Here is a 71621-nt window from a genome sequence, read left to right on the forward strand (position 1 = left end):
TATTTTAAATCACCGTTAATGCAGATGAAATTTGCAACTAAAAGTAAAGTTTACTCAAAACGCTATTGGCAACAAATAAAATCAGATTCACTTAAACTGGAGACAAGCCCTGAAAAGGCCAAAAGAGCATCGAAAAGAGCAGAACCACCAAAAGCAAGAACAATTGCTTTTGAAAAAGAATAATAAAAGTTAAAAAAAGTGAGTGCGCCAGTCAATCAGCTCCACAAACAATACAAACATATCTTAGGAAAGGCGTTAAATAAAGTAAAAGCAGCTTTGCTGATAGACCCAGAATAAAGAGAACAGATCGTTGACATCCTTTAAAGAAACTATAGAACACCTTTGCAACTACAGACTGAATCGTCAATACAGGAAAAAAATCAATTTATTAAAGAATTTTACGTGCGAGTCGATATTAGTATCCAAACTGCAGATCGAAAGGATTTTAATATTCGATGGAGAAAAAGTGCTTAACCGTTTTTTTATTTGCTTAAGGTTTCTGAGACGTATGAATTATATAAAAGGGAGAGACATGAGTCAACATTTTATGAATTGAGACCAAAATATGAGCAACTATCCTGTAAACTTAGCATTTATTTTGCAAATCAGTGCAGAATTGATGCAATCATTTTCCCCAAATTTTGAAACTTTTCTTAAATCTGCCTTTTATAAATTTGACAACGAAAAATGTATGAGGAGTAATTGCAGAAATTGTGTAAAGAATGTAAATAAATATTTTGTGCCTTCATCCATAAATGGATGAAACCATTAAGTATACTTATTTATACATACAAAATGCAGTATACAAAATAAAATTAACATAAACAATTTTTATTATAAAAAAAATACCTAGAAGTTTTGTCCGTTGATTCGTCAAGAGACTGCATTTTGATTCTCCGATATCGCTGCATAAATCTTCGGAAAATTGACGACCCAGAACATTTTTAATGATTTTGGGTCATTTTTTGCGGTGCAGCTGTATTCGCTCTGTAGTTCTATCGTCATAATTTTTGGTGCACTAATTTCCCGAATTGATCTATTTGCGCCGATTTTGTATAAAACCGCTCACTACACTTGTGTGCTTTTTTGTTGCACAAGCGCGCAAATTTAGTGATATTGATTTTGCAATAGCAGCAGTAAACCCTATGCTCGTCCGTGTCATCTTGAGAGAATCTAAAACTTGAATTCTTTTCTTTTTGCACTCTTGCTTTAACGTTTTGTACTACTATTGGCGCGCACTTTTGGTATAGAGATGATAGTTTGCCTCAAACTGGTGGGGTATTGGTAAATATCGATAAAAAATCATAATGAACCGGTGACAACATTTAAAAAACGGGAAAAAAGGCAAACACGGACTGCCATATTGCAGCCCTGAGAGTGAAGAACACAAACGGACATACACAAATGTTTTACAGCTTAGATTAATTGTATCCATACTTTATTCCTTTATGTATGAATATAATCACCAAATCAACCGATAGTTCCATTGTCAGTTTTAACTCAAGCTTTACCATATCAAATCACAGTACATATTCACATTAGTTACCGTAATTTTCATATGGTTGCTAATTTATTTATACATTTGTATAAAAACTACATATTTTTGAATGCTATCGATAATTTGTGGCGATACTGAAATCGATACAAGGCCATCGATTATGTTAAAAGCCATATTAGCCGGCTTACATTTCTTGCAAATATCATGAAATAAATTTGGTCTAACGAAGTCAAAATGAAGGCCGAAATTATGATCGTGTAACTTCTCAGCTAAAACCAAGTTGTGAGCTTAAGGAATGTACATATGTATGTATGTACATATATATATTTGTAGTTTTAATTTTAGTTTATTCATTTGCATTGAATTGGCAAGCACGTTAACATGCAGATGCAGGCCTTGAACGCTGTTTTCGAAAAACAAAGCGGATCTATTGTTTTTGATGGGAAATATACGAATGAGTATGAGGCCATAAAATTGCTACACACACTTCATAATCGGCCAACCCATGAGCGTATAATCAGAGAGTTTCTGACAGCATTGGAACAGCTCCATCATGTAGAATCAACAGGTGTTGCATCACAAAGACTCCGCGAGGAAGGCAACCAAAAGTACAAATCCTCTAGTGGCGACAAGGAGCTGTTGCTAAGTGCCTGCCGTCTCTATACAGAAGCAATTTTAACAGCTGAAAACGCCAACAATGAGCTGTGCTTGGCGTATGCAAACCGCGGAATGGCTCTGCAGGATTATGGTTACTACAGACAGGCCTATGACGACTGTGCATGTGCACTGGAATTTGGATATCCAAAGAAGCTGCACCACAAATTAATAATGCGACAAGCATATTGTGCTTGGAAGCTGGGAAACTTGGAGCTATTGGAGGAGCACATTCACAGCTTACGCGGTATGCAGCTGAATGAGAGTTTTCAGCGCCAATTGCTTGAACTGCAGGAAAATGTTCAGCATCTAACCCAACATAAAGGAGCCATAGAGGAGCAGCCAGTGTCTGCCGGTGAAAGCAGTGTGCATCAGATGTAAGTAGTTCAACAGCTATCCTTACAGATCCTGAACCAACCAAATACTTACAGCGTCAATGAGGCAAGCAGTCGAGGCCGCTACATGATTGCCAAGGAGCGGATACCACAAGGTTCCATCATTTTTACCGAGAGTGCCGAGTGCTTTGTGCCTCTCGAAAAGCATCTCATTTGTCAGCAATGCGCCGCTACCCAACTGATACCCATTCCATGTCCAAATTGTCATAAGCGTGTCGTTTACTGCTCTCGTCAGTGTAGAGAACGGCACAAAAGCATTCACAAATATGAATGTGCTGCCTATAAAAGAGACCTGCTCCACATGCTGGGTATTTCGCACCTGGCACTACGTCTAGTCCTGACATATCTACCGCTTTTAACGCCACAGCTGCAGAAGCAACGCAATGCAAGCGAACTATGGCATACATTCATCTCGCTTGCCAATGATGACAATGATGATGATATTACGGCACCACAATATCTGAAAACCTTGCGAATGATAACACATCTAGATAAGGTGTCTGAAACGGAACTGACGTACCATATGCTCTGTGCCAATTTGTTGCGGGCTTATCTGTTCGAATGTACCGATTTCTTTGACCAGTTTGCAGACACTTCGGCGCCTAGTGAGGACTGGCAATTATTTATTGCCGCATGTATCCTGCGCAGTTCTGGGCAGCTAATGGTGAATGGTCATGTAGGGGATGCCATTATGCCGATCACTCTGGGGCTTAAGGAGTTCACTCTTTTACAGCCGAAGCTGTGGGATCGTCCGCATCATCTGCAGCTCGGTTCTTTACACAAATTTAGTGCATTTCAGCTTGTAACCGCTATGAATTTACCGCATCTGAGCTTATGCAACCATTCCTGCATTCCCTCAATCCGCACAAAATTCGAAGGTCGTTCGGTTGTTAACTATGCCTTGCGTGACATTGAAGCAAATGAAGAGATTTTTAACTGTTACACTGGGGATTGTAAAACAACCACCTTTAAGGAACGTCGCAAACAACTTAAGAACACTTTTAAATTTCATTGCTGCTGCGTAAATTGCCGGCGCCAACATCCCGATGAGGAATATGTAAATAGCGAAGTTTTAAATTTTGCTGCGTTACAACGCTTAATTTTTCCAGTTTATGTTTGAAACCTACCGCTGCGAAAATCCGAATTGCCGTCAGACTTTTGTGCCTGCAGAAAAAAGTCGTAATTGGTGGAAACAATTGGATGGTGATGTGCTCATTTGTGATGTCTGTAAAGAAGCGCAAAATGTATACTGGTATGAAGATTTTCTTGTCCTATTTGAATACTACCCAAACCCGAAATATCGCCGGGAACTGTTCAAAGAATTCGAGAGAATGAGCAACCATATATTGAATTATCATGTGATAAAACTATATTGGGCGAATGAAATCGTGAATAAGGCATTTAATGCACTGAAAGGTATGCATTTATATATGTATATATACATATATATACATACATAATAAATTTATTATATCGCTTACATTTTCACAGAGGGGTGTCCGCTTGACGATGTGGATTATGAGGAAATAGTTTGTATTATTCGATGGCAATTGGATGGCATAACTATGCGCTATGGTCCAAACTCAATCGAATATATAACCAAGCTTACCTACCTCTGGGATCTGATCGCTTTGGGCAAGTACAAATGCTGCACAAAGAAGATGCAGACCATGCTTGACACACTGAAGTTTATGGCAAGCGAGCCAAAGAACATTTTTCTTAACTACTACCATGACTTTATTGAGCAACATTGCACAAGTGATTAACGTCTAACAAAAACAACAGCAACAACTACATTATAAATTCTCTAGTTAAGCATTAACTTTAAACTGGCACTTTTTGTTCTAAAACTACAGAAATGGTACGATATTATACTTTGTCAGCCCCTGTGTATGCATGTATATGTTGCCTATATAAAATGTGAGGCATATTCGTGTGGCATTACACCTCGTCGGGGGTAAAATGTATGCGATGTTGAAAATTTCAACAAATTCGTTATATCGCTGGTATAGATGTCGGCAAAGCGAAACAGACGCCTAGAGAAGTACGTCGGATTATGGTACGTACGAAAAACGCTCCCGAACTGCTCATTGAATACGTTCTTTGTCTTGTTGCTGTAATATTGAAATTGTTATGGTTGGGGAAGTCTCATTTATTCACTGTGCATACCGCAATTGATCGCGTTCCTCCATCCAATCACGCAGACATTGCTGAGCCGCTTCGCTTTCATTATCCTGCGTGTCCTCTATAAGCTGTGTGAGCATTTGTAACCAGTTGGCACTCTTCTTAAAATCTACACGATTAAGTGTTTTGATTTCATGCTGTAGAAAAATAAAAATATGTAATACACGATTTAGTGTTTTGATTTCATGCTGTAGAAAAATAAAAATATGTAATAGGACTTAGTGTTCTTTGTGAACCATTGCCTAGCTTACCGCCAACTCACTAATAATAGCACCAGTACGCCACCCATGCTTTAATGTTACATCGGCCAAATCGCTATAGGGATGATCACCAAAATAAAGGACTGAATGACCTCGCCAACCCTTCAGTTCTTGCAATTGACGCACGGAACCCTTTATTAATAATTCACTACAGTTAGACACATCAAAGTGATTTGGATTTGTTTATTGATCTTAGCTCACCTCATAGTAGATTTTACCCTTCTCTAATTTAAACACGCGATCCCACAAATGTGAATGAGTTTTCGCATCGTAAAGGCGTATGGGCCGAGATTCATCTGTAAAAAATTTTGGCTTCCGTGCCTGCACTATCACCACATCAAAGAATTCACGCCACTGAGCGCCCACCAGCCAGGTCATACCACAGTTACTACGAAATTAATTAATAGAAAACTTTTTCTTGAAAGTTTTTTACGCTACTCACACGAAAGAAAACGGACTGTTGGTCACCAAAAACAATTTCTTTCCAGAGTTTTGCAACTTCTCAAAATATTGGACAAGCTTCGGATTTTTTTCGATATACTTTTCCGTATCCTTCATTACTGTTGCGTGCATGACGGGATGGCACGATCCCATGGCCGTTTTTATGTCATGAAACACTATCTCCGGATTATAATCAATCCGATTTCCCTCAAAGTACTCAATTACATTGCACAGAAGACACATCTCAGGTACAGAGAACAGATCAGCCAATTGCACCATTTTCGAATTAGTATTATGCTGTAAAAATGGAAAGCTATTAGTATGTTTAAAATAAAATTAATGGAAATGTTCATAGGTACCCACCCTATAGGTGTTGTTTGGACCTTCGACGTATGCTATGGGCAACAAGCGATTATGGTAGAGTTTTAACACCTCTTCCTCAGGGACTTTTGTGCGACCGCGGTACACAGATCCCAATTGCAACTGCAAGAATGAGTCCAATTTAACCAGCAGACCTTTCTCAACGTCATAGTGTAGTCCACGCACCGCAAACGTAGGATCGTAGTCTAGCTCCAGAATTTCATCAGGATACTTGAAACGCTTGACGAGCATCTCGCTAGCCAAATTGTACAGCAAGGATTCCAGTATTGGCTTATAGCAAGCCAGTGTATAGTCATAGTCGAACCCATAAACCTGCACTTCACTCAAATCAAGCTCATTGCACGCAAAAACCGCATCTGGGTGGACATCGACGGGTAGCTTTTTAGCTGCAAATTAACAACATTCACAAATGTACGTAAATATACATACATATAAAGCGGCAATTTAAATCAATTTAACACGGCTAATAATAGAATGCATAACCTATGCCTCTAAAAATTGTAAGGCTTACATTGAAATTTCTTTTTTGTTGCTTCGTAGAGCGCTTGGAAATCACTCACAGTTTTTAGTGTCGTTGGATTGTTAAGAAAGTCGCGCTTTGTCGTTGTTGACGCTGTGCTCAAGCAACGTGTTCTTGTTTTTTCTTTGTCCTTCGGCCATTCGCTTTCGATGACGCCCCATATGGCACCCACTCCGCCCTGGGAATGCATAAAACTGCGCAAAATAACATTATGCTTTAAAATTGCGCGAAAGCTAATGCGATGCGCTACTGAACACATTAAATTTGTTTATTAATTGATCTTAATTATTAAGTATGTAGAGTTGGGCGCTCTCATACGAGCTAAACTAGTGGGTGGCCTATGGGCTGACGATATGTATGGTGTGTATGAAGGACGTGCAGTCTGTTAGATGGCTCGAAATTCAGCTGATTACATGACAGCGCTTACCAGCACTAGCGCATTTACATTTAAAATCACTTTTGCTTTATTTACACATCCAGTAAAAGAATTTTATATGTATTCGTACTACATGGTTAATGCAATTTGTTGCTTTTATTTAATCAGCTGATCACACTAAATAAATCTGAGGAAAATACGGGCACTTAAATGCTAATAATAAACAAAATCAGATCAGGGGATTTTAAAGCTTGTTTCTGTAAATTGATAGAATGACTTGTATGTTTGCAGGAAGTAAAGCGTGCAATTACTTTTTTACTTCTTCAATTGCATTTAAAGAACATATAGTTTATCTTGGGATTGCGGTATAGCTTTTATTTTAGGAATACCCTGGTAAATTAGATTATACCTTAGTACGCTTTATACAATACACTTTCATCTGTTGCGATTCCACTACATGAAACATCGATATAATTATATATCGATATAATATGAACATCCCTGGTGCGAGACCGAGACAGACACGAATAAAAATTAAACGAGGCGAACATATTAGCTCAAAATTAAACGTTCACACCAAATCATTTTCGGCATTTTGTGGCTAAATCTTTGAGTTATTAAATTTCCAGTGATTCTCCTAACATCTAACTGCGACAATATTTCAATAACGTGTGCTGCAAAAGGGCAAATAAATTTCTTTCTGCGAATGTGTGTCTGTGTGTGTGCCCGTGCGTAAGTGCGATTTCATATTCATTCCATTACGTGTGCTGGCAAGATTTCGGCTGAACAAAGACTTAACCAATTGGGCAGCGGACACAAACAGGCGTATATCATTTGGCAGCCGTGGCAGGCGAGACAGATGCATTTTGCAATGTGAGCTGTTGTTGGCCCCCGCCACTGGGGCCACCAGCCAATGTCTTGAAATAATAACAAAAACGTAAACATTTAACGATATCGTTAAGTCATTGGTGAAAATAGGCCTTGTGGCCCTGAGTGCTTTTAAATACTAAGTAGTGATTATTGCGCCGCAGAAAGAAAGAGGTCTTAACTAAGGAGAAGAAGCAGCAGCAGCAGCAACAAATACGTCAATACACCAATACAACTGCCTTGAACGTGTAGATATATGTATAAACATTGCTGACCAGCTAAGCAATTCGGTCATCATACAGCAGCTGCTGGTGGAAAAACAAAAAACGGACATCTCGAGAGACGCACCAATTAGCAATTGATACGTAGAATTATGAACGTAGAGCATCAATTGAAAGCTCCGCTACCGCAGATTTGTAATTTGGTCAAACACGTGAACAAACGAAATTTCAACGAAACCAGCGAACAAATCAAGCAGGTGCGTAAGCAATAATTGTTAACCTTTGAAATATATAATGAAATTTTTGCGAATAACAACGAAAACAATAAAGGCAACGATGACACCGTTCCAAGTGTTGATAAATTTTGCACAATCAATCCGCCAGTGCTGCCATTTAGTAGTAATTTTGCTAGCCTGCATGCAGTAGTGTCATTTCGCTCACTCGTGCATTTCTCCGACGCCATTACAGTTTTGTGTAAAGGCAGAAAAATTTTCTGCACGGCGTTGTGAGAGTTTCTGTAAAAAATACCTTTTTGTTAAGTTAAAAGTTATTTGCAATGTATAAAATTAGGTTAATTGTAAACTTAAAACAATGCACGATGACGTGGTGCGCACACTAGTGTAAAGTTTTTAGTGAAACTGTGCGAAATTAAGTACAAACTATTCCGCAGCAACCGCTGCTGCCGTCAGCTTGTACATATTCACTTTGTGACCCGTGCGGATTTTCCCATTTATGTGTGTGCAATACTTATAACTTTGCTAACATATATTAAAGTGTACCATCTGTGAATCTTTAAACAACCAATAAAAGGTAAAATGAAATACATATTGCATATTGATATGTATGTAATAGCTGTAATTACCTTTTGTCCCCAATTTGCTCAGTTTGCGACTCAACGCCAACACACATTTCCAAACATCCACTTACCCGTCCAAAGTTTTCATATCCCCAACTTGAGCTAGTCTCTGTGTGTGTAATTTTTTCTCGTTTCGCATTTTTGTTATGGAGCAGCTGCGCTGCGCTTGTGTCTGCGGCTACAGCTGTTGTCGTCTCGCTTCTGCGTACATTTCGTTAAGTTTTGCTGGAACCTATGGTGGATGTTGTTTTTATTTCGCCGGGCAAGCTGCAGAAGAGACGAAAGGAAGATAATCAGCAAATCATACAAAAATTTGAAAAATTACTTTAGCAAGTCGAGTTTTAATTTTCGAACCGAATGAGTTGTCAAACTATCTATGTATATTAAATCTCAATTAAAAAATGCGCTTTTTTTTAATACGACACACAATTTTGTACATAGACACATTTACCAAAAGACAACCCTGTGCGTTTGACTTGTCAAAATTCCGAAGTGTGCGATGAAAATCAAATAAAAAACGCCTAGAACAATTGCTTCTATCTAATATTGCATGTTATTTGTTAAGCACCCAGTAACCTTCCATGTGCCCCCGCTCGCAAAATGCTGCTGCGGCATGCCAAAATGGCGAGGTAAACATGTCGTGTTTGCAGCTCTTGGAAGTGCTTCATTTAGAGGTGCATTTACCAATAGCTCAGAGGTTTTATTTTTCTTCATTTTGTCTTGCAGTTTATCCAAGATAACGGACTCGAAGCGGATCGTACCAGTCTCCGTTATCTGTTCACGGTACTCAACTTCAACGACCCGGCCCCAAACGTTACGGCCCAACTGCAGGCAAAGCTTTTGGGCGCTCATCTGCAGCGGCAGCTGCATTGTTCCTCATTTATCTCTAATATATGTTTTGCCTTTGACCAGCATTTTGCTAAACACAAAGTAAGTACGGAGCTCCTACGCAACTACGGTACCATTCAATTAATAATGCTTGTTCGTCGATAGGGTCTCAAGCCCCCTGCAATTGTTGAACTCATTGCCCAAGTATCCAAGTTAACAGGCATTAATAAGCTCTGCGAGTGCGTCTTCGCCCTAGCGGTGACACATTCGTCTTACCCTGAGCTGCGTAATTGTGCACATGAGAATCTACATCGCATTCTGCCTGAACTCTTAGACTCTTATCTGTGTAACAAGAACGCTTCAGCTTCCTCAGTCAGCGGCTTGCATGAGATTTCGTCTGAACTGTTGCAGTTCTTGTTATCATCTTTGAGTGAATACGTTTCGCCACAGCTGGAAGCACAGTTTTTGGTCAAGCTACGTGAGGAGTTTCCACGGTCAGCGGTGCCGTTGGTCCTAGCTCCGTTCCTCTATCGTGCCCCCATAACCGGCACGACGACGCACGGCGCGAATAGTAACGAAACTGATGCAGAAGAAACGACGGCATCACCGAGCACCAACAATTGCAATTCCTCCGATGCGGGGAGTTTAAATTTAAACGAGGTTGGCATTGAAGACATCTATGACCATTTATGCGAGATAATATTTACAAACCAGGTCAGTTGCATACACTTTTTTTCTCTGAATCCTTAAATATAATATTGCGTTATTCATTTCAGGGTAAAAATAATATTATGGACACATCTTGGATTAATTTAATCCTTGAAATCGGTTATGAATTTACATCGAGCGTTGAAGAGTGCAAAAATCATCTCCGTTGTGGTGGCTCCCGTGAACTACAGGCAAAAGATGTCGCAAAAATTGTTGGACTTATGTGCCGACGTCACTCGTCGCTGCTCGACTGCAATGTAAACCTACCGACCCCAGCAAATTTCTGGCCGGGACAAGGGCAAGCATCACAATCTCAACAGAATACTACCAACAACAATGATGGCAGCGAGCCGACCGGTGATAAAAAGGACAAAAAGGAGACCACAGATGCCACGCAAACATGGAAACCTGATGTTTTTGTGCAAGCGCTCAAAGAGTTGGTGCCACAACTCAACTGGAAAGATGTGTGCATGGGTAAGTGACAGTAATGTTAACATACGTTCTGGACATACCGTGATCTAATGATTTATGAATACAGAGCTCGACCATCCCGAGTTCGTGCTCAAGGATCGAATCGGACTGGATCTGCTGCTGACGATCTTCCGCCTCGCCACACAGTCGAATATTTTTCCACATCCAGAATGCATTTACCGTCACTGGCAAAACACAGAGGGACAATTGTCGCTCATCACAACGATGCTGAATAATCCTGACTTGTTCTCTTTCGCCGACTTTGTCTTTAGCTCACCGGCCCTGGAAGTGTTGAAAACGGCACCTGATGCAGACAATAAAGAAATATCAGCATGGAAGTCCCTACATCTTGTGGAAGTGCTTTTGCACATTGCAGACAAGGGCTATTACACACAGGTTCATGAGCTCTTCAAATTTCCAGCACAAAACTGTCCGGATGTTCTATTCCTTGCCTTATTGCATATAAATCCGCCGCTGACGCCATTGCGCCAAGATCTGTTCAATCAACTGATACCGACATTTTTGAGCAATCATCCCAACTCCAATGCCATACTGGCCAGTGCTTGGAGCTCAACAAACTTCCAGCTACGCCCCCACATTATGAATGCCATGTCAGAATGGTACCTACGAGGCAGTGATTTCGACCAGGTGAAACTATCGCGCATTCTAGACTTGGCTCAAGACCTAAAAGCACTGTCGTCACTACTGAACGCCCGATCCTTCCTCTTTATCATCGATCTCGCCTGCCTAGCATCGCGACGAGAATATTTAAAATTAGAAAAATGGCTTAGCGACAAGATCAGAGACCATGGCGAGCCCTTTATGCAGGCAATGATTAAGGTGCTGCAACGTCGCTGCCCACAAGTAACTAATACTAAGGTGCCGGAGGACCAACTACCATCTAAGCAGGCTCAGCTTTTGCCCGAGACTGTCACAACCATGATTAACTGTTTGCAAGCGTGCATCAATAATTGCATTCAGCCCGACACCGCAGAGATAATTATGCAAATGGCAGCCAACGTTGCAATTATGGCGAACAAGGCGCGTGCCCAGCAACAGGCTGGTCCGCAGGGCCTTGTGCCGCCGCCACCACCGAGCATTTTACGCGGTCACCACGGAATGGATTTGCCCGGACTTGTACCCGGATCGGTGCCACCGCCTCCACAACAGCCTTTTTCAGGCAATCTGAACGCACAACAAATGTTTGGACCCGGCATGGATCCATTGGCTAATCTCTCAAACAATCTGGCCGGTCTCAACATTGGCGGACCAAATGGAGCTTTCAATTTTGGCAATATGCTGAGTGAGTATATCTTTGTTTGTGTGTCCTATTTTGTCTATAATCATATGTTTTGTGTTGTATATAATCGCATGAATGGCTACAGACAACTTGGTTTCTACTCCAGCCTCTCCGTCGCGCCTTATGAATCCAGGCGCCAATCCGTATCCGCTCAATCCCATGCAAATGCCGGCGCCTCCACCGAATGTTGGTAATTTGGGTCGCATGCTGCCAACTGGACCGCAGCCAACACCCACACCACCCAATCCCAACAATCCCGTTATGGCAGATTTGCAGATACCCGTTTCGAAGGAGGTGGAGGATGAGGCCAACTCTTACTTTCAGCGTATCTACAACCAACAACCGAATCCGGCCCTTTCTATCGACGAAGTTTTGGATATATTGCAACGATTCAAAGAGTCCAGCAATCGACGGGAAAATGAGGTCTTCCTCTGCATGCTGCGGAATCTTTTCGAAGAGTATCGCTTTTTCTCACGCTATCCTGATAAGGAGCTGCAGATAACGGCCCAACTGTTTGGCGGCATCATCGAGCGCAATCTTGTGCCAACTTTTGTGGCATTGGGACTTTCGCTGCGCTGCGTTTTAGATGCATTGCGAAAGCCCGAGGGCTCCAAGCTTTATTATTTTGGTGTGACTGCACTCGATCGATTCAAAACGCGCCTTCACACCTACAACAAGTACTGTGAGCACATTCGCTCTATACCACACTTCTCAGATTTTCCACCACATCTGATCCAGTACGTGGATTATGGCATGCATGGACAGGAGCCGCCGTCGCAAAAGTTGATCGGGCTGAGTAACACAATTCCCACGGCCATAGCACCGGGATCAGTGGAACCCCTATATCGCGCCAACTCTGTGCCGAGTGAGTGCTATATTAATTTATTAATTTCATTTTACTGAAATTTATGTCTTAGGTAACATGCCGGCAGCTCCGCCAACACAGAAGCCGCCCATGATTGTGACACATGCAACTCGAATGAAATCTATTGCAAATGCCACTAATATCGACACTCTGCTTGTGGCCAATCAAGAGGAAAAGATCACTGTTCCTCCAGAGCCCGTGCAGGACAAAACTGCCTTTATTTTCAATAATCTAAGCCAGCTGAACATACCGCAGAAATGCGAGGAAATCAAGGAGATCATGACCAAAGAATATTGGCCCTGGTTGGCACAGTATCTCGTACTCAAGCGAGCATCTATGGAATTCAATTTTCACACGTTGTATTACAATTTCCTAGATGCGCTCAAAAACGGCGAAATCAATCGCTTCGTGACGAAGGAGACATTGCGCAATATAAAAGTGTTGCTACGCTCAGATAAGGGCGTAATCAACTTCTCCGACCGCAGTCTGCTCAAAAACCTGGGCCACTGGCTGGGAATGATGACTCTGGGTCGCAATCGCCCCATTCTGCAGCTTGATCTCGACTTAAAGTCGCTGCTCGCAGAAGCCTATCACAAGGGCCAGCAGGAGCTGCTATTTGTCGTCCCCTTTGTCGCCAAGATTCTGGAATCATCGGCAAAATCGCGCATCTTCAAATCGCCGAATCCTTGGACAATGGGCATCATGTATGTACTTGGCGAGCTGCATCAAGAACCGGATCTGAAATTAAACCTGAAGTTTGAAATCGAAGTGCTGTGTAAAACTTTAAACCTAGAGTTGGCAAAGCTAAGACCTGTTATTTATCTGAAAGATCCATCACGGGCGATGCAAATTGACCAGCAAATGTCGCAACCGAAGCCAAGGCCACCAGAGCCGCCAGTCCAACCACCGCCAAGTCAACCGGTGGCTCCACCGACCGAAGTCGATCCACAGGCGATGATGATGAGTACCTCCAACTCAAATAATGCACCCAGTTCGGTATCCTCACCTAATCTGCCCACAGATCCGGGACAAGTGGTGCTGCCTCCGCCAGAGCCGCGGTACTCATACCTGGAGGTGAACGTGACTAATTTCCAGCTTATTTCCCAGCAATTAGTACTGCCCTCGAACATACCATTTCTACATGCCAATCCTGGCATCAAACTCATTGTTGTCAATGCTATCGAGCGCACAATCACTGACTGGTTGCAGCCCGTCGTGGATCGAAGCATTCGCATAGCGTGCGCCACCACAGAACAGATAATACGCAAAGACTTTGCCCTGGATGGTGACGAGAATCGCATGCGAACCGCTGCCCATCAAATGGTGCGAAATCTGGCTGCCGGTATGGCAATGATAACAGGCAAGGACGAAATTGCTCGTACCATTAGTCAAAACCTACACAAGGCGTTTATGGCTGCATTGGCGGGTGTACCCAGCATGTCCGAAATCCAATCTGCCTCCGTACAATTGGCCAATGAAAATGTGGAACTCGTCTGCGCCTTTGTGCAAAAGATTTCGGCAGAGAAATCGGCATTGGAAATCGATCGACGTCTATCTACCGATTTTGAGACGCGCAAAATTGCGCGTGAGGAGGGTAGTCGTTTTGTTGATGCGAATATATTAAGCTATCAACAGGATCGTCTGCCCGAGCCAGTACGTCTAAAGGTAGGACCGGCGCCCGCCACTTTATATGCCGTCTATTCGGAGTTTGCGCGCAGCATTCCAGGCTTCCAGCAAATGAGCGATCGCGACATTGCGATGTTTGTGCCCAAGCCACAAGATTTGCCACCACCCAATGTTTTTGCCAATGATGAATCGAGTATGGTATATGCTGAAGTGGCCAGCAAGATGGAGGCATTCATGAACTCAGCAATTGGTTTGCCCGCGCTACAATTGCAGGCGAGCAAGATGCACATACTGCTTAATGCGCTAATGGCCACTAGACGCCTAAGAGACCAAGATTCAGCTTTCAATCTGTTACAGCGTGCCGTCGAGGGCCTGACAGAGGGTTTGATCAGTGTGCAGGAACACATGGAACAGATCAAACTCTATCGTGACATTCATCTGCGCATTCTCAGTCTATTGCACAACAGCTTTGGTGCGCCAAATACGGAGCGTGCGGTGACCAAGTGCTTCTTCGATCAGCGCGAAGATGTGCGCTACAATGTAGAAGCAGCGCGCGCCCTCATCACAGCGCATTTCGTCAATCTCGGTCAATTCGATTGCATGTTGCGCGACTGCATAGATAATGGAAACAACTTTGTAGCCATCTCCTTTGCCATTGCACTTCTAGAGCGCTTGATTGTAGAAGACCGAACGATCAATGTCGTCTCAGACAATGAATTCATGGCGACAGTCGAGGTTCTGGGTCGTCTCCCACAACATCGTCACAGGTATCCAGAGTGCATTGTCAATGCCATAGAAACGCTCTGGTCTGGCAATTTAAATCCCGTCGACTATGGCCCGTTCAACACTGGAGATCGTTACGTACCCGGCGCTTTGCACTACATTCACTCCGGCATGCATCATGTACGGGTAAGTGTCCGAATCGAGTGTAAAATGTCTAAACGTTTAACCGATACCATCTGATATTGATATTATTGGTGCATGTTCACCAGAGCTGTTCAATCAGTGATCATACGAAGTGTGGAAGGTCTAGCTAGTTCCATTCCGTAAAATTTAAAAGTACACACAAACTCAGGTTGCCCACTACAGGCTGCTCTACCCACTTCAAATGTTTCTCATGAGTTTTTGTTAACGTTTTGCTTGTGGATATAAACATATCTAATGAGCTATTCAATGAGTCAACTCAAGTAGATTTTGCTATACAACTATTTTATGTATTGTGAGAGTTGGTTTGTTTGTTACAGACGTTTTATATCGATTGCCTTTCTTTTCGTATTGTTTTAAACAAAATCCAAATTTCTATAATTGCAGTCATGCGACACTGATGACCCGCCCGGGCTGCAAGAGAAAACCGAATTCCTGCTCAAGGACTGGGTTGCCCTCTTCTCGCAACAAAATCAACAGACGACCAGGGACGCTCGTAACTTTGGCTCCTTCGTACAGAAGATGAACACCTATGGAATCCTGAAGACGGACGATCTCATCACGCGCTTCTTTCGCCAGGCCACGCATATCTGCACCGATGTGGTCTATCGCATGTTTTCTGAACCGGGTTTGCCTGTCAATCAGGCTAAAAATAAGATATTCCAATGGGTTGATGCCTTTGTACATTTGATCGCCATGCTGGTTCGACACTCGGGCGAGGTTGGCAATCCCACAACTAAAATCAATTTACTTAACAAGGTGTTGGGTATTGTGCTTGGGACACTATTGAAGGATCAGGATCTGCGCGGCGTCGGATTCCAGCAGGTGGGCTATCATCGATTTTTCATGATGCTCTTTATGGAACTGTGCTCGGCCGATCCCATACTTGAATCACTGATGCAGAGCATCGTATCGGCCTTTGCTCACAGCTACCATCAGCTCAACCCAAGCGTGGCGCCCGGCTTCTGCTTTGCTTGGCTAGAGCTAATTTCACACCGCGTGTTTCTCGGCCGCATCCTTGTCCAGATACCTGGCCAGAAAGGCTGGCCACTATACGCACAGCTGCTGCAGGATCTGTTTAAATATCTGGCACCCTTCCTGCGCAACACTGAACTGGGCAAGCCTGTCCAGATGCTATACAAGGGTACGCTGCGTGTACTACTCGTGCTGCTCCACGACTTCCCCGAGTTCCTGTGCGACTACCACTTTGGATTCTGTGACACGATACCGCCGAACTGTGTCCAGATGCGGAACATCATCTTATCGGCCTTTCCACGCAACATGCGTCTTCCTGACCCGTTCACGCCCAACCTGAAGGTGGATATGCTCTCGGACAGCAGCAATGCGCCAAAGGTGTGCAGCAACTACATAGGAAACATACAACCACCAAGCTTCAAGAAGGATCTTGACTCGTACTTGAAGGCTCGTTCGCCTGTGACATTCTTATCTGAGCTGCGTGGTCACTTGCAGGTTACCAGCGAGCCAGGTACGCGCTACAACATGGCGCTAATGAATGCCCTGGTCATGTACGTTGGCACTCAAGCAATTGCACTAATCAGGTATTTTTTAGAAGCATTAAGCCGACAACAAAAATTTGTTATTAATTTCTGGTTTCTTTCGCAGGAACAAAAACTTTGTACCCAACACATCGAATATTGCGCACAGCGCGCATATGGATATTTTCCAGAATTTGGCTGTGGACTTGGATACAGAGGGGCGCTACCTGTTCCTGAATGCAATTGCTAATCAATTGCGTTACCCGAACAGTCATACGCACTACTTCAGTTGCGCTGTTTTGCACCTCTTCGCCGAGGCCAATTCTGAGGCAATCCAAGAGCAAATAACACGCGTTCTCCTGGAGCGTCTCATTGTAAATCGTCCACATCCCTGGGGTCTGTTGATCACTTTTATTGAGCTGATCAAGAACCCCATATACAAGTTCTGGGATCACGAATTCGTGCATTGTGCACCTGAGATTACCAAGTGAGTGGAGCGTAGTCTTTGCCTATATTTTTTATACTATTAGCTTCGTAGTAGAGTAAAAGTGTAGTGCGTTAACACGGTTGCCACTTTTTATTTGCCATAATCATTCCAGTGTTTTTTATTTGTATTACTATTATTAACTTTAGGAAATATAAGAAATCCTAACCACAAAGGCTAAAAATGGCGACAAAATAACGAATTGCATGTTTCCTAAACAAATTGTATTTTGGTTAAAACGATGTGTGCGCTTAAATTTTGTAATCCACTTCTAATTAAAATAGGTTGAGGGTGACAACCGTGTTTTCTAGAGTAGTTTTGCTTTAACCCCTCCTTATCTTAATCACAGCTTAACACTGCATGCGTCATTTACAATTTTCCCCGTCTTGCTTTCAGATATTTTGGTGAATGTCTGATTATAGTTAAGCGGTTTGAGCGTTTGAACTTCATGCAGTGTGCAACGTAGCAAGAGTTTTATGATCAAAATGATTGCAATTGTTCCGAACACAAACCATATAATATTGGCTTTAAGCATGATTTTTACTATTTGTTACTTTTATACAACGCACCTTGTTTTAGGATAACACAAATGAAAAATCATTAAACAGAAAACAGAAAATGTGTGAGCAAATAGACGAATACCTTTTAAGAAAGTAATTTAATTGCATTTAATTTAATATAATTTTTTAATGGTCAACGCAAAACGAGGTCTATCCATTCACTATATTTATTTCTTTACAAAATGCTCTTTAATACTTTTAGGCTGTTCGAGTCCGTGGCGCGCTCCTGTCTGGCCAAATCGAATGTTACACAGCAGCTGAACATGTCCGGTGATGGCGAGAGCTCGGATGTCAGCATCAACTGAGAAAACGCTACTGTCAGACGCTTTTGCATGGAAGTTTGTGCGCTGAAACGCAGGCACCAGCACCAAAGGCAGCAAAAGCAACCCTAAATTCAATTATGCTAACGGATTTTGTTTAGTTTTTATAGTGAATCGTTTTAAGGAAAGAGTGGAAATAAGTAGCGAGGCCAGACAACACTGGAGATAAACATAAATACGATGAATTATTCGATATTTAATAGAATGCGAAAAGATAACATTTTAAATGCCGCAAGCAAATGTTGAAAATTTTAATTCAATACTTGTATTATAATTGATATAAAAAGCTAGCCCGAAGTGTATGTAAACTAAAAAATCAAAACGAAAAAAAAAACCTTTTAAAAAAATCGAAAAAATGGAAACAAAAAAAATTGCAAAATGTACACGAAAATGCAAAAAACTAACAATGCGATGTAAATAGTTGTTGTTGCTACATAAACAAACAATAACAACAACAAAATGAACACGTAGCAACAACGGCAAGATCATTTAAATTTATATAACTATTCATATACAATGTAACTACTTATATTCTCATCCAATATTTATGAATACGAATCAAATTTATTTGTACAATTCATTTCTCAAGTCAAATTCGAGTTGTCAAAGTAGCTTACTTAATGAATATTTGCTACAGATTTTTCGTTAGATATTTGTATTAATTAATTTTAAAATGTACACTCAAAAACAACTTGAAGAAGTCAACTTTCACCTGCGCATGCTGTTTTGTTAATTTTTCCTTTTAAAGACTTCGAACTACAAGCCTGCGCCGAAACAGATTTTTTCTTCTTTAATTGAATTTTATATATTTATATATTTCTACAATATTAAAATACAGTGTGTATATCAATATTAAAGCAGGAAAATAAAATAATTTTAATGTTCAGCCTATGTTTACGATATTTTAGAGTACACTACTAAATGTTATTAGCAATCTGTTCAAATTAACAATGAATCAATGAATCCTGCTAATCAATCCCCTTTCACTGCAAACACAAACACACGCCGAACGACATTAGCTTACATTATTATTATTAAAGAAACTTATGCATAAATTCATTGTATTTACGCACGTAACTTTGTATTTGAAATTAAACTGAAACTGAATTGAAATCGAAACCAAGTATGTTCAAAAATCAGAGTCATCATGTGCAGTAACAGTGTGGAAAGGGCATGAATGCGGTGTTATCTGTTACAACACACTTAAAACAAACTCATTTATATAGACAAATCGAACAGCATACGCAACAAATGTCAAGTACATTAACAACCACGATATCTAACAGATGTTAACATTGAATAGCGTAGAAACTCCAACATAATAGCTCGTAATCGTTACCGACGGTTCTTATGTAAAAATGCGTTCAAACACAATGATTATTATACATAGAAGTCTATATATGTATGAAAGCTGCAACAAAACGAAGAAAACTTTACAAATAATCCAATACAATTGATATAAGTTACGTTATTGAATAAGAGAAACAAAATATATATATGTATAAATGGCAAAAATTTTAAAAACATGCCCGTCTTCTTCCTTTCTGGGGTGGAGTGCTAACTCTTATTTATAAGCATAAGCATTTTAATTTTTCCAATGGTTTTATTGTAAACCTTCATACCTAGTCTAATGAAAATGTACCTGTATGGTTAGGAGGTACATATGTTCATCCAACGATTCCGATTCAGGAGAAGGTTAACATGAACAAACAATAATAATAATTATTTATAAGGAGCAAAATGAATTTTAAATCAGGAAAAAATGCCATCCCCACATGGGAATAAACAGTGTGTACAGGAGAGGCTTTTTTAATTAATTGTGCTGTGGTTTTCCAACTCATCGCCATTCGCATTGTAAATTAAAGCAGTTATCAAGCAGTGCATGGCAAGCGATATACTGTCAAGGAGGCTATGTAATACAATTTATAATTTCAATTGATCATAGCTTCTATGTACCTACTATTTAAAAGTTTGGCCCTAATTTTCTTAGCTTTATTGTTGGTGAAGATGTCCCATTGAAATTGTACAGAGCCACGGATCTATTAGCCGATATCCAAGAAACTATGCCGTATAGCATAATTGCAACGTTTTCTACGGATTTAAGCGTTCAACCCCGAAAATGCTGGTCAGTATTCAGCATCAGCAGAAAGTACATTGCAAATAAATATGTACAGAACAATGTACATAAATTGACAAAAGTTGAAGAAAATAAATGAAACAAAGTTCAGTTACCGGAGATAAATTTCATAAAATGACATACATACATATGTATGTATGTATGTATTTCTTTGTCAGACTAGTCTTGTATGTACATACATATGTATGTACAAAAATATGTACATATATACATACATAATTTGTACGTTTTCAATTTAATTCAAATATGTAGGTTCAAGGGTATAGACATATGTACATACTTACATAAAAATGCGTAGGCAGCTTTTACCAAAGGGGGGAGCCAATAAATTAAAATTTTGATTAAATAATGCTCGATGCACTTAAAAAATAACTTATGCATATGATCAATGAAAAAACTTCAACAAATCCAACTCAGATCCATTTTAAGGCGAAATAGTGCGTCATAATAAGGAACGTGTGGTCAACATTATATGGCAAAAATTTTTGTCTGGGAGGCAACGGACCCTCCCCCCCTGCCAACGCCCTTGCTTACATACACATACATTTGTACATATGTAGGTATGTAGCTTCGGCGAAGACTAACATAACTCCTTAGTAAGATATTTTACAAATCTTGATAATTTACAGTAATACTCCTTGTTTTTGCATCAAAAATATATGTACATATACATATGTATATATTTATGACAGAACTCTGAGTTGGTTATAATTGAATGCAAAATTGAAAATATACATACATATGTATTTATGTACATACCCACATACATGACATACATACATGTGTCACATGTATGTATCTACATACATATGTAGCTTCAAATTTGTTTACGATACGTGAATGTGTATGCATGTATGTACATACATATATACATGTTTGTAGCTCCAATTGCTTATAGCAACTTAATCAGTTTTTCTATATTATAGGCCGTGTCAGCCAGACTACAGTGTGGGCGTGCAGGTGCCATATTATATGTGTGTGTATGTGCATATATATGTACATTCATATGTATGTATGTATATGTGTAAATTTACTTGCTTTGGGGGAAACGAAAGCTTATTTGATTGAAAAAGGGCTTTTGAACAATAGTCACATATGTATATACATATGTATGTACATATGTAAGTACCTACACATGAACATATGTATGCATTTATCTACATGTGTAAAAAGTATGTATGTATGTACATATACATACATATCTGCTGACACGATTCCAGTAAATGGCGACACGTATTAATTGAAATGCTACAGTCATCGCTGCTGCTTTTGCAGTTACTTGTTTGTTTTTTTTGTTGCTAATGCACATGAATTTGTCATAAGCAGAAATAAAAACTGGTATTTATTGTATGTAGATGTAAATGTGTATGTATGTATGCATGTACGTACATATATGAACATGTATGTATACATACAAATGTACATCTGTATGTGGTGTGCGCGCTCGGCAACAAAGGCAAACAGGGACGGGCAAACAACATAACAAAATGTGGCACACTTACGTTTTGCGCCAACACTAACGCCGACGTCGGCGTCGCAGTTGCTTCAAAAAATTCCCCTGACATGCACATAATGTGCTGGGAGTTGAGTCTATATACATATATATGTATATGTATTCTGAAAATGAGCTTTCCATATAGCGTTTGAACGTTCTTAGAAATGCGCGCGTGTGTGACAAAATGAGAGAAAGAGAGCGAGAGAAGGCGAGTTTCGTTAAAAAGCTCCCAAGCAGCAGAACAAAAACGGCCCCCAACACTGTCACGTGCTCGAATGTGTATGTATCTGTAGCTGTCGCTCAGCATATGTGGCGCTGTTGCTACGTTTTGTAGCTTTAAAGCTTTTTGTGGTATACGACGTCAAGTTTTCGCTGGCTGAGTCAGCATCATTAGTTGAACACATTTTCGTTTCTTTTTTTTTTTACCCTGTTGTTGCTATGTTTTTATCTCACAGACACATTGAAACATTGCCCAACACAATGGTTTCTGTTGATTGTTGCACATACACATGTGCGGTGGCATACATACATACATACATTGTTCAAAATAATAAATTTCTACTTACATAGATATATGTATGTATGTACATAAGTATGTATTTCTTAAGTAAATGTACATATGTAAGTATGTATGTATGTGCAAGTGTCTTTCGTTGGAGCCTATTTTTTTCTTTCGATTTGAAATTTTGTAAATCAAATCCACGAAGCAGTGCCAGAATTTCCTGGTATGCCAGATAAAAATATGGAACAGTGCGATATATGTACATATGTAGATATGAATGTATGTATGTACATATGTATGTATATAGTAATCATTTATTGAGCTCACATCTGTTTTCTCGTTTGTTAAAATTCTCATACTCGTACTACTTGCATACTCGTACATACATACATATGTACATATGTATGTACATCAAAATCAATTTCTTTTTCCGCTCTGTTGTTCTCTCTCGTTCTCTCTTTCTATTTGTCGTCCAATGCACACTTTCGCGCTTTGGCATCGCTGAGGCTGACCCAGTTTTCTAGGCTGGTTTGTAAGCTGCCCAGTCGGTTGGCTTTCACAGTTGTCGAAACACACAACTTTCTTGCCCGAACCAGACCCCAGACCTCTATGATTACGCCATTCGCTACAAGTAAAGGCTGGATTCAAAATGTTACTGCTCCGGAAAGCCACACACATGCACACAAGTATACAGATACATACATACATATATTTTTATTCATGCATATGAACATATACTATGCATATGTATGTTTAGTTATGTATGTATGAGTGATCATCAGTTGGAAAATTGAAAAATAATTTCATAAAATAGAACTGGCAGCGGAAATTATAAAAGAACACCCTCCTCTTACCGAAAATTTAAAACATGTACGTAAGTTAAATCGGAAATAAATTGCCAGCGAGTACTCACACGTACATATATGTTTGGTTATATGTATGTATGTATGTGCAGCTAAAGGAACAGTGGGCTGAAGACAAATGCATTCAAATGATAGCCCGAAAAGGTCTTATTCATGTTGTAAATCTATGAATTATATATTCATTCATCGTATGTTTAAACGAGATCCAGAGGCTCAAAGTTTTTGTTTCTCATTTGAGGGCTTACGATTGGGTGCAAAAAAACAAACATTACTTAATTTGTTTTGAACAATTAGTAACGGTAATTAGAGCTCCCGCAACAAACACCAGGAAGGTCTAAAATTTTTACTCGCATTTAGAACTGTAGCTTTATTTTTACCAACCGTTGCTCTGATTGCTCTCTGACATTCAATAATAAATGTCCACATATGAATAAAACAAGTCCATGTGCCGCGCTTTGTGTCCCCAGCTGGTACGAAAGATTTCATTCAGCTAGTCTTTTGCACCTACATATATCAAGGGGACTAATCCTTTTAAGAAAGCTAACCGACAGGCCATTAAATTGCTCTTCGATTTGTGTGGACTAGCATGTTTGATTTGGCCCATCTATCAGTTCATACGGTTCAGTTGTGGATTCCAATATTTCATTTTTCTCGTCTTTCTTTTCTTCTTTTTCAATTTGTCACCTTGCAATGCAATTTCAGCAAATTATAAGCATAACTGAATCTGTGAGCACATACTTGTATTACGTATACGTGGGGGTGGCTCTTTGCTCATTCTTTGACACAGGAGAATATTCATTAGGTGGCGAGAGGCGTGGCGGAGCTGGAACTTTTCTTTTATAGAGCTACGTATCAGTCACTCTGACCGCTGAGCTCCTGTGGCACAATCGCGGTTGCATACCACGAACTGGATGCGGTTAGTTTAATTGAAAGTAGCTGGTCAACTTTGTCGGGTTCGCTCCACAAAAGTGTTGCAGTAACTAAAAATGTACATGTCTGCACATTCTACCCGGAGCTCTCCTGACCCAGATGCCAACTGAGGCACAAACGGCATGCACATGCAGATACACTGTGGCACATTGCCCCTGGTGGTTGTAAAACTTTTTGCACGTGTGCTGGTGGAAGTGCTGAAAAGCAAATCCCCTATGGATTTGAATACACAATCTGGCATCATCATCAGTATCTGGCTATAGCAACAGACTACAATATAAATTGGGACAGGGATTAGCCACCACTATTGCAGCAGTTGTTCATGTGAATGCATGTGTATGTGTGTGTTTGGGGTTGTATGTATGTGTACTCGCACCTGTACATATGTGCCGCAGATCGTGCCTGCATATTATGTAATATTGACTATCAATGCAGCCAAGTGCAATATGTAAAACATATGTACCCCAATGGAAATACCACGTGCACAGCCTATACTCTAATGATATAGATGGCGACCCTTACAGCTATCATGTCCTAAATTGGTTTTGAATAGCTTTGAAATAGTGATGATAATATTAAAGATTCACGATTCAACAAATTCGAAAAGAGTGCATACTTTGTGCCCTCCATTTTCAGATCCTTTTGTGATATTTGAAATAATAGCTCATCGTGAAGCTGAGTGATTTTTATTTATTATTGAACAGAGATCATAGGAGAGGAACAAATTCGAAAAGAGTGCATATTTTGCGTGATATTTGAAATCATTTAGTAACTAATCGTGGGTGATTTTTATTTATTATTTAAAAGAGATGATAGGAAAGGTTACGGAATTTCAAAAACAACAACTACCAACCCGAAATAAGTTGTCTAGCAACTCTGAAGATGAGGTCTGTGATCTGGTTATATTGTCTGCCGTGCATTTCTCAGCAACAAACATATAGTATATCCTTAAGTGATATTTGAAATAGTAACTCATTGTGAAACTGAATGATTTGTTTTTATTATTTAAAAGAGATCATAGGAGGGCTTCTGGAACTTCAAATGCAGCAACTACCAACCCGAAACAAGTTGTTTAGCAACACTGAAGATGAGGCCTGGGTTCTTGCGATATAATACAACTTGTATTAATACTTAAATGTCATTGATTTCTGGCAAGCATATAGAAATATATTTGATTTAAAATTGACGTCTCCTTGTTATTGGAACTATAGTTGAAGATACTTAAATCTTCCAATAACACATAGCAGATAAATACCATGCGAACAGTCGAATGTGTTCGACACCGACAGTCATTTTTGGTTGTTCTTTATTGTATAAGGAAAACGGTGTCTGAGATGCCATTTTCCGAATATATTCAAGGCGAATTAGGTAAAAAGCTCCATCGGTGATAATCTTCAATCTATCGATTTAGAATCTTTTAATCTTTTTAATCTTTTAATCCAAGCAGGCACTTCTCCTGCGCACCTATATATAACAACTATAACAACTCCAGAATGAACTTGTCTTATACCCTTGCCTTGTTGCCATCCCATGAGCAATATCAATTAACTCTGGCTCCATGACTCACCGACTGGGGTTGTTGTTGGTCTTTAATTGAATCTGAGCGCCATATGCAACATCATGTTCGTTCATGTACGAGTAGAGTGCCAACCTGATGCAATCTGCCCCACCTGGGCAGGCATTTGACAGCCAGACGCTTGTTATTAAACGCTGAACGGGAAATTGCAGTGAGCCAACACATGGCGATGGGTGCGCTCTGCAAATGTCCATGTCATAGCCAATTGATATTCAATTAGAAAGAATTGCATTCCCAACCAGACATCAGAGTCCATTGATGGGAAGGAGAAGAGAGAAGCACAAAACAATTCAGAGCGACATGAGAATTCATTTACATAGTACGAGTATGTGGCTGCAGTGCATTTTAATTACATTTTGTCAGCGGTGTTCGTGTAAAAGGTTTATGGCTCTATTCCCCCCTTGGGGGTCTTCTACGGCTGCACATTTGCATAGGGTCCGATGTTGGCGGCCCTGGCCATAAGAGCTGGTATGTTGGATTGCTCATAGTTGCCACTAAAATACTGAGCAAAGGGTCCGGAGGCATAGACGGCCACATCGTCGCCACCATGGGTTTCCGAGTCTAACGGGACCATCGCTGAGTGCAGGAAGTTAACGTCCTGGGTCTGTTTATTGTTAAGCAGGTTGCGGCCCTGAGCCTTGCTGTAAGTATTCGAGTATCCAGGACCATTGGCATATGAGAGGATGGTATATGGAAGCCCGTCATCAGCCAACGAATCAACCACACCCGTGATCTCCTCATCTCGATGCTAGAAGATAGGAAGCATACGTTGTGTGCCATACTTTCTGTTATACAGCTTGGCAATAGACTCACCGGATAACCATTGATTGTCATGGTGTGGGCATGATCGGCCGTAACTACCACCAGAGTGTCCTCCAGCGAGGTCATCTCGCGCGCCACCTGCACTGCCTTGGCAAACTCCACAGTATCCTCGAGCGCACGACGAGCATACGTGTCATGGTGGGCCATGTCGATGCGTGCACCCTCCACGAAGAGGAAGAAGCCCTTGTCGTTGCGCTGCAACACCTGTATGGCGGCAGCTGTAAGCTCGCTTAGCGAAGGATCCGCAAGTTCGCGATGCTCTCGCACACGATCCCCATTATATGGCAGATGAGAGGCGCTGAAGAGACCCAGCAAATAGTCCGTATTATCCAAGTCCACCAAACTAAGACCCTTGCGACTCCACACGTAGTGGGCCGATGCGTTGGCCGCCTGCTTGTCGGCAATCCAGTCTTTGATTAGATTGCGGCCATCGTTACGATAGCCCGGGTAGCCTTCCTCGTCGCGCGAAGTCGCGTTGAGAAAATTCTGACGACCACCGCCTAATATGACCTTGAGACCTTTTCCCACGGGCCACTCAACCAGCTGACGTGCAATGTCAATCGTTTGCTCAGGATCACAGCCCGCTGCACTCACCTCGTCATCATTCTCCCAATTGCGATCGGCAGTGTGGGCATAGAGGCCAGCTGGAGAGGCGTGTGTGACGCGGGAGCTGGTCACAAAACCAGCATCCTTGCCCGCGTCCTGTGCCCATTGCGCAATGCTATCCACGTGGTGCTCGTTGGTGTTGGCGCCCTCGCAACTGTAACGAGCTACTTTGGCGTTGATTCCTATGGTGCCGTAGTTGCCCTTCACGCCGCCAAGATACGCCGTGGATGTGCAAGCGGAGTCCGCCACCTGTCTATTCACGCAGTACGTCTTCGAGAGGCCCGTGTAAGGAAACTGCTCGAAGTACACCTGTTCGGAGCTGTCGCCAAGGAAATTGCGAGTAGCCGTTACTGTGTGGACGGACATGCCATCTCCCAGAAACATGATCACATTCTTGGCCGATTTCAGCTCAACCGCATCCGCCGCTGCCACCTTGGCAGCCAAAGTTCTCTGCGCATTGTCATTCCAATAGGCGCCGAGCTCCTCCTCCTCATTCTTGATGGGATGAGCGCGTGTGGCGCGATGTCGTGGGTGATCGCGGTCTGAAATTAGTCGAAAACGTAAAAGAAATATGGAAGGAGGCTCATCTGGCTTGTCAACTGATTGTGTTTTATGGATGCCAGTCGGAATTTATAATACCACGTGCCATGCGATAAGCGCAGGTATTCGTTAACAAACAGCCATTTAAATTGCTTACAAAGTATGAGAAATATATATCATTATTTGAGAGAAACTTCAACTTGATTAAAACTCACAGAATGGACTTGCAGAAAGGTCCTCTCACAATTCAAGTTACTTACAGATTATCCTATATATTAATTGGTTTACTAACCTTGTTCAGCGCTCGAAAGTTTGGACAGCAAAATGCTGGCCAAAAACAATGAGAAAATAAACCTTTTGACCATTGTTGCCCTTCCGAGTCCCCACAGTATTCCGTTTAAGTTTTCAAGTTGCACTGAAACAGCCGATGATGATGTTACGTGAGTCCAGCGCCTAACTGGACCTTATCGGAAGCCATTCGCATTTAGATTCGACAAGAAAGAAATCTAATCTGTATATAATATAACTAGAACTGCGCACTAATCTATATGGTAAATCAGATCGGCCCTGCTCAAAAAGCTGGCGATTATAAATTTGTTCTGCGAAAAGACGAAAGGTACTTGTAAGTTTAGAATCGGGCGTGGATTGCTTTTATCTTCCATTCAAATGCCATAAAATTCAGTATTGTGGAAGTGCTTGTGTAAGATCGCAAAAGAAAACCACATTCTGTTCAATCTTTATTTGAACTGGCTTTCATATTCGTCCTTTAGTTCGTCTTTTAACAATAATGCGAGCCCAGCTGCCCACTGGCTCTTTCAATTAAACAGTCTTTTCTGTTATCACTGCCCGAGTTAGCCCGAGACGAACGAGACAAATGTAGAAAGTGGTCCAATGTGTGCAAGAACCTACTAATCCATTGGCCACGTCCACTCCTATGTGCTCTGTCTTGGGAACACCAGAGGTTTTGGGTCTTAACTTGCATTCCTCTAAATTGGTTTACAGGATTATAAGTAGTCTCGAAAGACACAAAAGTTATACAAAAATATACCAACACGAAAAAGGAATATAAAATAAATAATCAACATCATTGACGCCGATTATATCAATTATTAAGTACAATTTCTGGCCTGGTTATAAGTCACTAATATTTATTGGCTAGATAGACTTAATGGGATGTGAGTGAAATAAAGCAAATTAATTAATTATTAATTTTTTTTTCTCTAACTTAATTGAAGATTAAGACTGAAGATTAAGCTATTTAGTGTATACAAGCCGCCTGTTTTCATCTTGAAGTAACATTTGGCACATGTTTTCTACGAATAATCGATCTATAGTGTCCTTAATAATCTAAATTGCGCTTCAAATCGTTAAATACAAGTTTTTGCCTATGAACATATTTAGCTTTAGTCCTTAGCTCCACAAATACGGCGATACAAAAAATCGTCCTCTAATTGTTAACTACTCCTTTCCACATTCTCCTATATCGTCTGCGAGGATATTGCAAGGATAAGCTGAAGCTTGACTTCACATGCATACATACATAAATGATTTTTATACTTTTGAACAAATATCAATTAAATCGTTGAGGATTCATTTGATTTATTTTTTAACAGCAAAGTACTTGTAGTGTGCTTTTAAATAATAATGTATGGTAATGATGATCAACAAAAAATCCTTCATAAACTAAATTGGGGGCGCTTCTAAGGCGAAAATGTTTAGTTTATTAAGTGTTAAAATTATATATATTTTTATAGCCTGTACCCAAAGGGTGAAAGGCTATACTAGTTTTGTGCGCATGTATGTAACACACAGAAGGAGGCGTGGCAGACCCCACAAAGTATATATATTCTTGATCAGGATGAGAAGCCGAGTCGATATAGCCTTGTCCGTCCGTCCGTCTGTCCGTCTGTCCGTCTGTCTGTCCGTCTGTCCGTATGAACGCAAGGATCTCAGAAAGTATAAGAGCTAGAATAACCAAACTTGGTTTCCATATTCTCCTAAGACCGAGAAAGTACGAGTTTGAGTTTTTTTTCGATGCACCCCCCCACTCCCCCGCAATTCGTGTTTTTTCTTATAACTTCCGTAATTCTTGGAATTTTGAAATCAATTTTGGTAGGTACATCCAGTTAGTACTAATGTGTCCGTGTGCCAAATTTCATCATGATAGGTCAATTCTGAAGAAAGTTATAGCCATAAGTAAAATCGCTGCTCATGCGCTGCCTCTGTCGGCAGCGCTGCCCGCAGCTGTTGTTGTTGTTGCTGCTTTGGTTCAACTTTGTGCTGCATACATACACGCATATAAACACGCATAGGTACGTGATGTAAATGTATGCTGTTAAAACTAAACATAAACATATATTCTAATTTAATTTAATTAATTAATTCATTAATTTTTTTTAATAATTTAATTTTTTTTTAAAATTTTTTTTTTTTTAATTTTTCTTTTTTTGTGGGCAGTACAGGCTATTTTACTGTCGGGCTTGCTCGACTGTAGCGTTCTATCTTGTTTATAATGCATTCAAAATAGGCGCACTAAATCATATAGCTGCTTTATAATCGATGGGGGTAAAAAAGTTTATTTTCTATTATCTTTTTTATGCGGATACTAACTTCTGACTTCTGGAAACGAAAAGCTATAGCCAGCCAGGCAAACAATAGAGTTTGTCATGATTATAACATAATCATAACCAATAATCATTCTCTCTGTTCGATATTTTTGAAAATTAAGATGTGAAACTGGGTGAAAATAATTTGCATATCTGATCATTAGTTAAGTAAAAATCTGAGACAATTTAGCAGTGACATTTTAGATGCTTGAGAACAACTTATCGACTTATCCTCTATAGGTACATAGATTATTGATGGAAGCTTAAAATGTCTCAGAAGCCCCAAATTATAAAAATAAAAAAAAATAAAAATATATGTGTTTTCAATTGCATTACTTTATTAAATAAGATTATCTCGAATTCGAAATTATTTCTCCACTGCTTTGGATGTTTGGGAAACCCACACAACTACTTGTAGTTGTGCAACAAAATTAAAGCCATGCTGAAGCCCAATGTACCTAGCCTGGTGTCAAATTTAATAAAAGTTTATGCCACTTTTGCTTAAAATTTGCAGCTGTCTCCAACTAAACGACAAATTCCTTGGTGTACATTTTACGAAAATGGTTTATGGCTTCGAAGTTTGCTTGCCAGTACTAGAAATTCCACAGCAGCAAATTATTTCTCAATAAATTTTGCTGCACAATTGCTAAAATATTTAAGCATAAAATGAACAAAACGCTTCTGCCTGCCCAAGCCACTCAAGAGCATATGAATTTATTAGCAAGTCGAGTGTATATTTTTGCAAAAAACGACAGCTGTTTTGTTCATTGCTAATAATTCGTTTATTTATGAATTTTCCATTTTTGCACAGAATCTGTGGGATTTAATTTTTCTGCTGCATACTTTCAGGCTACGCACAATAGTCGCATCTTGATTTTAATTATGTACATATATTAAGTGTTTATTAAAGATTTAATGTCTGGTATTAGCGAGCGCCGTAATCTTTATGATCTGTAGTGGAGGAATTTATTTATGACTAGACCAACAATTATGGTCTACGCACCGCGGTTAACAAAATGTAACACAACGGGTGTGAAGAAGGGCACCTGAAGCTTGATTGGCTTTTGGGTTCTCAACAGCAGCAAATAAACGGATCTTCGCGCTTCACGCTAAACTGTTTCCCCCAACTCCAGGATCTACAGGCGATAGAAAATAATAATAATAATAATTAAAAAAGTTTAAGCGATCTGCCCGCCTTAGCAGTAGGGGAAAATCGGAAAGATGATAGAAACCGTATGAAGCATGTACCTCAAAAGATGATAATGATATCCGCAAAACTACACAGCATGTTCGCTAAAATTCATGTCAAGTATCTGTCCGCATTGCTCCAATACTTACCAGCAATATGGCAATAACGCGGGCAGCCAATAATAGACTAGACGAGACATAATGGGCAAATGTCGGTGCTGCTATAATATCTGATAACCTGCGGGTAATATCCATTATCTCATTGTGGCGATCGACAATATTTGCCAAACGTTGACCGCACAATTCCCTATCACAATCAGCAGGATCTGTGCAAGAGGAGAAGAACTGAACTTCGAAGAGATGCTGAAACTGTACATAATCATATGTAAGTCTCTAGGTGTTGATTATTTTTAATTTAACAGACTTTTTTAAGAGTATTTCGATATTTTTTTTGCTTAGTTATAATCTTTTATTCGTGTTAAGTCCTCAATAAACCTTTCAAATAGGTGAATACGAGTATACTATATAAGCTTAAAATATATAATCGTGCTACTGTTTGCCTGGAGAGATCTAAAATCCATGTACGAATGCATTTTCAAATACAAATTTAGTATTTTCGACTCGATTTTAAAAAGTATATTTGTTGCTAATTGTAGTAGTATGTAGAAATATTGTTTTTTATTACAAGTAATGAGTTTGTCGAGTCGGTAAAATATGAACGGATTCCTAAAGACAATTCAATAATAGAAGGCTATAAAAAGACAGTTTAGATCGCTAGCAATTAAAGGAAATTCTGACCAAATAATCATGTATATGTAGTATGTACTTATATGCCTATATCCAATTCTAATTATATGGGAATTACGTTTCATTACAGTCCAAGGCCGTTTTAAAAATTTGAATAGAACTTATGGAAAATAATAGATGCCCAGACACATCCGGAGCTTGCTGTCTCACTTATTCTTTAATTTATGAGGGACCAAGAAAAATAGTTTCTAAATATCCGCATAGATTGCAAATCGAAATTTATATGAGCGAAGTGTTTAATGTTAACCAAGCTTGACTTCCGTTTGTTTTTTTTTTTTCGTCCCTACTTCTCCCCTACGTCCACGCTTTAATTTTTTCCCACAAAGATATTGTAAACACAAACACCCTGCATATATTTGAAGGTTTTTGAGCCCGAGCTCAGTAAAAATGTTTAAGAGTTGTTGAACAAAAGACGAACAAAACAAAACAAAATTTGTAAGACAAACAATTCAAAGTTCCATGCGATTGTTACCTTCCGAGCGAGCCGCCTCAATTAGAATTTCAAATGAAAATCAGCTATAAAAATAGTAGCGCCCGCTTTTGCCAGTATGTATATAGGTCACTATGTTTAGTTGACTTTTGAAAATTCTTTTCACTCATGCCAAATTTTGCATAAACATTAAAGAGCCGCGATCTGTGCGATGTGATATCTTTGAAGCTAAGGAAAGAGTAGTGATTGAAACAGAAAAACTTAATAAGGCTGGTCAGTGAGTCGGAAGCGGATATATGTATGTATATGTTACTGAATTTTGTATGCTGGTCCTGTCTATTTTTATTTGACTTCTAAAATAAATATTTTTGCTTTATCACAGATTTATTTCAACTGAACAAATACTGTAAATTATTTGATTTGTCTATTCCGCAAGAATATTCCAAATCAAATAGGACCTTTGGAGTAGGCCATTGTTCGATGGCCCCATCTATATGTGACTGGCTGGTTGGAGGGTACATCCATTGCCGACTCTAAATAAAAATTTCAGGACCTTTGCTCCTCTGGAAGCAATAACAAAATGAGCCAATATTAAGTTTTGGCTTAAACTTTTCTCGAAACCTTTTATTTGATGTACCTAGTCTTATGGCAGAGTTCATGAGCTGTATATGCGTTTCAAAAAGGGTCGTGAGATCATAAATCTTGACTAGTATGTACGCTAAACATTAGCCTTAATCTTCATTGAAATCAGAGTCAGATCAAACATCAATTTATCACATTTTGACCGAAAATTTGGACTACCAGACTAAGAAGATTTCTTCTGCGATAGTTGATTGATTGTCTGTCTGAATTTTTAGACAAAAAAAAAACCGCAATGGAACCGTCAACCACTCCCCGCATTCGACCGATTTGGTAGCGTTAGGCTTTTAGATTTTCATAAGAATATATTTGCTGGTGAAAGAAGAGCATTTTCTCAACGTAGGCGCCATCCAAAAAGGCTTCTACCGACATACTGAAGGCCATTCCGGCCAACAAGCTAAAACATTCGTTCGACACGCTTTTAGACCGTGTCATCACTGTTTGGAGTTCGAAGGGGACTATTTTTGATAAAATAAATGGATTTTGCCAAATTATTGTTTGTTTTTCTTAATTTTCAAAAAGCCGTGGAAAGCACCTTCCTTCTATAGTATTCATTGTAAGGAAAGAATCAATATAATTTATAATCTTCAACTACATCCATAAGGAAAAAGAGTGAGCTTTAAATGGTGACCCTTCACTGCTAATATATACTATATATGTATGTATGTATATGGAATTGGTCTTAGGTTAATATGCTTTTGCATGGCTTCATCATTTCGTATTGTTCTGCGACTGAATGAGGAAGGGGCAGTTGTTTTCAGATCGCATTCTTTTGAGCTTATTTAAAACAGATACAAATGGTCTGCAAGTGTATGTATTTTTGTCGACGGCCAATCCATACAAGTATGTGCATGTACAGATGAGTGGTTGGGAATCGTTCAACAACATGTTTTCAGCTCACAAACTCTGCAACCACAGCTACAGCCACAGCCATAACCACAACCACCCTGAAAAGCGCCGCTGATATCATCATCGAGGCAAAAAGTTTAACTTACTGGCGCCAGCTACTGAAAGCTACATCTAGCAACGGCTGCGGAATTCATCCCCAAAGTGCCACCCACTAACAAGTTAAACTTAGCTAACAATAAACAAATACACACACACACGCACACACACGCACAACGCCCAATGCACGCAACCCCCGAGTTGCGAGTTAGGTTGCGGCATGACACCCGACACACCCTGTGGACGCAAAAACTGAGCTGCCTGAAAGGCTACACCCACACAATACAACCCCCACCTTCACCCCCAACACCACCCCATCCCACCCCATGCATACATCCGCATGAAGAAGCTTTTTTTCGGCATACCCTGGAAATTGTATAACGCATTTTGCCTTTTCGTGCGCAAAACAAATTCCGTGCAATCGTTTTGCGCCTTTTACATTCCTTTCGAGGGGGTAGCTGCGGATAACTCTGTAGCCAGCTCCTAAAAAGGACACATCAGCACTGTTCGCATACGTTTAGACAACAGCCGCCGCTTGTTCTAGTAATTATGGGTGTACGGGTGTATTTCACTTCAAACTTTTGATAATACTGCCACTATTGTTATACCCTTGACTGGAAAGTCAATAAAGGTTTTAGAGCGAACCCTTCAATGCTGAGGCAGCAATTGTGTTTGAAACAGATAGACGGAGGCTGCATTCAGATATATGTCACGAACGCTAATACTTCAATATATAGGAGACTGAGAATGAACTATATCCCATATACTTAATCATTTTTATGATTTCAAACGAGCTGCAAAGTTATACCCGTCTGCATAGTCTTTCCCTTACATCAGACATACTATCCCGGGCCGGGAACTATATTCCTTAATTTAGTCATCCATGGCCCTCAAGTGACATAACGCCATCAGACATAATATCAGCATTTTCACATACAATTCCTTCCAATATGTAACATTAAAACGTTGTTCATACAAAACATTCTTCTACATCATAATGTTTGAATGCCAGTTATACGATATTACGATCTGGAGTTTGATCCCGGCAATTTATTTGTGTCACAAGTAAGCATCGGTGGATAATTTTAACGCGATAGCTCTAAGGCTTTGGGAGAAGTAGTGATTGAAACAGACGGATGACAAATTAAATTCTTTTCGTCAGGTCTATAATATACGAGGACTGTTCAAGAGAAAAGATGAATGTACATTCGATTATCAATATTTGTCTTGTTGTGTTGGTACTCATACATATGTTTATCATATGCTAACATTATTAGCCAATTTGGATCAGTAGTTTGTTGTTGACAACTGAAAAGGTTAGTCATAGTTTTTATGTTCGTCGTTTTATGACTTTTGGAAATAATTGATCAAAGACTGTATTGACAAACTACCATATTCGCCAGATTTGGCTCCCTACACCTTTTTCCTATTCCCTCAACTGATAAGACCAATGAAAGGAAAGCGTTTTGCCACGATTGATGAGATAAAGTCAGAATCGAAGAACAAGCTGATGGCCATAGCGAAAAGCGTATTTCAGAAGTGCCTCGAGGATTAGAAAAAGCGCTGGCATAAGTGCATTATATCTTTGGGGGGGATTACTATGAAGGGGAAAAATGGATAAATAAATACTGTTCAAAAAAATTCAAAATTCACCTTTTCTTTTGAGCAGATCTTGTATATGTTTATATTCACCCATAACATGTGGTGTACTATTCTACCAAATGGATGTTCCAAGCACACTTTTCATTTCATTAAGTATATATGGATTTAATGCTAAAATAAATGTTTAATATTCATTTCATACTGGGAAGATTGCTGTCGTATCTGAGAATGGTTGACTACATGTTGAATAAATTAAAATAATTTGTAACCACAGATATTAAAGACAGATTCTCGGCTTGTGACCATGTGGGAAACTCCTTCATGCTATAGAAGACAGAGAAGGATATCTATAAACGTATAGCGACGATAAAGACTATTAATCCGAAGAAGAATTTGTAGGAAGGTATCGATAAAGACACTTCAGGCTATTGGTACCCCAAAATAGCAGAACAATTTTCTTATTATTAGCTCGAAAAAGTAGAAACCTTCTGAGTCAAGTCACAGATTCCCAATCGACATGGGTTGAAGAAACGAGGGAAAACTTATAGAATTCGGAGCATGAATTTAAGATAATGCCTTAATTGTGTTTCTTTCTTTTCGCTGAGAGATATAAAGGGTTTATTAATAGTATTTGGCGTTCTCAGCCAACCCAGCAGCTTCGGTTTCTGCCTTGGGTTGATGTGGTTTTCTGCGGTTTGCTGCGGTTGGCCTGGTGCTCTGGTGCTCTGCAACTCTGCGGTGCACTTGCTCATGACCAATGGCTGATGATGGTGATGGTGCTGGCGATGATGACGATTATGTTATAAATCAAATGGAGAAGCAAACCCTGAATCGGGCGAAAGCAAAACCAGTTAACGGCGCTGAGTGTGCCAAGTGGCAAAGGAGTAGTGTTGGGCGCCAGGTTTTGTAAAGAGGAAAAGCAGGCTAACGTGTCATGCAGCCAACGGCAACAACCAGTTCTGCACACGCACACATACAGCACTTGCATGTGCAACACACACACATACATACTTCTATACATACAAGTACATACATACTTGTAGAGAAACATTTATATGTACACCTAACGCCGATTTCGTTCAGGCAGCCGCTCGTGAAATGAAATGTACTTGTGCCCTACTTTTGGTGTCGCTGTTGCCGTCGTCGCTGATGCCATTACCGCCGCCAACAAAACGACTAAACTACTGCAGGAAAATGCGAATCAAGTTTTCCACTGTTTTCCACCGCGGCCACCGCGTTCCCCCCTTCATGGAGTGCACTAGTTGAGTCACGTTATAGCTGACTGGCTGGGCTCGCTGGGCTGGCTGGCTGGTGGGAAGGCTCGTTGGTTGGTTGGTTGGTTGGCTGGCAGGCTGGCAGGCAGTTGGAAACAGGTTGATTTTCCTCTTGTGCACTCTTGCATGTTGGGCCAAAACACGATGCTCTTGGCCATTAGCCAAATGGGAGTTCACACGCTTCCTTAATCCGTGTGGCCTGATGCGTTCTGTTCATGGCAAAGGCAATGGCAAATGGCAAACGAGCTTGTTGGCATTTTGGCGCGTCAAGAAGCACAAATCGACAAGAACAACCAAAATCCCTTCCCTTCCCCGCACTCGGCACACACTATGGAGGTGGCCTAGTTGATGGCCTGTCAGTGGCAGACGAGCAACATGGACAGCAGCCATCAACATCAACATCAGCAGCAAACGCAGCAACGGCAGCGAAGACTGATAAATTATTAAAACTCACTTGAGCTACACACAGCAACTTGTAGAATTTCAACACTTGTCAGTATGTACATACATACTCGTATGTGTCTTTGTACATATGTATGTGTGTACCTGTTTACATGTGTGGGTATGTGTGCAACTCTTTGCATACGAATTAAGTCTTTTGATCGTATCGCGCATTTGAAAATTACGACCATGAGCCAATTCGCATAGCAGGCCTCTCCCTGTGCCCAGATCTACAGCCAACGGATCTAGAACTAGCATATATAAAGAAGAAATCACAAATGTTCCAGCCGGCGACCGACTCTTGTATACCCTGGGCCACTTCACAAAATTCCTACCTATCCTTACCATCATCCCTCATCAAATACAAGTATTAAGCAGAGCTGCACCTGCTCAGGAAGTTGGGGGGTTTTAGCTCTCATACTTCCTGAGATTTCAACGGTCATACATGCAAACATACAATCTATCAATTGTACATTTGTATTCTTTACTCTGGGGGTCAAGGTATAAGCCAATAAGAAGTCTTAGATGCTCCTATTCGCATTCACTTTAAGAAATAAGCGTTCAAATTGACGGCTGGACAGACAACACACATACTGATGCAAAAGTAGACACTTTGTGGAGTTACTTTAACAGATCGAATCCAGAAACACCCTTGCACCCTTCAGGGTCAGAAGCATACAAGTAGACTACAGATATAAAGTATCACCAACAACGATTGGCACGAAATCAGTTAGTTTCGATATTTGAATAAGACTTAGTTTATTGCTTGCATACCTATGTACATACATATGTATGTATGAGTGAGTTGAGCCTGTACTATGTACTACACCTATGCTCATATCGTTTGATAAATAAATACGTGCTCAGAGAATTGGAACATATGGTACTTAACTGAACAGCATACTCACATATTTAAAACACGTTTCGCTGCGCAAATAGATTCAACTTCAACATGTATATGTTAATTTATAGAAATGTATTATGTAATACTTAAGTACTTATTTACGCATTCATTTTTGGTTCTGTGGGTACAAGTAATGTAAAATTAATAAACGTCAATAAAATAATCAAAATGGACTTTAATCTACCCCGTCACTACTCGACAACAGATTAACACTCAATATCAAAAGTTTAACAACTTGCAGAAGGAATTGTATTCTATGTACAACATCAGTATATAAATAATTAATAACTAATTAAATTTAGACCTAAATCATAAAGCTTTACTGGTTTTGTTACATTTATTTCTTTCTACTTACACTGTTATTTATTGTATTTAATTTCTATTCCTCCATTTTGCACGTAGTTGAGTAGAAAAGACTAAATCGCTTGTAACCTGTATATTTCACCTTTCTTATAAATATCCAATAATATAAATTAATAAATTAAAATTTAATAATATACGGGTAACTTAAATGTTTCATAATGATTACATGCTGAAACAAATAAAAACACATTTCGGCAATTTGTTTTCAATTCATACTTGTTTGAGGGGTACCACAAATTTTCCAGTGGAAGCGTTAAAAAATGAGACTGTATACAAATTTCGAAACAATCAAGTATAGTATTTCGTTATATAATTAAGAACTGTAGGGTCCAGAAATGCTCAAAATTGAAATTATGCCGCTGCAACTTCATCAACGCTAGGGCCGAGAGAAACAGATTTTATGTCGGGAGGTTCTATATAATGTTTCAACAAATACTTGAACTAAAATAAAACCATTTGACTTCCATTGGACCGATTCAGCTTAAAACGTCGTTAACAATGGAAAGTTTGTTGTAATGCCTGTTTGAGTTGCAAGGATTGAGTCCGATCGTGATACTGCGTCATATAACTGCCCTAGCAACGATATATTATAATGTTTTTTAAAAGCGAAGAAGAACATTTGCAGGGGTATACTATGTACAAAAGCTTTTGTTTCTTCCTCTTTAATTATGCTGTTATTTTTATAACCCCAATTAAACTTATAGCTAAATACAAATACAACTAAACTAGGTGTTCGGTCTTAATTACAATTTTAGATTTTTAATTTATATAAATCAGTTGGCTAGGTCTATAGGGTGAGACCTCTTTAGCCTTCTTCTAACTGTAGCTCTTCGAATTCTGTGTACTGTGAAGCTTCTGCACTCCAAGGTCCTTTTCTATATTTGCCGTTTTCATGCACCAGTTGGGAGACGAAGGCTTTTGGCTTGAAGAATTCGGATTTACTCCAGATGGGATTTGGCAGCGTTTCCGTATACCTAAAAGCCATATGCAGGATTTATGTACAAAAGCTGTAATACATAAATCAAATGTACATGCGCTTTAGTTTTTCCAGAGTGTCAGAAACGTGATCTTCTTATGGATTGCTATTATGGGTCTAATGGGGTTTTCACACTTTCGCAATTTGTCAGCTGAACCCGGCATCAGAAAAAGGAAATCCATGAACTGGCAGTATGCAGTATATCGCAAAACTGGCGTTCTGATCAACTAATCATAAATCAGGCGTTACAAAGAGAGGAACTTTGGATGTCGGGCGAGCGGTACTTGGCTAAATTATTACCATAAGGCGGCTTGGACCATTATTAAAGCTATTGAGCTGACAAATAAATAAGCGAGCATATGTGTGGATAAAGAGCGTGCCGACCAAGCCACACACATTTGTCATAGACCAAGACGAGGCGTGAGCGTGACACAATACTTCCAATTTGGCATGCGTTGCGGTAAATTCCAGTTGAGGGGCACGCTGAGGGGCTGGGGCTGGTTTGGGGTAAAGCTAATGGGGCTTGGGGTAAATTGTTATAAATTTCATGTCATGGCTGTATGCTTTGAATGTACATTATAGTACATTATAGTAGTTTAGGACGACATTGTTGTTGTGGGATAATTAAAACTGTTTCGGCTTAGTAGAAATTGCTGTTCGGTGGAATTTGTGTGTTTTGTGGCGATTATACGACGTGTCTACAAACTATACTTGTGATTAGTCAAATCGTAGGTCTTTGAGGATAGATTCTTTTATTTTATTTATTTAATTTTTATTACTTCCTAGTGCACCAAGTGGATTTACTTATATGTTAAAGCATAAGCCACTTTAAGAACCTGTCGCTAAACAGAGTTTTACATATGTACTAAATATTAGTTAGTTTTTAACAAGCTTATAATAAAACAAGAGAGAACGCTACAGTCGAGCAAGCCCGACAGTGTAATACCCTGTACCCAGGTAAACTTTCGTCACTGAGTTATATGCGCCCATAGCAGCAGCAAAAAGAGGAAGAAGAAGAGCGAACTTGTTGCTGCAGTTTGGTGGGGTTGTACTGGCGAGAATTTGTTTCGCTAATAACTTTTCTTAGAATTGACCGAATTGAATGAAATTTTAAACAACAGTAGACAATTATATAGAAATTATGTGTGCAAAGTTTGGTTTAGGTAGCATTTGAAATGTGGACGCTATTGACGAAATTCTGTAGTGGGGGAAGGGGGGGAAAATTCCAAAAAATAAAATAAACTCGTCCTTTCTCGGACCTAGGAGAATCTGGATGCCAACTTTGGTTATTCTAGCTTCTATAGTTTCTGAGATCCTCGCGTTCATCCAGACGGACGGACAGACGGACGGACGGACATGTCTAGATCGATTTCTCTCGTCATGCTGATTCAGAATATATATACTTTATGGGGTCGGAGATGCTTCCTTCTGCATGTTACATACTTTGCACAAACCTAATATACCCTTTTTACCCTACGGGTACAGGGTATAAAAAATATTTAGACAAAGAATTATTGGAAAGAAAACAAAATTTCTTCTTAATGGCATTAAAGAAAATAAATTATACAAATAATATAGTAAATAACAAAAATTTAAATTAAATTCTGGATTTTCTTAATACTAAATTATTTATTAGTTAGTTTTTTATTATAAGAAGATTAAATATGTCGTGTCAGCTTAGTAATGCTAGTTTTGTAAATATTTTTTTAAGATTACATCGAAATCGTGTAATCGTGAAATCGTTCCAAATTTTTGCAACTCATCCCGCTACGAAACAATTGTCTAATCATTATATTGGTGTTCCGATTTTCAAATGCAGAACCTTTCAATATTACCAAGCCATTTCTGGTCTTAGTGTAATTCTTAATTCATTCCACGATTCATTATTTATTACCACACACAGTACATATTTATGCTTAGACTAGTTCGTATTTTAGATCGTGGCAACTTGTTTAAAATAATAATAATAAAACTCATATTGTTGCTTTCATAAAATCATTTTCGCTTTCATACTACTACTGATTTCTTTTGCGGATCTCGTAAACTTACATTGTCAGGCATAGATTTAAATACGCTTCATTATAGTGGAAAACCCAAATTTTGAAATATATATAGTCTGGTCAGTAATCTACCACCACGAGAATACACATCTATGAACTCGGTCTAACACGATAAAAAATTTGTTACCTTTTCTCTTTTAATACGCTAAAAACCTCGTTCTTACGCGATTGAAGCTGAACAAATTTTTAAAATAAGAATATTACTTTAACGCACTTTTGTTCTTGGAATATGCCCCAGGATGTGCAATGGATTAGGATATAATTTGCACTTTCAAAATTATATACTACTAGTATAAACCCCGTATTTCGGATACAACTGTAACGGACTCTTAAGACAACAACCATAAAATTATCACAATAAGACATTTAATTGAAGGTGCAGGATTCGAAGACCTGAATTAGAATTAGATTATATGCCAATACCACCAAATGGTTCTGAAACCTTGTATTAAGCTGCTTTAACATTTTTTACGTTTGACAATATTTTCCTTTTTAATAAGAATAATCTTAATTAATAATAAATATTTAACATTTAAAGATTTTTCCTTTTTAAAAAGATTAATCTGCTAATGATGAATATTTAACATTTAAAGGTTGTTTTTCCTTTTTAATAAGATGAATCTGTTGATGATAAATATTTAACATTTAACGTAACTTTTTGTTAATATTGAAAATGTGTGGATCCTTAAAACAGTGTGTTTTGTGCATTTGTCGAAATTTAGGAACGTAACACCATACGTAGATATTTTGTATGAAGTCCATGTCTCGTTTAGCACGATTTCGCTTAACACGCGGTTTTCTAAGAAAGCAACGCACGTATTAAGCGAGGGCTGGGTGTAATCGAAAGTTGATAGCCGGAAAATATTCAAAATTCATATTGATAATTCCAAACTTAGAGTATTACTCAACTGATCACGCTTGGGAGTGACACATAAACCGTCCAAAATAGTTAATAAACAGCCGCCGCGGCAGCAGCTGCGGTTGTGGTCAATAGTGCACGCCATAATTGCTGATTTAATGGAGCTGTCATCCGAGTCGACTGTCTCATCTGGCTCATCAACGTTGACGTCAACGTCGACGTCGAAGTCTGTGTGGATATCATCAGCAGTCGCAACTGATTAATGGCAATTAGCGCGAGCCTGTGGTCGAAGTCTATTTGGCAGCCCAGTAGCTAGCACTGAGAGCTGTGGCCACATCGCTTGAATGTGCGAGATGACGGAGCTCTGTGCTGAAACCTTTAGACCTTTGCCCCAAGCCGTTACATACACATATGTAGCGTACATATGTCATGCAAATAGTGTCGTTCTCCATTACATCGTCGAGTGCGTCGCAGCCCCCCATCCCCTTCTTCTGTGGCATGAACAAGTTTATTGTCACGTAAACCTTAGTGTACGGCATCTTCCCTTTGGCTTGCATGATTTCCGGCACTTATATGCATAGCTCTATGAATGTCGGCTATATCGTACCTCTCCGTGCATTTGGAATGCCCCAGACGGCTATTGTGAGTGATTTGGGCATGTCAGTGGATTTTGCGGAATACTCATATGTGCGCCAAGTCACGCCACAATTGAGCAACTTTTATCGTTTTACTCCGTGATGATGTGTTGTGACTAGCATTGAGGCTCCACTTGCATGTCTGCAGTCATTTAGCGATGACTTTATAGTTACCTGTAAAAAACATGACGCAACTTTGCAGTGCACACGCATAATCAGTGCTGTTCCTGTACCCGATAAGCGATCATTTTTATCAACTCTATAGTCTCTATTTTGAAGCCAAGCCAAAGTACAAATACAAGCTTACCTTAAATGCCAAGTCCCTACAATCATTTACAATATACTTGTATGTCTACTAATCCGATCTACAATATGAGAGAAATAAGAAATGTACACATACTTATGTCAAAACTAAACGAACTTTAAATACAAGAATGAATAAACCTGTAACCTAGTCTGAACACGTCTATCTTTTAGGCTTCGAAAATAAAATGTAATTTGAATGACCTAAGGAATTATGTTCAGATGCATCGAACGGAATCTACACAGAGTCCTAAGTTCAAGTCCTGGATTGACATCTGTACCTCCGCATAGAGAAATTGATTAAAATAGTTCCAGTTAAATCTATTTATAATGGCGCTAGTAATTACAAAATGTTCCTTATAGAGTTTAAAAAACAACTACATCTAATTCTGTTTTAAAATTAAAAATTTTATATATGGTTACACGACTTCATTCCATTTAGAACGATTAATTTTGCATATGTTCAAGGTTCTTTTTTACACGCCTTTTTTAGGAACTAATCTACCGTGCAAAAAGAGAATTGTTTACACGACTTTGATATAACACGGTTTGAAAAATAAGAATTGCACATATATTTCTTTAGAGGTAAGGAACCAATCACTTATTTTTGCATATGATCATTGTCTTTTTTTACACGGTTGTTTCTGGAACCAATATACCGTGCAAAAACAGAATTAGGTGTACATTAGTCGGTTAGAAAATTAGTAAATTCATCTGACCTTAACAAATGAAAAACTAGCAGAGTTTTCAAATCGACAGAAACTATTTGATGAAGCGAATAAATTGTCGTGCGTTGAACTTTAAAAAACATGGTCACCTTAATATACTAGTAATATAATAATAATACGTGTGCTACTATTGTTTTTAGGATGCGAGCCTTTAGAACTGGCATATGCCACAAAACGGAAAGGTCACCCCTAAAAGTATGTTGTCCTTTATTTCGGTTTTCTTCGTATTCGTTTCCACTCAACGGGTAATTTTCATAAGAATATTCCCACATTCTTGGAATAAAACAATAGCTTTTACTTGGAATGGAAACACAATGAGCGGAATTTCAGCAACTGCAACAACTTTCTTCGGATTAAAAGGCTTAGTGCTTAGAATCTGTTCGGCATTAAAACAATTTAGTAATAGAAATTGAAAGGTTTCTAGCGATTTGGATCGTCTGCCGATTGTGTCGATCCTGTATTGCATTGAAAGAAATAATTTATTTTTATTGACTGGACTAGTCAGATTCTTGGGGCAAGGGCGGAAAATGATTATGGACTTTGAAACAAACGCATATGAAGGCGATATCAATGTAACGGTAATCAGACATGTTTCAAATAGTGGGCGTATGAATGCGATTATGTGGAAATAAAAAGCGTGGACGTTAGCATGGTGAATAAAAAACCAATGATTAGCAGAAATTGAATAATAATGGAAATTTACAAAAAGCTTTAGCAAGTCAGAAACTTTGGACTCCGCATGCTCGAAACCAAAATTGTATGCCCGTAAGCCCATTTATCAACTTGTAGACGCTATATTCCCACCAGGGCACTATAATCAGCCAGCTAGCCAGCCAGACGATCAACCAGCTAGCCAGCGACGGCGACGGCGACAGCGACAGCGCCAGCCAATACAAAAGCGCTCGAAACAACCCGTCGTTCCAAGGCCAACTTCTTATTAAATGCCAAAATGTGAGCGTTCATATACATAGAATATAATAGAAACAGACCACATAGAATTCGAGGCAGCTGAAGCAAAAAGCTTGGCTCAAAAGATGCAAAAGAGCCGAGAATAAAAAATATGAGGGAGGATTATAATTACAGCGCTTGGAATGGATGATCATGATCACGATCATGATGACGGTAGATGATCAAATGGGAAGACAGAGCAAGAGTCGAATTTATTAGGAATCTGAATTTTTGTTAACACTTTTTTGAGTCTCGGCCTTGGTGGTTTTAAAACATGTGTGTGTGTGTGTGTGCGTGTGTGTGTATGTGTTGGTCTAATCCACTTGAGAATCATAGACTACGCTTTGGCCAGATACAAGCCTTAGTAGCAGCCTCCAAGGTCTCCCGAGTCCACAATCCACATAGAGAGACCAGCATGTGTCATGGTTCATTGGTGTGGCAGTGAGTCGATATGTAAATCTAGCTTTGAAGATCGTCAGATACAAAATGGCGTCATCGTGGCTTTATGTAGAATGTCTCTACATACAGATACTCTTATACATATGTATGTGTATGTATGTATATGTATGTATCTGTGGCTGAGCTTGCTAATGAGTAACAGTGCCCGCACATTACTCGAAAACGTGTACATACAAATACATACATACATATGTATAGTATAGTATGTTTGTGTATAGATCTGTCTGTCTGTCTGTCGGGCCGTCCGCCTGTTTGCTCATTTGTCTGTCTTTATTTGTGCTTTTTTTTCCCCAGTCTAACTAAAGTTGTTGCGCCCAAGGTCAGCGGCATGCGTTTGCAACGGCTCGCCCCTGCCCCTGCCCCCGTCCACGACCCCGTCACATCATCATTTATAGCACCAGGTTCAGGCCTTGGCTTATTGTCGCGCCCGCTCAAAACTTCGCTTTGGAGTCTTTATAAGTTTTAACGATCCGAGTGGCTGGCCGTCCACCGTAAACAGCTAGTACATAAAACTTTGTTGCACACCATTGTGGGTTATTAATTATACATGTCTCTAATTGCTTAAGTGTAGTATATAGAGCCGGCTATATACATACATACATATGTAGGTACATGTGTGCAAATGTACAGATGTCTACGTGATTTCACAGCAACTTGTTTCAGTTTTCAAGTGCAAATCATGTGCACGAACATACTCGCATTGTGAACAAATGCATGAGAATCTAGCAATATGGCCGAGCAACGATGAGTCGTACTTATTAAAGATTAACTGTACTGACATACATATATAGTATACATATGTATATATCTACAATGTATTTCATCATTCTGTATATCTCTACATACACATGCATGTCAATAGCTTGGGAGTTTTTACAAAAGTGTCCACGTAGCTGGTATTGGTATTAATGGGAAAACTGCGTTCTGGCTGCCAAGTTTCTAGGGAAATTTCTATTGTTCCGTTTCCATTCTTAATAAAAGCTATAAAGCTATTTAGTTAATAAGGCAACTACAACTAACTAACATATAGTACTTGCATGCCAAACAAGATAATGGACGCATACATAGTATGTATTTTTATCGTCGATATCGTCATTCTGTCGCTACTAAGTATATACCATACATCTGAGCGTTTCCGACCGAATGCCTCATCTAACAAGCACCCATCCGCTTTTACAGTGACGTTAGAAGGTAGGTTTTTGGTTAAAAAAAAAAAAAAAAAAACAGTACCCTGTACCCAGGCTTCCGGCACTGAGTTATATACATACATACGCCCATAGCAGAAGCAAAAAGAAGGAAAAGATACCAACTTTGGTTATTCCAGTTTTACAAGTTTTTGAGATCCTTGCGTTCATCCAGACGGACGGATGGACATGTCTATGTCGATGTCTCTCGTCATGCTGATTATGAATATATACGTATATACTTTATGGGGCCGCAGATACTTCCTTCTGCGTGTTACATACTTTGCACATACCTAATAGAAGTATAACCTTTTTACCGTACCGGTACAGGGTATACAAATTTTACTGATTTATAGTTCATAATGCCAATACATCGGGTATAGTAAATTCGAGTACTACTATAGAAACCGTGCCAAAAAAAATCAAATGCATCCTAAACTATCACCGAACCGCCAACAAAGTTTCTCTCTGAAAACAATTGGGGATCCTTCCTTAAATCACGCCAATTCTGTCGAAAACCATCTGGGCCGTCAAGATTACTTTTTTTTTTCGTCCGAATAAAATTATCCCTAACAACGTTGTTGATTATTTTCGTACCGAGTCCAGGATGTTGTCGAGCAAAAATGAGAGTAATTGTGGAACCCTTTTAAACGCACTTTCAACCAAGTGTTCTGAACTCTTTAAAGTTCGCCAAACGGTCCACAAACTTATCTCATATATGAGGAATGACCTGATATCATAAATGCATTCATAATAAACAAACATGTAGGAATCCTATGGTCTCAACTATTGAAAAATATTCTTAATCATGCTGATTAATGAGAGAAATCGATCTACACATGTCCGTCCGTATGTCTTGATGAACGCCTGAATTTCGGAAGCGGCTACATGCACATTAACCAAACTTGGTATGTAGACGCATCTAGTCCCTAGGCAATACGAGTTGATTTTTTTTGTATTCCCTCCCCCCCTATACATAATTTTATCAATACTGTCCACATTTCAAAAATTACTTAAACTTGGGCAAAAAATATTTATACAAATTTCTACTTTTGTTTCAAAGTGCATCCAAATCGGACAATTCTATTGAGTTATTATTGAAAGAATTTCACTCCACTATGCCCACAAACTACAGAATCAAGTTCGATCATGTTCTTCTTCTTTTTTGTTGTAAATACCCAAAACTCGTACGTACATACATATGTAGATAACCAGGATGTCCGCCTGTCTTTTTCAATTACTACTCCTGCCGTATTTTTAAAGCTATAGCGTTGAGCATTGTTCTTCGCACTAGAGCAGTATACCCTCCTTTTTGGGTACAGCGCATAATTAATATAAACAAATTAATACTTTTTATCTTAAAATTTGTATAACTTACCTATTTTCAAAAGGTAAGAGCGTGAATTATTTGAATTAAACAGGAGGTAAACGTCGGAAATGATTAATAAAATATAATCTCATTTATCAAAATAACAATAACGTTTAATATTGTTTGTAGTTTATCTAACGATTTTATTTTTGTGAAGATCGCAAAAGATTCAGCCAACATTGAATTTTTCAGATCTATAGGGAAGGCTATACAAATCGAGACTTTCGGTAGTAATCAGATGGAAATTGTCAGCCGAATGGTTGAAAACAAGTGGACCAACAGATACTCGATACAAGTGCCCAATCCATCCATCTGGATGAGGCCTGGAATTAGAGGCTAGAACGTTTTAATATAACCTTCAAATTTCCTAAAATGAAACAACTTACAACTTCCTTTAATATATATTTATCATTATAAATAACACTAATGAAAGCTTTAGCCAGAATGCAAAAATGCATTCATGCTACCAGCTGATTTTGTAATTCTTGTTTTGTTTCAAGTACTTATGTAAATCGGAAACGGCTGAACACTGCTTGCATTTGCATGTAGGCTCTCCTAAAAGCTAGGCAGCACAAGTGTTTTATTAACCCCCGCTTAAGTGACGAATTAAGTCAATGCTGTTCCCAAGCTATATTAACATTATTTTGCTCACTTAGTGTAAGCATTTAATCAGTGCAGTGTATTTATGTATGTACATTTGTATGTTATCCTCTGCTTTTATTCATATCGATTGTACCTTCTCAATTTCGTATGTAAGCGTAATAAATGGAATCATTTATTAAAATCATACGCTACCTAGAAAATAATTTAAAAATAAGCATATCAAAACAGATACATACATATGTATGAATGTTAATTATAAACTCTTAAATGTGTAACTACATACATATGTACATGTATTTACATAAATATAAAATACACAGCTAGCTCAACCCAAAGTAACCTAAAAACAAGTTGGCCCAGTTTACAAGATAACGGATTAGTTGAATGGCAGGAAGTTTCTCTTTTTATTTGTTTTCATTCATTGTACAGTTTCTTTTTCATACAAAACTACATATAATTTCAACTTAGCAACAAACACCAACAACAAACCAAGCACAGCGAGTGCTCTGTTCTGGCGTTCGCTGTCGTAACGGTTTTATGCCTAGTCCGCGCATTTCGTGCCGCCAGCAAATTCGACGTCGCGCCACTGCTTCGTCGAAAAAAGCGTATTTGACAATGCCTAGGGACAAAACGTGTGCGTGCGAAAGAGCTAGAATCATATATGAGTGCGTACAAATATGGGTGCGAACGAGTGTATGCATGGAATGATAAAATGTGAAGTGAAGGAAGAAAGCGCACTGGAAAGAAAAAGTTTCACATCTCACGAGTATAGTGTGAGAATAGTTCCACTCCACTCACACACCTACTGTTTAAATATATGTAAATTTTTATTCGACCTTAATGCGATTGATTACAAACATACTGCAGCTTAATGTTAGGTACCTTAGATTCTAAACACTTTCGAGCAATTGGCGAGTCGACTTGATAGTCTAATGTTGATACGCCGCAATTTGTATAGGAGAGAGAAAAAGACTGACTGTATAAAAAGCACAGTGAGTCCCTGTCTCGCTCCCACATAGGTTGCAGTACGTTAATAAAACTATTTAACTTAACTTGCACATACAATAATGATGATAGCACAGGTTGAGTTATTGTGTAAAAACGTTTATAACAAATGCACAAACACACAACCACAAGTCGCGCTATTGCGCGACAGTCAAGTAAAAAATTCCATAGGATTTTGTCGTCGCTACCAAACCCATGAGTGATGACGTGAGCGACAAGTACGACGAAAACACGGCCAACTTTGTTCACTGTACAGCTGCAAATGACGGCGCTCGGGCACAAAACGAAATGTAAAGCGAAGTCGTTGGGCTCTCACAAACAAAACGGGCACAAAACTTGACGAAAAAGCACAGCAGTCAACGAAAGCGTTTCGTTTAAATTGTATACGCGTGTGTGTGTGTGTGTGAGAGAGCATGTTTCTTCATAAATTATGACGTTGAGCTCTCCTCTGTTCCGCTCGTTTCATCAACGGAGCTTTTTCCTGCGAATTTAGGTCTTGCCACACCAAATATTAAGTGCGTGCTAATGAAAAACACGCACAAACATTAACAATATTCCAACGAATTTGTTTAAGCTCTACTGTGCTGTGGGTTGGACAGAGTTGGCTATAGCAATACTTTTCCATTATTTTTTCGTTCGTTCTACGCCATTTGCAAGTTGCGTAATTTTGACGTAGCCACGCGCGCTCAGAATACTCAGTCGTACGATGAGATGATTCAAAAAATGTGTCATCCAACAAAAACAGCACGCCTCGTGCCAAGTTTTTGCTATTACATTATATTACAATCAAATAACCAAACTAGATTTACGTAATTCGCAAGCGAGAATTCCTTGAAATATATACATAGATATTTTTCAACACGAATTTTTAATTTTCTCAAAAACTGGATATATTCTATTCATTTCCATCCAGCCAAAGTTCGTTAGAAAAACCACCACCATAAACGAGCACGTCGCGCACTACAACGCCACATAGCTACCACCACATACAAATGTATAAAAGTCGCGCCACTATTTCCGACGTTAGCAACAATGGGTTTTTTCTGGCCCGTGTAGTATAGTTTTTTAGTCTCCTTCAGTTTTTTTTTTCTCATTGCTGCTGCACCACTTGATCTCACGTTGCCAGCCGCTTCAAGCGCGCTACGAACCGGACAGTCCAACGTTCAACGCACGAATGAAACGCAGAATAGAAAAACGCATGTAAAGTGCTTTGTGTTCCAAAAAACTGCGGCACGATGACGACGACGTCGTCAACAGCGACAGCGGCAGCGTCGAACCAGTTTTATATAAGCCCCGCGTGCGCAAGTACAGTAAATATAACGTTGTACATATATATGTATATGTGTGTAGATATGCATGCAAGAGTGCTAAGCTTTTTCCAATTGTATATACATACATATGTTTGTATATAGTATATGTATACAGATAAGTGTGTGTTTTGTCGTTGACACACATTCAAGTTGTATTGTATATGTACATACATATATGTATGTATGTAGCTGCTGCTTGAATGTTGCTGCCGTTCATTTTCTGTTTCGTTTTGTAGCTTTGTCGCTGTAGCGGCGTAGCTGAACATTTTCCACGTTTGCCGCTTTTCCCCTGTTGTAAATTAATGAATAGCTTTGCTGTCCAGCCGAAAAGATTTGCATCAAGAGCACAGTATACTTCAGTGGAGATTTACAGCCGCTTCATGTTTAGATAAATTATTAAGATAAAGCAAGTTACGACTAGTGGGCGTAAATATGGGCGTATGTCTTCTTTCTCAAGCCATGTTGAAGCTTGCAAATGTATGTACATATGTATGTATGCATGTACATAGTACGTACATAAGTACGTATGTATGTAATATAGAAAAAATATATGTATGTATGTACATACATATCTATGTTCGTATACCAATCTAATTAGACATCTGCATTAAGAAAAAATACGGACATTATTCTAAAGTGTGTCAGTAAGCTTTCATACATGTTCTTATGTACACACATACATATGTATTTAGTTTGTTGGTGGGACAGGGACAATGGCTGTAATTTTGTGTAGCTGTTGCCAAGCCACATTAACTTTTCGAAGTAAAGGGCGCGTCAGGGCCCTTATAAGACTCAAAAAACAAGCCGCAGGAAACGCACATGCTTGGCAATTACTTTGATAGTATGACTATGAGTACATACATACATACATAAATATGTATGTATGTATGTATGTACATATGTGTATGTATATGTATATATTTATTAGTGTGTGCAAAAAAGTGTGTCATAGCAGCGCTTTTGCTCTGCCCCCACGCGTTGTACAACTAGAAAACTTGTTATTTGCAGCACAACAAAAACTTTGCCTTTTTTTGCTGCTTGCTGCAGTGTGGCGCTTCTTCCTTTACTGCTGGTGCCTCTCTTCTACAACTGCACTGCATGCAGTTTAACATGCTGGCTAAGTGCAAACTAGAAACTGGGTTATTGGCGCAAATGCGAGCGTGTTTGTGTTGCTTCCCCACCACCTCTTTCCTTGAATCCCTGGGTTGTCAGCACATTGCAATTTTACTTGGCACTGGCACGCAAATCAACTGCATGTTGCTAGGCAACGCGGCAACTAAATTGCATGGCAATAGCAACGTGGAAAGTTATACATACATATGTATATATATATGTATGTACATACATATGTATGCACATATGTATTTTGTTTGCAGCACAACAAATGACTATTTGCTGTTGCGGACAAAAACAAAAGAAGAAAATTAAAATGATGACGACATCAAAAGAAACCAGTTCAAAATACTCCAACACGCAACACACACGTATGTATGTACATATGTACAACTTAAATATAATTTTCGGTGATGACGCCACAGTCGTGGCCTCTTGCAGCTGTTACTTTTATTATTGTTGCTGATTTCGTAATTGTTGTTATTGCGTTTTATGTTAAATGCAATTAATAAACCACACACTGATAAACATACATACATGTATGTATATGTATGCACAGCATTTCTTCCACAGCCTCTCGTTCTCTTTGGCATTGTCTTTGATGTCTTTTCGACATTTGCCTTTTTATTTGCGGTACGTGCGTTGCATGAGAGTTCATTTAATTGCGTCTCTCTTTTCTCTCTTCGTGTTTACACTTTGCACGGCAAGGCGAAAAAGCCACAACAAAGTCGTTTCTGCAAAAAGCGCTATCAGCACGCTGCTCAGCTCAAACTTTACCTACATACATAAGTATGTATGTGTGTACAATGTATGTATGGTACATACATACGTAAGTACATATGTATGTATATTACTGTATGTACATATAAACATAAATGTATATATACATAAGTATGTAAACAATGTATACATACATAGTTCGCTTCGAAATTACTAGATCTGTAATTTCTTTATACATATGTACATATGTATGTATCTATGTACATACACACATAACACAACAACACAAATTTGAACAAATGCATTGCGTGACAATCAATATATGTATGTATATGTATTCGTACATACATATGTATGTACATACATACATACAGAAATAAGGTGGAATTAAAAAAGTACAATGGTAAATAAATATGTAAATATATACATACATACATACATATGTACATATGTTAATTGCGGTGGTAGTGGACTTTTTATTGAACATTTCTTCTCAGTTGAATGTCATAACTATTTTCAAATATTTTTTCAGAATATAAAATAACGTCTTTTTGAAATGTTATGTACATAGCTCGTCGTTAAAATTCATTGTAAAATGTACATTACATATTCATACATACATACATACATATATATGTATGTGTGTAAGTTGGTATGCATATTTTTTGTCACCCAAGTCAGTGTTTATGATATAGCGTAATAGCGATATAGCAATTTGACCTAATTTTCTGACAAACATACATACATATGTACGTGTTTCTATGTACATATGTATGTACATACATATACATACATACGTATATGAGTAATATATGGTCCTGCATATTTGCAGAATTTTTGTTTTTAAATATTAATAATGCTAAGGACTTTCGACGAGCGTAAAAATTTCTCTGCCACGAATGTTATGGAAATTTATAAAACTGCAACTGAGTAGAAGACAAAGGTTACTAAATGTTATAAATAAATAATAATAACAAATAAATTACGTCGATATTACCTCGTAAGTGATTTTCGGGGGTTTTGAAGCTGTGTTCGGACCACCTAGGCGTTGGATTCGGAACTGCACCCTCATCAACCTCATTAAAGTATTGAAAAAGTTGCTTTGAAAGTGAGGTAAGCGATGGAATTTGGGAGCGACAGTTTTAGCCAAGGAACTATGCGGAAAAATCCGTTGCTTTTGGAAGAACCATAAGTGGCAGGAATTCTTCATGGTGTACACGGTCTATTGCCGATTCGGACTAATTCTATATCTATATCGGACTCATTCTATATCAATTCCAACAGCATTAATTTATAATATAAATTAAGGTATACATTTTATACCTTAACACTTTGTGTTTATTACCTCGGATCAGTGCGTTTCTTTGCTGTGAGATCCTTGCTGCCAATTTGAAGTGGGAAAGTGTTTAAATCCATGCTTGGCTTGTTTTCGAACTCCCTTCAGTGCCGAAATCTCTAACTAACTACATATATTAAATGGGGGGCTTTCTATAGTACACCTAATGCTGATTTGAAAATTTGTCTATCAAGAAATGAATACATATATAGAATGAATTTATGTATTTAGTTTTACACTAAGAATGTGTAATTTAGTTGTCATTTTTGTTCGCTAATTTAAGCTGTCACATCAGCTGTTGGACTGTTGGTAGCGCAAAAAAATTTATTCTATTTATTCATTAATGTGTGTATGATAATTTAAATGCCATTTGGGCTGTTTGTGTTTGTTTGGCAGTGGGTCAAGCGCCATTATAACAGCAGGCAAGGCACAAAGCTCAAGCGCTGGTCTCCGCCTGAGTTTCCCAATAATAACTGTCATCAGCGTGACAATAACAATAACAACAACAATGCTACAACAGCAGCTTGAATGGTCAATAGTTGGGCAAGGGGGTGGAGTGGGGCGAGCAGAGGGGCTCGTAATAAAACTGAAAACATGTTTTTGTGCACGTCCGTTTGCTTTAATTGCGGTTCTATACATGTACATTAGTTTATGTCTCCGAATGAGTGTGTGTGTGTGTGTGGTTGTGTCTGTGTATCTAATTATACGCACACTAATACAGTCTAGTGACTAGGGTACTCATTCTAAAGCTTTGCACAGAGCGCTTTTGCAGTTTAAATTCTAATGTTGCTGTTGCCTTTTGCTATGCATAAAGCTGATTCGCACAGACATTGTATGTGTGTATGGAAAGGCATGCATAAATAAGCAGTTAACAACTTGAAAACCTTGAAATGTGCACGAGTGACTAATTAGAGAATCAGACTGTCAGGCAATCAGCCAGTTCCGTTCCGTTCCATTCCGTCCGATCGTCAGATCTTCTAACAATCGATTTTCAAGCGCTCTGCCCTTTCACAGTCAATAATGAAAACCTGGGTGATTAAAAGAATTATTGCAGTAAAACTACTAAAGCTGTTCCGACATACATACGCAGATAGTTATCCGACAATTTCAGTATAATTATTGGCAAAAGTTCAAGACTAGCTTGACTGTCTACACGTGACAGGTGTTGGTTATGCCATATGGTTTTATTTACATACATACATATGTATGTATGTATGTATGTATGTATGTCTACGGGATATACAGACATTCATGTGTATCTGACAACTATCGCAGGCCACTTAACCTAAGTATTAATAAAAATCTTGATCAGCATGACCAGACAAATCCATCTAGACGCCTGGTTTCGGAAACAGTTGATCTCATACAGACAAAACTTGGTATATAAGCTCTCCTGATATCCAGGTAACAAGAGTGTATTTTTATACCCTGTACCCAAAGGGTGAAAGGGTATACTAGATTTTATTGTGGCAGTGCATTTTTGTAGTTGAAAATATTACATATACACATGTATACATATCTTATATTGGAACATGAAGAGGACTGCTGCATCCACTTTAGTATCCGCAATAAAAAATTCATTTAAGAATAATCATTTGGCTTTAAAGAAACAAACAGACTTGATCTATATACAAAACATTATATAACTTTCAGGTTTCACTTGAAAATATCCACCCACCAAAATGTTGGGTTCTATTCGAATAGATTGACTTTGAAGTAGTACTTCGAGCTATCGCAAGGGTCAATGCGGTCTATTGTGTAAGAGTAATGGAAATTCGACTGTATTTTTACATACCAAACCATAAAATTGTACTTACTTGGCCCCCCTCCCCATCATTTTTTTCCCATGGTATACATCCACAAATGTTTTTTTTTACCGCTCCAATTGGAACTACAATCATATGCACAGTATAAACACACTCGTTTCAGTTTTTCCTTGGAATATTATCAAAAATTCAAATGTCAAATAATAGTGTTGACTGATTGATAGGTAGCTCGGCACTATATCACCAACAGCTGGCAGAGAGGTATGCGCGTCGTCTGATGCCAGCGAATCAACATTGGCGAATGCTCCCCGAATGTGTTTCTATATGCGTTGCCTGCCCCAAAGCGCACATAAACACAGCTACACACATACACACAAATGTGTACATTCCATATACGAATACAAGTACATACATACGAACGCTCACACAATTGAGCTAACTGTAGGGGAAGCCGAAGCCAGTGTAGGTCACCGAGCACAACAAAAACAAAACGGCATTAACCGACTGGCACGCGAAGAATCGAATGGAAGCGATGCCGTCTTCCTCTTCTTGGTCGCTGGCGTCGTCATTGCGCAGCTTTCGAAAGCCAAGCCGCCCCCACCCCAGCCACTGTGTCATAGTTCCGCTACGCTTCACCCCACAGGGCTCTGCCGAAAAATGCTCAAATGAACTAAAATTTAAACATTGCGCAGCGTTTGCTTGTACTGTACACACATACATACATATGTACATATGTATGTATATCTGTGAATACATACAAACCAAGTTTGATGAATATTATGTTTCTTGAGGCGCTTGTTCAAAGGCTTAATCTGCAGACGAGCTGGCACAGCTGCTCCGTCAACTAGAAATGAAGCTGACCCCCACCCCACCACCACACCATAACACATGAAAAGTTATTAACAACGTGATGTGATGTTGGAAAAACTGAAATTGCGTAGCTGTGAATGCAAAAGGGAAGTTGCGTAAAAGCGTAGAGTTGGGAAAAGCTACCGTTGTTGCCACTGCTTCTGCGGCAAAACAGAGCTGCGCAGTTTCTGCGTCGCGATAAGTTGGTTATGGTTGAGGGGCACCCTGTACTGTATTGCATACTTCCGCAACGGAATTGATTAGAAGCACTCGCAACTCGCCCTTATCACAACAAAATGTGCGCACACAAATTCCTTGTTGCCACCCCGGCCTTCGTCCCTGCATTCGCACTTGGTTCACCCTCTCCAGTGTCGCAATTGCAGCGGCATTCCACGTTGAAAGTTTGCCTACAAATTCCTTTGCAACATACCCCCTAATTTTACTTGACTATGTGCGGCATTATGTGTAGGCTCCCACCAATGCTCATATATACATACATACGTACATATACATACATACATACATGTGTATGTATATGTATGTATGTATGTAGTATGTGTGCGCTTTTATGCAACCCTCAGCTGCTGCCCCTGCTCCTGTTCCAGACCCAGCCACCCGTTCAATGTGTTGGTCGTTGACTCTTACTGCGCATGTTTCAAAATTTCTTGCAGTTCAACTTCTGCTACTCGTGCTGATTCTTTGGCATTGTTTTCTACCTGAAGGAATTTTCATTAGAGGGAAAACTTAGCTCATATAATGCTACAGATTGCGTTTATCTTTTGGGACTCAACTCAGACTGACCCTTGTGTATGTTTGAAGAATGCAATTTCGCACTGACGCACTGAATCTCTGAGTTGCGTAAACTGCTCTGCTGCATGGACTGGGACTGCCCTTGAACTAGCACCGGCGGTAGGACCACGGGGCAGGGACAGAAAACTCACTATTTCCGATTAGAGATGAACAAGGGCCGGCCTTTTTCGACCCAACAAGACACACACACGATGCACGCACAGCGTTTTTTCGTAATACGGCCGATCCCAAAATTGAAACACGCATGTTTTTCAAATCAATTAAGATCGATGTATAACTGTCGTTAAGAGTGCTCTAAGAGAGCCATATTGTTTTATTTAAAAGTAATCGTGACTTCATTTATTACACAATTGGCTTGGAAACATTTATTCTTATCCGTAGTAAATTCTATCATATCCCAAGCAGATAAACCAATAGGATAAGGTTTTTAATTTGATCAACTATCTAAGAGTAATAATTTAAGTTTTAATGCTTAATCGCAATCAACTTTTTAAAGTATAAGATGCTAAAAATCTGGCACTGCTATTGAAGCTTTCATCTATCTCTTTGTTGATTCTGAACTTTGCATTTGTATACCCTTCATTGAAAATTGTAAGGGTATATTGTTTTTTGAGATTACGTTTGTTTTTGGGGGCTCACGTTTAACCAAAACGGTCTGTGTTACTGTCGTCTATCTGTTTCGATTACAATCAAAAACAAGAGAGAACGCTTCAGTCGAGCAGAGCCGACAGTGAAATACCCTGTACCCAGACAATCTTCCGGCACTAGCAGAAGCAAAAAGAAGCAGATCGAGCTTGATGCTTCAGTTTGTGGGCGTAGTACTAGAGTGAAATGGTTTCGCTAATAACTTTTTTTTAGAATTGACCGATTTGGATGAAATTTATATAGATATATTTATATATAGATTGCTTGTGCCAAGTTTTTAGTTTTTACAATGTGAACAGTATTGACGAATTTCTATAGCGGGGAGAGGGGGGGTAGCCTAGAGAGGAGGAGACATGTTTGGTTAATGTGCGCTCAGCCCTTTCGGAATTTCGATTTGACTACAGATCTCACTATTTTATGAATTAAATTGATGAGACACTACGTGCTGTTAATATGTTCATAAAAAAATATATATATATAAATGCAAAGTTGGATGCACAGTGTTCTTCTCTTAAGATCCTCATCATACTTAAGTTTGTTTCTATAAAACATTTTATCTTCTTAGATAGACAGCTCCAACTTCACACCAGATGCGCTGATCTGGGAAAGAACCAACAAATATACAATGGAACAATAATGAACGGTCTCGTGGCTCTCGTACTGAACTGAATACGATCAGGATAATAAAGGTGGTTTTCATATCTGATGAGCTGGACATTGAAATTATGACAATATCAAGCATTCGGATCGCTTTGCATTCTTTCATTTAGCATATTAAAATTTAATTTGACCAAAAATTCATACAAACAGCCGCCGAAAGCAAAGTTATCCATTGAATTTTTGTTTGTAATTTAAAAAAAATTTTTTTAAATGTAAGCTTAATATGTAGGTGCACATATGAAATATATTCTTAAGATAATCAATTAAACAGTCTAGTCTATGTTGTTAGATAAATGGTGACTACATAAATAGGAATGAAGAGACAGATAAATGAACGGACGTAGATTGTTTGCTCTTCTCGCCCCTGGAAATTAGCAATAAGGATGAGTATTTCAAATACAAACTTACGATTTTATACTACATAGTGCACTCAGTATGCATCTGTAGGGTATAAGACAACCTTTCTTCTTTCAATACACAACATTTTGCCGTTAATTGGAAACCGAAGACCACCACCACCAAGGCCACAAAAGATAATTGCATAGCACATAATGAGCGCGAAAATTCTTAAATTTCATTTATAGCTCAGCTCTAATTTTCAAATCAATGCGGGCTCATTAACATTTGAAAGACTGCCGGCTATGTTTGCTGCTCCTGGCTGCTAAGTCATTCAGTTAGGGGTTCTTAGCTCAGGTAGCCTGCCAATAGGATTTCAGCGATGGCGAAAACGGGCAACAAGCTAAGACGTACAGGCACAGAGCGTATCATGACATGAAATTTCCATTTGGGGGAAAATCCCCCCTACTTTAACGTTGCGTTTCCTTTATGTAAGTGTGTGTGTGTGTGTGAGTGTGTGTGTGTGAGTGTGTGTGTGTGTGTGCGTAAGTGTTAATGAAGGCATTCGAACAAAACAAGTTGCAGTAGCCACAGCGACGCGCCTACAACTGCGCTGTATTGTGGTTTTCTTAGATGCGAAGATAGAGTAGAAGAAGAAGAGAGAGAGAGAGAGAAACTTCGAAAAGTCGTAGCCCAAAAACGCCACTAACAAACACAACTACAACAACAACAGCAACAGCAACAACAATAAATAGCAAACGACAGTAAAACGGGCTAAGTAAACAACAAAAATAAAGAAAGGAAAACATTTACAAAAGAGGTTCAATGAACTTGCATAGCGTTGGCTACTTACAGCAGCAGCAACAACAACAACAACAGCAGCAGCAACAACAACAACAATGAATGCGGCAGCAGCAGAAAACGCTGTCTTGAAGCTACAAATTTTGAGTTATGCGCATAAAGAAATGAAGAAATGAAGTAAGCAAGCAGCCCAACCGGCAGACAACCGCCATGGGGTGCAGAGACCGGCAAAGGCACAGGCAGGGGCAGGGGCAGGGGCAGAGGCATCCGAAGAAGCATAGGTGAAGGCAGCGGCTGAGGCAGAGGCAGATGCACATGTGCAACACAGCATAATGCACTGAGATGCATTTGGTGGTAAGATGACTGGGGCAGTTGCAGTGCCAGTGGCAGTGGCAGCTACCAGCACCCACAGGCGCACGGTTGTTGCTCTTTTTGCACCTTTGCGCGTTATGCCCCAAGATTGGACTATTTGCTGATGCCAATAGTATTCTATCAACAACTTAAATTTTCCAACGCCTTGCAACACAATCAATGAGACAGAAGGAGACAGATCTAGGCAATAGTATTGGAAGAATTTGTGAACTAAACAATTAATATAATGATCACCAGTCTGCCTCAATTCTTTTAGAATCGTCTACGACCAGCCTGTGAACCTATTTTACTTTTAGAAGAATTTAATGCAATATTGTATAATCCGATAACGAAAACTGAGAACACATAACAGAGTGGCATTAAGATAAAACTCTGATGAATTAAAAAATAAACACTTTCCCAAATTGTCAATGTAGATTTCTAGCTTAAAAAGAACATCAATGTTAGGTTATTGTTAAGAAACATATATATTTTAATTTATAATATCACTTTCTATACTTTTGCAATTGTTGGCTAATAAATCCTAGCTTTCGCGGACAGTTAGACTGAGTATGAAATTTTCAAGGCTATGTAATATTACAGTGCATACAGCTTATATACTATACTCGTATAGTTAGATTTCTAAATGAATGGTTTCTAAAAAATAGTTATACGTTTTTGAAAACAATCCAAGCAATACATATTCAAATTGACTTTTTTATAAGTGATAATTAAGCAATTAAACGAACTAAGACTAATATCGTAATAATTGCAATTTTTAATCGAATTCCTATTAAACTAAAAGTGTCGCAAATGGTTTTATATGTTGCGTTCACTTTCCTTTGTTAGTTTCTTAAAACTTGACCACAATTACGTGAAATTAAGGGATTGCTTTCGGCATCCTTGGATATAAAAGCTCTGTCTACTTACTAGATTTTAATGGTATTGTACTACTTACTACATTTACATGGCTATGCATTGTAACATGAATGTTATTATACTAACATAGCCATTCAAGAAGCTCTTCTCATACTGCCAAGCCCAGCCACACATATCAGAGAAATCTGCATATACTCGGATAGCCAAGCGGCTATAAAATCCCTCAATGTCATCACGTCGAACTCGATGTCAGTGCATAACTGCCGCAAATCTCTTCACGAGATGGCAACACAGTTCTCTATATACCTCATTTGGGTCCCAGGCCATAGGGATATCGAGGGAAACTGCATAGCCGATGAGTTGGCAAGACACGGTACCACCGCCTCCCTCCTTCCAGACAAGGAGAGCGTCGGTACACCGATGGCCAGCTGTAAACTGTCAGTTCGAAACCACTTTGATTCGGTTGCTAATCAAATGTGGACCACCGACACAGACTCCTGTAAAATCACACGCCAAACGTGGCCAATCCTCTGAACTCTGAACTCTGAACTCTGTAAACTGAGCAGAAGCCAATGCTCAGTTGTAATCAGAGCCATCACAGGGCCCTGGCTGGTGGGCACCCATGCCGCCAGACTAGGACTCTATCACAACGATTTCTGCAGAAGCTGCAGAGACGTGGAAGAGGAGGAAACTGTAGCCCACCTCTTCTGCGACTGCCTGGCTTTGTCAAGGACAAGACAACGCTTCCTAGGAGCCAGCCTCCTCCCAAATCTATCGGCATTAGCAAACAGAAAGCCGATATACATTTTCAAGTTCATCCAGGCAGCTGGATGGACGTAATACTCGCGCAGACATGCAGCCAACCACGGGCATTTGGGAAGTGGACTTGTCCAAGCGGTATCACAACGGGCCAATTTCTAGGGCCTAAGTGAGTCGGGGTGTACACCCTGGATAAGTCGGATGAGGACATTATTATATATTTCATTTTACTTTTTTGCAATATTTTTATTTAATAAGTCATAGAGTTATAAATCAAGAAGCCGGTAGCGGACATCTTTACATATTTAAGAATTTTCAATTTTTTCGATTTAACAATTTTGCTTGCCACGTTACGAAATGCTTTTTGAATTATGCTTAAATATTGATCGATTAGTTTTTTAATTTCCCCTTGCTAGCCCTTGCTACGCCATCACAGAATGGATAGATATCAGATATCATTAGATATCTACTTTTGACGTACATATATGCATACCCTTTTCAAATAAATGAAATAAGACAAATACACGAACAACTTTTATGAATTACAAATCAACAAACACACACTGACTATGAAGGATCAGAAAATCGTTTTTTTAAAAGCCGTAATGAATTGCTTAATGGTAGACTTAATGAAAATCTGAATATATATTCTGAATGTGTGTTTTATTACCTTTTATTTTACATTCTTAAAATGACATCAACTGTACAACAGACAGGGAGAATACTTTAGTGAGAACGACACCAAACTTTGCATCTAAATTTTTCCCATCCAAAAACATGCAAAATTTATTGCAAAACATATGTATATTGATTGCCTGATTATTAGTTTAGTGAGAGTATGCATATAGCACACAGAAGGAGGCGTGGCAAAATCCACAAAGTACACAAATTCTTGATCAGAATGAAAGGACTAGTCGAAATGTTCGTCTGTCCATACGAACGCAAGGTTCTCAGAAAGTGTATGAGGTAGAATAACCAAACATCCATTTATGTTTTTTCTTTCTGATACAACCTCCTACTTTCCCGCAATTGGTAATGTACAATAACTCTCGTAATGTTTGGAGTTTTGTACTTAAATTCGACAATAATATCCGGTTTGTGCTTTTGTGTCTGTAAGTCAAGTTTCATCTTTATATATCGATTGTAAAGTAAGTTATAGCCATAAATGTAAGCTCTGACCAAGCTCTGCCGGAGATGTTGTTGTTGTTGGCTCAACTCCGTACTGCACACATATTCACACACACATGCAGCATGTAACAATTCATAGAACCTATCATATAACAATGCCTGAACACATGTCTCCACTCATGTGTTGAAAATTTTTTTATTATTGAATTATTTTTTTTATATAAAAAGAAACAGAATCAGAAACATATGCGCATATACTCGTATACTTATGTGCATATGTTCATATTAATTGTTCTGGTCATATTATTTGGAATACGTGTACATACTTATGTACTATATGTAAGTACATTTGTAAGTACATTACACCTTTGCTTCAACCTCTTTGGTGCACTCCAGTAGTAAATACAGTAAAATCTGTGATGTTGATATATAGTATATAATTTAATTTGTTTGTTTTGGCATAGATTGTTTACTTCTAGTTTTGAAATACACTCTGTTATACCCCGTACCTGAAGATTGAAAACGTATTTGGTAATACCCCCACGGGTTGGAGATTCATTTGTTCATTTGTTTATTCTTTAAAATTGAATAAATTAGCTTTTAATTAATTCGAAATTTTCCTTCTCTTTTCATTTGTAAATTGTAATAGTTTAGGTCTTTTAACGCCTCTCATTACACTTGCCTGTGATTTGGGGCATAGCCAGCCATTTGGCAAATAAAATCTCCCCATCGAGTCGAATGAGTTTTTTTTTTCATCATAGGCTTTTCTAGCTTATAACACTTATTATAACTTTTATACTATTTACCTACAGTATATGTTTTTTGACATAAAATAGAGTAAATAAAATAAAATATTGTTTGTGCACAAATTCCCATCCCAACATATGTATAGTAAGTATAAACTCAAATTAAATCACATTTATAAAATAAAATGTTTAAAGTAGTATTTTTTAAAATCTATCCTGTGTGACAACTGTATGTGAATGCTGCGAAAATTCTTTGAGTCTTTACAAATTCGTATTACATTTTCAATGCAAAAATATCCCTCATCTTCTGAAAAATTCTTTGCCAATCCAACATGTAAGAACTAAAGGCCGAGAAACGTTTTAAAATTTTGCGGAAGTTTTTGAAATCGTTGGAATATCAGCTCACTATATGCATATCATTATTATGGTACAAGTAGTATGAAATCTTTAATTTTTCGCGATCTACATATTTTGAAGTTCGGGATTTGCAAACAAGTTTTAAAGAATTGATTTGGTGGGTCTGGATAGGTTAGCTGGAATAAAGACACTTACTGTGGTTCTGCTTCTCATAATGAATATATAAATGCGTAAATATAAAGTTCTGCTTCTCTGAAATAAGCCTCGCCTCCTACATACATACATCCGCATTAAACTAATAATTTGGCTTATCTTTTGGGTACTGGATATCATAGAATCCCAATAAATAATCCTTTGTGATAAGGGACAACCTATAAATATTCATATTCTTCACAGAAAAGTGTAAGGATATACTTAATCATGTTGGTTGTATAAGTTTGTAAAACTCAAAGTAAGCCACATATTATAGGTGAATTCATATATACCTACACGACAAGGCGAATCTGAATCGCGATGACCATATCTTCCTCCTATCCATATACACACGATGTCATTTTGAAAGAGTTTTGTATGGACACCTTTTTTGTTTTAAAGATCTTGAAACCTGATGGTTTACATTACACGTGGGTCGCAAAATAAGACCATGGAATATGAAATACAAAACAAACTTAAATTGCTTCCGAATTAAAGTTAAAATAGTCTGCTGTTTATAACCATGGAGGAGTAAAATTGTATAATGAGACTAAGTGAAGTAAGTGGGTAAGTATCTTCGACGAAGCTAAGATAAGTTCAAAAGTAAAGAAAGTATCTTTTATGTAGTATCTACAGTTCTTACATATTTGCAATAGAAACAATTTGTTCTACAAATAATCTTTGCACTATTCTTTATTTAGTGGCTCAACATAAAGATCTACTTACTGTACATACTTACAAATTGTTGTGTAGCTCAAGAAGACTGCTTGGGTTTTTTGGGCGATATTTAACAACTAAGACCATTTTGTTTTTAAATTCTGGATGAAGTTGGTCTTTAGGGACTTTTAAGGGGAGATTTCAAATGTCGACGTGGAAAATCCGCCGTAGGTATGTCGATGTTATTGTTCATCGAGGTGTTGAGATATGTACATATGTACACATATTCTTGTACTCCGTATACCATTCATGAAAATTGATTTTCTTCTCTCTAATGCAGACGTATGTACCTCCATACATACATACATACATATGTACATAGATAAACATACATATGTACATATTAAGATGTATATTTAAATTTAAAATACATACTTATATTTGCACGTGTTTGTACGTGCTTAATCATGTCAATTAATGAGGAGTGGCGAAAAATACCGGAGTATTATAATACTCATATCCTCGATGTCGCGTCGCCTCAGGGCTGTTATGGATGCTAATGGCGGGCATACAAAATATTAGCCAATTATAGCATTTTGTTATACCTTTATAGCCTCATCAAGATAAATGTTTGCATTTTGCAAACAATTAATAGACACCTAACATTTGCTGTTCTTTGAACTTTTATGTTTCTGTTTATATTTTTTGATTAATTTTGTTAAATATTTAATTTAAGAATACATTTATGAAACATATTGTGGAAGGCTGAACATGAAAACAAGTGCCTTTCCTAAACAATAATTATGTTAAAGTTGAATTTTTGTGACCGTTTTTCATTTTGCAAACAATTAGTTGACAGACTGTAAGTATGTAATAGAAACTATTATGTTTCTGTTTATATTTTTTGATTAATTTTGTTAAATATTTAATTTAAGAATACATTTATGAAACATATTGTGGAAGGCTGAACATGAAAACAAGTGCCTTTCCTAATAAATATTTATGTTAAAGTTGAATTTTTGTGACCGTTTTTCATTTTTCAAACAATTAGTTGACAGACTGTAAGTACCCATATGTATGTACATATGTATACTCGTATTAGATAGAACTTATACATATGTATATGTTTTTTTGCATTTGTTCGATATGTGTTTCGATATACATACATATGTAGTGTTTAGCGATTTGATTGTGTTCGCCTGCAATCTCTAAGCAGATGTTTTCGTCCGGCACCCCTTCAGCACCTGAGAAATGAGAGATTGTTTGCTTCTACGAGTCTCCACTGTGGTAAGCATTCACTGTTTGCGTATGCACATACAAACATATGCATATGTTTATATGTAAACATACATGCATACATACATACATAGATACATACATATGTATGTATACATACATACATACATATTCATCGGCCTCGGCAGCTGCTGCGAAACAGAAAGAGGAAGAGCAACGCCAACAGCAACATCAACGGCAACAGCAACAGCAACGGCAATAGCAAAAGCAACAAAAACAGAAAAACAAATACCCACATTATTCATACAAAAGCCAGCACGAATGAAAACGATGTAGATGTATACACACACACATACTGCCTACGTATGTACGTACGTACGTATGTATGTATGTCTATCAATGTATACATAACGTAGAAACGAGAACGACAACAACGAGCGGCGGCGACGACGACGCAAAGCCAAAGCCACGAAACGATGATGAAAATGCATGCCGCTCGCTGACTGTACTATGTATGTATGTATGTATCTATGTATGTATGTATACGCATTCGTATGTTTGTACATACATACATATGTACGAGTATGTACGAACGTACGTCTGCATGTATGTATGTATATATGTTTTCTCTATCACATGCAGGTAGAGGGTAAGAACTGGCGTCGTGCAAATTCAGTACACACTTCTCGCTCGCGACGAAAGGATGTAAAAATTCTCTGTACATACCACTGCTGAATACATGCATATACGGGAATACGCACAACAAGAGCAACAACACCGGGGAAAAGCAGCAGCATTCATAAAAATCGATAAAGCATTAAACTGAACTGAACATGGCCAAGGGACACGAGTACAACGAGCTGCGCGATTTGTTGCGGTCTTGGAATGTCAGCGAACTGTTGCCTCATTTCCAAGGTAGACAACACAATCATCATCATTAGTATCATCATCATCATCATCAGTATTATTATTATCCCTATTCCCACACCATCGCATATGTATGTATGTATGTATTTCTAATTCGGTTAACATTTACAGACCAAGCCATCAACGTCGAGGAGCTGCAAATGATAAGGCGTTATCATCTGCCGGAGATTCTGCACAACTTCAGTTACGGAACTCGCATACGCTTCGAGCACCACTTGGAGCGTTGGCGACGCTGGCAGAATATACCGTTACTCGGCTCACAGCAGCCGACGCACTGCCGCGGCTGTCGTTGCAGCGACTCCCCGCCCTGTCCCCCCATCTCCAGGCATCCAAGTGAAATCAATGTGCAGACCCAGCCGTTGGATATGATGGACGATAAGTGCAACGAGCTGATGACCGAGCCAATTGTGGGTCTCAACGAAATGGACAGCACTGTGCCCCTTCCACTGTCCATGCCCATGCCGCTGGGCGGGCCCAGTGACCTGGTCCAAACCCACGTGGGGGCGGGAGCCGAGGAAGTAGTTAAGACCAGCAGCGCGGAAAACAACGTCTCCGTGCTGAGCATTCTGCAGGCGAGCGGGAGCAAAGGTCAGTCGTTGCTGGATCTGCGCGGACAACGCGAGGAGCTGCAGCAGTGCCAGCGCCTGCTGCTCATACAGCTTATTTGCGCCTACTACGGGGACAACGACCGCCATCTGACACTGCAGCGCAGCCACCTGCTGGAACGTGAAATCCTGCAGCTCTTTCCGGGCGAGCAATTGTGCTATTACCGGACCGAGCGTCGCGGCAAGATCTATGTCAAGTTTACGAACATGAAGCGGTTCAGGCGGGAGCGCGAACCGAAGCGGCGGGCCGAGGAATCGATGACAACGAGCGTTCCCACCCAGCACCCCAAAATCGAGGTGTCCTACTCCAGCGATCAACTGAGCAACTCCTGACGTAGAACCGTTAAACAAGAGATTATAACTTAACACAGTTCCGACTGTGGAATAATTTCTTGGTAGACGTACGTACTATCTAAAGGTCATGGTCATTCGCAGATCTGCCCATGAGAGAACTGAGTGACGTCGACAATTGGTCGTCTGCACAAAAGGGGGAGAGAGCTCACTGAGTTACAAGTCTTATCATTTTGTTCTACCATGGTAGATCCTCTTCCCAGATGGCATATCATTTACTAATATTCTGTGAGTGGTAGATATACGTACATATATGTACAATACAGAACGCGGCCAACATCTTAATCATTACTCGTATCTTTCATAAAGCAATGTGGGAATCTATGAGAAGAAACAGAGTTTCCTAATAAGTCTCATTTTAGAATCAATTCGATGGCATTTATAAAACATAATCAAACTAGTTTGACTATTATGGTTGTTCGCTGCTCAAAACTTCAATACACTAGGCTAGGACTATGTTGTTTATAGAAACAACACGTTGTAAGATAATGAGGCAATAGGATGTATGAGTGGTAAATTGAATAGTATTATTGATATACTATATAGTGTGGATAAGAACTGTGTTGTGTCCATACAAACGGGAAAAAGGCCAAAACACGGCAACTGGTAATTAAATGGGGGGAGAGAGATACATAAGATGCATCTTGTAGAAAAACATACTTGTAGTTGTGTAAAAATTCCAGGCGATATATGTACTTATTTGGCCGCATTCGTATTTGAATTGATCGTGCTTTGGAATTTATATTCAAATGTTCTTAATAGTTTTGTAAAATATCCTAAAAATATCATAAGAATTTAAGAATATAATAAAAAATAATATCAATATCAAATGATTACACTATATCCCGACATCCTCTTATTATTATATTCATTGTAGTGTTAAAATGCTAAATTGGAGCACTTTTGGGGGAAGAAGCTGTTTACTTATCTCTCATTCGACCCAAACTATATTTCCGTTCTTTGCCGAACATAACAGAACTTATTTTATCTTACATTGAATGGAAGAATCTAAGCCGGAACAGAGCTGATACTTGTAGATTCGTGAAGACATGTGCTCCTGTGTCCCTGATAAAGCTCCCTGGAAAATGTGCCATTATCTCACAATTAATGGAAGTACCTAAGAAGTCCACAAAAACCAAACACAAGGAAGAAATTTGTAAAAAGTAATAAGTACGATTGTCGTAATCGCACGATTCGGCTCTAGGGTGTGGAGGCTTCGGCTATGCCGCAGCAAGTTTCTTTTTGCGCTTTTGTACAAATAAAAAATGTATGCTATAGACAATAAATCAGTGGAGATAACAGACCCACTCAAGCACAGTCAACACACACACACACACATACATACACACCCAGATCGAACCGCTGTGGGTTCGAAACATGGAGCGGGAAACATAAAACAAACATAACTAGGGGATTGCTTTAGAAGTTTAGGTAAGTCCAGCAAAAGAATCGGACCTTAAAACATACATACATACATGGGCATAGCTACATGTACATACATACTCGTATATATAGTACTTATGTACATATGTGTATATACAAGTATGATGCTCACAGTTTTACGGCAGAATTTGCGAGCAGTCCATTTGCCGGCCACTTAGCGTTAAGTGCGAGTATGTATGTATCTACATCTGTATATAGTATACCTGTATGTACATATGTACATATGTATGTATGTATGTGTGTATGTGTTGTGTAAATGTTGTAAAAGTTGCGAATTCGTTACCGGACTGTAGCTGGCGGTGCAAAAACGTATCTGTAGACAATTTGGCAACCAAACTGATTACATCAGCAAGTAAAAATAGGCGGCCAACAATGAGTTGCCTTAGCCAATGCACACTGGTACCAACTCTTGTATACCCTAACCTTTACCACTGCCCTTTTTTCCAGTCCAACAAATTACATTAATTTTTCTATGGCAGAGGTATACAATAACTGGCTTGTATATGGTTTGTGGTCAAGTGGGTCTGAGTATGAACATGTCTATATCTCTTCATCTCATCACTAAGATAATGTAGCGCAGTACACTGCCAGGCTATGAAAACTTTTGCTGTCTCTAGCTCTTGTAGTGTCTGAGATCTAGGTGTTCGTGCGAGCAACTGACAGACAAACAGACAGGGCTAAATCAACGCATCTAGTTATGCGGATCAAGAATATATATAGAATATATTCGGGTATACTTTGTGGGGTCTGCCTGTTACATTTTCACTTTGCACAAACCTAATATACTCTTATAACTTCCAGGTATAGAGTATAACTACAAGTATGATAATATACTACTAAGTATATCTATAAGTTAACATACAAATTGTGTGGAATATAATCGTTATCACGCGGTACATGTTATATATATGCGTTGGTTTTTGAAAACTAGTGCTTTACGCGAATCGCAACTAAAAATAGTTGTATTTAGATAAACGAAGAGTATAACAGAAGAATATATTGCTTTTTTCCCTCGCTTTTGCACAATTTTTCGGAAAATTTTATTCACATATGTATGAAAAGCTTAAAAGAATTATCTTTAAGAATATAGAAGATTAATTTCAATGTGTGATGTGTCGGCAGTCCAGAAGGGTTTAGTGAATTTATATAGACTGTGTTTTTTAGTCACGGCGTCGATCGATTTGTAATCTTTTGGTTGGCTAGGGACTTTTGAATAATATTGCCTTAATATTTAAAGTGCCATAATGTTTCGAGGATGATTCTGAATTAACAGCATTCTATTCAGGAATTTGTTAGCTAATTTTTTTACACCTTGGGTTACATTACTTGCGTTTTGATAATTGGATCCCTATCTTTTTTGTAAATATAATATAGCCTCTGTTAACCGGGGATAGTGTAAATAATTATATTAATTGGTAACCGAAACTGAAACTGTTCTCTAAGACAAAACTCATGTTATATGATCTGATGGTCGCTGCGAGTGGGTGTGGCCGGATCGGTATATATACTTTATAAAATGTACCAACTGAGAGGTCTGTATCGACATTTTGGAACCAGTGTGCAATGGCCAGAAGCTCACTAAAACGCGCTGCTGACAAAACAAAAACATT

The 71621-nt window shown here is 38.9% G+C and overlaps 5 protein-coding genes across 13 annotated transcripts; 3 read left to right on the forward strand and 2 right to left on the reverse strand.

Annotated features, from left to right (window-relative positions):
- Nucleotides 1-1724: 1724 nt before the first annotated feature.
- On the forward strand, nucleotides 1725-4440 carry LOC115627171. Of its 3 annotated transcripts, XM_030522776.1 has the most exons (5): nucleotides 1725-1803; nucleotides 1871-2529; nucleotides 2584-3604; nucleotides 3657-3963; nucleotides 4039-4440. In XM_030522776.1, exons 2-5 carry the CDS (start codon nucleotides 1880-1882, stop codon nucleotides 4311-4313), a joined length of 2253 nt encoding a protein of 750 aa, XP_030378636.1. In that variant the 5' UTR covers nucleotides 1725-1803; nucleotides 1871-1879; the 3' UTR covers nucleotides 4314-4440. The 3 variants fall into 3 exon arrangements, with proteins under 3 accessions (XP_030378636.1, XP_030378628.1, XP_030378645.1); XM_030522768.1 differs by having other exon boundaries at nucleotides 1738-2529; XM_030522785.1 differs by lacking the exon at nucleotides 4039-4440 and having other exon boundaries at nucleotides 1789-1807; nucleotides 2584-3742.
- LOC115627190 (5'-nucleotidase domain-containing protein 3) lies at nucleotides 4267-6603 on the reverse strand. Of its 3 annotated transcripts, none has more exons than XM_030522797.1 (7): nucleotides 6325-6600; nucleotides 5796-6199; nucleotides 5434-5729; nucleotides 5193-5379; nucleotides 4983-5123; nucleotides 4717-4868; nucleotides 4267-4661 (listed from the first exon to the last, which is right to left on the reverse strand). In XM_030522797.1, exons 1-7 carry the CDS (start codon nucleotides 6590-6592, stop codon nucleotides 4457-4459), a joined length of 1653 nt encoding a protein of 550 aa, XP_030378657.1. In that variant the 5' UTR covers nucleotides 6593-6600; the 3' UTR covers nucleotides 4267-4456. The 3 variants fall into 3 exon arrangements, with proteins under 3 accessions (XP_030378657.1, XP_030378676.1, XP_030378667.1); XM_030522816.1 differs by having other exon boundaries at nucleotides 4457-4661; nucleotides 6374-6601; XM_030522807.1 differs by lacking the exon at nucleotides 4267-4661 and having other exon boundaries at nucleotides 4740-4868; nucleotides 4994-5123; nucleotides 6325-6603.
- A 597-nt stretch (nucleotides 6604-7200) lies between these two features.
- LOC115627141 (CCR4-NOT transcription complex subunit 1) lies at nucleotides 7201-19354 on the forward strand. 5 transcript variants are annotated; one of them, XM_030522737.1, is made up of 10 exons: nucleotides 7201-8054; nucleotides 9380-9583; nucleotides 9647-10195; nucleotides 10258-10663; nucleotides 10728-11963; nucleotides 12046-12825; nucleotides 12878-15360; nucleotides 15763-16934; nucleotides 16999-17358; nucleotides 17752-17974. In XM_030522737.1, the coding sequence occupies exons 1-10, from the start codon at nucleotides 7950-7952 to the stop codon at nucleotides 17819-17821; spliced, it is 7365 nt and encodes a 2454-aa protein (XP_030378597.1). In that variant the 5' UTR covers nucleotides 7201-7949; the 3' UTR covers nucleotides 17822-17974. The 5 variants fall into 5 exon arrangements, with proteins under 5 accessions (XP_030378597.1, XP_030378605.1, XP_030378582.1 ...); XM_030522745.1 differs by having other exon boundaries at nucleotides 12067-12825; XM_030522722.1 differs by lacking the exon at nucleotides 17752-17974 and adding an exon at nucleotides 18118-19354 and having other exon boundaries at nucleotides 7203-8054.
- Nucleotides 19355-26045: 6691 nt separating this feature from the next.
- Nucleotides 26046-28102, reverse strand: LOC115628126 (membrane-bound alkaline phosphatase). The gene is made up of 3 exons (XM_030524107.1): nucleotides 27999-28102; nucleotides 26552-27708; nucleotides 26046-26486 (listed from the first exon to the last, which is right to left on the reverse strand). Exons 1-3 carry the CDS (start codon nucleotides 28069-28071, stop codon nucleotides 26151-26153), a joined length of 1566 nt encoding a protein of 521 aa, XP_030379967.1. The 5' UTR covers nucleotides 28072-28102; the 3' UTR covers nucleotides 26046-26150.
- Nucleotides 28103-67379: 39277 nt separating this feature from the next.
- LOC115633874 lies at nucleotides 67380-69411 on the forward strand. The gene is made up of 2 exons (XM_030531375.1): nucleotides 67380-67600; nucleotides 67724-69411. The coding sequence occupies exons 1-2, from the start codon at nucleotides 67519-67521 to the stop codon at nucleotides 68548-68550; spliced, it is 909 nt and encodes a 302-aa protein (XP_030387235.1). The 5' UTR covers nucleotides 67380-67518; the 3' UTR covers nucleotides 68551-69411.
- The last annotated feature ends 2210 nt before the right edge of the window (nucleotides 69412-71621 follow it).

Source organism: Scaptodrosophila lebanonensis, unplaced genomic scaffold (assembly GCF_003285725.1).
Source record: "Scaptodrosophila lebanonensis strain 11010-0011.00,11010-0021.00 unplaced genomic scaffold, SlebRS2 tig00000001-arrow-pilon, whole genome shotgun sequence".
Classification (NCBI taxonomy): Eukaryota; Metazoa; Arthropoda; class Insecta; order Diptera; family Drosophilidae; genus Scaptodrosophila; species Scaptodrosophila lebanonensis.

Bases quoted from the DNA above. Each gene is read 5' to 3' on its own strand.
- LOC115633874 (XM_030531375.1), top strand. From the start codon at position 67,519: ATGGCCAAGGGACACGAGTACAACGAGCTGCGCGATTTGTTGCGGTCT. The intron at 67,601-67,723 runs GTAGACAACACA...TAACATTTACAG, and splicing joins ACTGTTGCCTCATTTCCAAG to ACCAAGCCATCAACGTCGAG.
- LOC115627171 (XM_030522776.1), top strand. From the start codon at position 1,880: ATGCAGATGCAGGCCTTGAACGCTGTTTTCGAAAAACAAAGCGGATCT. The intron at 2,530-2,583 runs GTAAGTAGTTCA...AAATACTTACAG, and splicing joins GAAAGCAGTGTGCATCAGAT to CGTCAATGAGGCAAGCAGTC. The intron at 3,964-4,038 runs GTATGCATTTAT...ACATTTTCACAG, and splicing joins GGCATTTAATGCACTGAAAG to AGGGGTGTCCGCTTGACGAT.
- LOC115627141 (XM_030522722.1), top strand. From the start codon at position 7,950: ATGAACGTAGAGCATCAATTGAAAGCTCCGCTACCGCAGATTTGTAAT. The intron at 8,055-9,379 runs GTGCGTAAGCAA...TTTGTCTTGCAG, and splicing joins CCAGCGAACAAATCAAGCAG to TTTATCCAAGATAACGGACT. The intron at 17,359-18,117 runs GTGAGTGGAGCG...TAATACTTTTAG, and splicing joins TGTGCACCTGAGATTACCAA to GCTGTTCGAGTCCGTGGCGC.
- LOC115628126 (XM_030524107.1), bottom strand. From the start codon at position 28,071: ATGGTCAAAAGGTTTATTTTCTCATTGTTTTTGGCCAGCATTTTGCTG. The intron at 27,709-27,998 runs GTTAGTAAACCA...GACTAATTTCAG, and splicing joins ACTTTCGAGCGCTGAACAAG to ACCGCGATCACCCACGACAT. The intron at 26,487-26,551 runs GTGAGTCTATTG...CCTATCTTCTAG, and splicing joins TGACAATCAATGGTTATCCG to CATCGAGATGAGGAGATCAC.
- LOC115627190 (XM_030522797.1), bottom strand. From the start codon at position 6,592: ATGTGTTCAGTAGCGCATCGCATTAGCTTTCGCGCAATTTTAAAGCAT. The intron at 6,200-6,324 runs GTAAGCCTTACA...GTTAATTTGCAG, and splicing joins AACAAAAAAGAAATTTCAAT to CTAAAAAGCTACCCGTCGAT. The intron at 4,662-4,716 runs GTATGCACAGTG...TCAATATTACAG, and splicing joins GAGGAACGCGATCAATTGCG to CAACAAGACAAAGAACGTAT.